This window comes from Heterocephalus glaber, unplaced genomic scaffold, assembly GCF_053883595.1.
Source record: "Heterocephalus glaber isolate CG9 unplaced genomic scaffold, H.glaber_assembly_v1.0 deba00000818, whole genome shotgun sequence".
Lineage (NCBI taxonomy): Eukaryota > Metazoa > Chordata > Mammalia > Rodentia > Bathyergidae > Heterocephalus > Heterocephalus glaber.
The window spans coordinates 14,080,365-14,139,763 of NW_028258164.1; the positions used below are offsets into that span (position 1 = coordinate 14,080,365).

The 59,399-nt window shown below is 55.7% G+C and overlaps 5 protein-coding genes across 13 annotated transcripts in view; 3 read left to right on the forward strand and 2 right to left on the reverse strand.

The window, feature by feature from the left end:
• Positions 1-3,031: 3,031 nt before the first annotated feature.
• On the forward strand, positions 3,032-21,842 carry Nos3 (nitric oxide synthase 3). Of its 3 annotated transcripts, none has more exons than XM_087207809.1 (26): positions 3,032-3,272; positions 5,242-5,344; positions 5,697-5,845; positions 5,962-6,124; positions 7,265-7,356; positions 7,430-7,571; positions 8,119-8,258; positions 8,336-8,510; positions 9,240-9,341; positions 9,962-10,156; positions 10,275-10,348; positions 10,503-10,647; positions 10,891-10,995; positions 14,533-14,600; positions 14,969-15,085; positions 15,183-15,357; positions 16,730-16,862; positions 16,980-17,058; positions 17,200-17,387; positions 17,919-18,091; positions 18,415-18,625; positions 18,702-18,789; positions 19,956-20,077; positions 20,678-20,826; positions 21,059-21,253; positions 21,505-21,842. In XM_087207809.1, exons 1-26 carry the CDS (start codon positions 3,097-3,099, stop codon positions 21,571-21,573), a joined length of 3,528 nt encoding a protein of 1,175 aa, XP_087063935.1. In that variant the 5' UTR covers positions 3,032-3,096; the 3' UTR covers positions 21,574-21,842. The 3 variants fall into 3 exon arrangements, with proteins under 3 accessions (XP_087063935.1, XP_004860453.2, XP_021096517.2); XM_004860396.3 differs by having other exon boundaries at positions 3,033-3,272; positions 21,412-21,842; XM_021240858.2 differs by having other exon boundaries at positions 3,033-3,272; positions 8,185-8,258; positions 21,412-21,842.
• A 287-nt stretch (positions 21,843-22,129) lies between these two features.
• On the reverse strand, positions 22,130-32,270 carry Atg9b (autophagy related 9B). Of its 2 annotated transcripts, XM_087207811.1 has the most exons (16): positions 32,114-32,270; positions 30,755-30,818; positions 30,211-30,355; positions 30,067-30,112; positions 29,853-29,915; positions 29,503-29,664; positions 27,685-27,826; positions 25,595-26,349; positions 25,371-25,524; positions 25,018-25,197; positions 24,410-24,646; positions 24,019-24,155; positions 23,749-23,845; positions 23,525-23,648; positions 23,301-23,441; positions 22,130-22,744 (listed from the first exon to the last, which is right to left on the reverse strand). In XM_087207811.1, the coding sequence occupies exons 2-15, from the start codon at positions 30,755-30,757 to the stop codon at positions 23,314-23,316; spliced, it is 2,373 nt and encodes a 790-aa protein (XP_087063937.1). In that variant the 5' UTR covers positions 30,758-30,818; positions 32,114-32,270; the 3' UTR covers positions 22,130-22,744; positions 23,301-23,313. The 2 variants fall into 2 exon arrangements, with proteins under 2 accessions (XP_087063937.1, XP_087063936.1); XM_087207810.1 differs by having other exon boundaries at positions 30,211-30,818.
• A 1,465-nt stretch (positions 32,271-33,735) lies between these two features.
• Positions 33,736-47,787, forward strand: Abcb8 (ATP binding cassette subfamily B member 8). 5 transcript variants are annotated; one of them, XM_004860391.4, is made up of 17 exons: positions 33,743-34,172; positions 35,085-35,162; positions 37,984-38,302; positions 38,588-38,743; positions 38,818-38,912; positions 39,037-39,142; positions 39,680-39,841; positions 39,950-40,035; positions 40,142-40,239; positions 40,555-40,660; positions 43,665-43,698; positions 43,883-44,019; positions 44,181-44,275; positions 44,467-44,600; positions 45,323-45,470; positions 46,725-46,975; positions 47,475-47,787. In XM_004860391.4, the coding sequence occupies exons 1-17, from the start codon at positions 34,078-34,080 to the stop codon at positions 47,613-47,615; spliced, it is 2,241 nt and encodes a 746-aa protein (XP_004860448.2). In that variant the 5' UTR covers positions 33,743-34,077; the 3' UTR covers positions 47,616-47,787. The 5 variants fall into 5 exon arrangements, with proteins under 5 accessions (XP_004860450.2, XP_004860448.2, XP_004860449.2 ...); XM_087207813.1 differs by lacking the exon at positions 33,743-34,172 and adding an exon at positions 34,610-34,976; XM_004860393.4 differs by lacking the exon at positions 39,680-39,841 and having other exon boundaries at positions 33,736-34,172.
• A 3,075-nt stretch (positions 47,788-50,862) lies between these two features.
• Asic3 (acid sensing ion channel subunit 3) lies at positions 50,863-54,570 on the forward strand. 2 transcript variants are annotated; one of them, XM_087207814.1, is made up of 11 exons: positions 50,863-51,768; positions 52,287-52,437; positions 52,701-52,828; positions 52,947-53,172; positions 53,261-53,317; positions 53,439-53,586; positions 53,743-53,834; positions 53,910-53,989; positions 54,084-54,155; positions 54,247-54,305; positions 54,392-54,570. In XM_087207814.1, exons 1-11 carry the CDS (start codon positions 51,253-51,255, stop codon positions 54,468-54,470), a joined length of 1,608 nt encoding a protein of 535 aa, XP_087063940.1. In that variant the 5' UTR covers positions 50,863-51,252; the 3' UTR covers positions 54,471-54,570. The 2 variants fall into 2 exon arrangements, with proteins under 2 accessions (XP_087063940.1, XP_012933472.3); XM_013078018.3 differs by having other exon boundaries at positions 50,865-51,768; positions 52,974-53,172.
• A 1,057-nt stretch (positions 54,571-55,627) lies between these two features.
• Cdk5 (cyclin dependent kinase 5) overlaps positions 55,628-59,399 on the reverse strand; it is a 3,994-nt gene continuing 222 nt past the window's right edge. Inside the window, exons 2-12 of the mRNA XM_004860387.4 lie at positions 58,735-58,823; positions 58,588-58,655; positions 58,425-58,485; positions 58,270-58,326; positions 57,437-57,532; positions 57,234-57,308; positions 56,984-57,080; positions 56,736-56,805; positions 56,197-56,257; positions 56,001-56,081; positions 55,628-55,900 (exon numbers count right to left, since the gene is read on the reverse strand). Coding sequence (XP_004860444.1) covers positions 55,814-55,900; positions 56,001-56,081; positions 56,197-56,257; positions 56,736-56,805; positions 56,984-57,080; positions 57,234-57,308; positions 57,437-57,532; positions 58,270-58,326; positions 58,425-58,485; positions 58,588-58,655; positions 58,735-58,823 — 842 coding nt within the window. The 3' untranslated portion in view covers positions 55,628-55,813. The remainder of the gene's footprint in view (positions 55,901-56,000; positions 56,082-56,196; positions 56,258-56,735; positions 56,806-56,983; positions 57,081-57,233; positions 57,309-57,436; positions 57,533-58,269; positions 58,327-58,424; positions 58,486-58,587; positions 58,656-58,734; positions 58,824-59,399) is intronic.

Genomic DNA, 59,399 nt, shown 5'->3' on the forward strand with positions numbered 1-59,399 from the left:
GGCTAGATAAAACAAAATAAATGCAGTTGCAGCTAGACATAGTGTCTCACACCTGTGATCCCAGCACTCAGAGGGCTGAGGCAGGAGGATCACCATGAGTTCAACACCAGCCTGGGCGACACAATGAGACCCTGTCTCAAAAAAGAAAAGCTCTTTAAAAAAATGCAATTGCCAATACAAGCAGATGGCCATTAGATGCAGGAATTTGGAAAAAAAAGCAGAAGACAGCAGAGCCCTGAAAAAGAGGTGAGTGGTGCAGGACTCAGTGACTGGCAGGATGGACTATTTTTCCTTTTACTTAGTATGCATTTGTTTGCTGTACTAGGGGTGAAACCCAGGGTCTTCACCCTGAGCTATATCCCAGGTGCTTTTTTTTTTTCCTTTATTTTGAGACAACATCTCACTAAGTCCCTAAGTTGCCCAGGCTGGGCTTGAATTTGATCCTCCTGCCTCAGCTTCCCAGATTGCAGGAATGACAAGTGTGCACCACTATACCTGGCCTTATTTTGTTTTTTAATTGACACATAAAAATTTCATGCATTCACAGGGTATCCCGTGATGTTTCCATACATGTATGCATTGCATAATTTCAGACCAGAATGAGCAAAATTCTTTCTTCTAGCTCTTTTGACGCATGCAATACATTATAGTTCTCCACAGTCACCCTACTGGGCAACAGCCCACCAGGATCTTTGTCTCTTACCTAACTATAGTGTAGAACTGTTGACCAACTCTCTCCATCTCTCCCTCCCCATTCCACTGTCCCATCCAATGCCTTGACAGAAGTTAGAACAGACTGGGCAATGTTGACCTAACCCCAGGAGGGAGGAGAAGACTTCCTTTTTAGCAGAGCTTCACCTCTGACCTTTGCTGTCCTTTTGACTTCTTTTCTTAAATCCTGCCTGGTGTGCTCCGCCCCAGACCAAAGTCAACCTGGGCCCCTGTTGCCACAGCCTTCAGTGCTGTATGAACAGGGCCTATCTGCTCTTGGCATTAGAGGGCGCTCCCTCATGGCCCTGTCCCTTGGTACAAGTCCATGTGCAACCCTCCATGTGCGTGCTTGGACTCCATAGAGGATCCCAAACGGGCAGCAGTGGTTCAGGCCTCCAGAGCACTCAGTTCACCAGGAGAAAATGGACACAGGGCCAGCTACCTGGAAACCACAGCCCAAGGCCTGGGGACAGGATGACAAAGAGCCACCCAGGGGTGCGGAGGAGAGGTGCTGAGGAAGGCCTCTCAGGAGAATCACTTGGGGCTGTATGGGTTGGGTCCTCTGGGAAGCAGATCCCAAGAGAGAGCTGCAAGCTGAAGAGAATTATGGGGGTGATGCCTGAGAAAGCTACAGGGGAGAGGAAGCAGAAGATGGGTCCGGAACAGCCCTGACTGGAAGTACACAGGGGTATGAGCCATGCACTGGGGACCTAGAGGACAGGCAGTGCACTGGAGTGGCTTGGCTTTGCCTGAAGGCTCTGGGTAGAGCCCAGGGGTGAGGTGAGTGCTTCTGAGAGGAATCCAGCAGCAGTGTGAGTTCGGGAACCCGCCCACCCCAGGAGGAGCCATAGCCAGGGGAAGATCATGAAGTCCCAAGGGTGTCAGCATCATTCCCTGGCTGTCACCCTGCCCCAGAGGGCAGTCACAGCTCCCTTGCCTGCAACCTGGGAAGTAGAGTCCTTGGGTGTGCACATTTGAGTGGTGGCTGAATACAGCAGCCTGCCTCGGGTATGTCTATCTCAGCCAGCATAGCTGAGAGGTCTCAGAAGGAGAGGCTGGACCCCACCTCCTCCCTACCCTCAAAGGAACCAGGCTCTGGTGACAAGCATGAACCTCAGGCTGGGGGCTTTAGGGGTGAGGCCCACTGAGCAGAGCGCCTGCCCCCTTGTTCCCATGCCCAGGCCGTGCTTCTCCTCATCTACCAGGCTCCTTCCTCTCCACCCTCACAGACTGGCAGACCCCACCTTTTGGGTGACCCCAGAGCTCAGCACAGCCTGTTCCTTCCGGCTGATCCGCCTGCCGGCCCCCCCACCCAGGCCACCCCAATCTTATCCTCTGTTGCTTTCCACAGGAGTCTGGCCAACACAAATCCCCATGTTTGTTTGTCTGCCTGTCTGCCTCTCCCCGTCTCTGCCCCTGTCCATCTCCCAGCCTCTGTTTCTTTCTCATAGCCTCCCTCAGTCTCTAAGGTCTCAGAATCACAGGGCTTCCATCCCTGTGGAGCCAGACACCCCACTCCCAGCCCTTCTCCAGCTCCTAGACACAGAACTACAAACCCCAGCATGCATTTCTGCCTGAGGTGCCTGAAGGGTGCTGGTCAGCTCACCCTGCATTCTGGGAAGTGTAGTTTGTCAGACCTCCAAGCACTCTCCCATGGGCCATCCTGCCTCTGCCCTGATGGCTGGGTTTTTGCTGACCTGCTACACCAGGGAAGTGTGCGTCACTGGATGACAGGCCAGGGGTGGAGGCCCTGGATGGCAGCTTCCTGACCTTTTGTATCCCCCACTTGAGTCATTAGGGGGAGGGGGGGGGGTCCAGGAAATTGGGGCTGGAAGGGGAAAGGATACCCTAAGCCCTACCACAGCACAAAGGGTCACTGCAGCCTGCTGAGCTTGTATTCCCAAGAACTCCAGAGGACTCTGAGAGTTGGAAGGAAGGGCTGCAGGTGAGCCTCGAGGTCCTTTTGGTCATTAGGAATGGGAATTCCATCCTGCTGCCACCAACAAGATGCTTGAGGCCCTCCTCCCCTGGCCTGACGCCTCCATAGCCTCTCTCTGACCCTCTGTTGCTCCACCCCACCATTTTGCAGGCCCAGCACCTACACACCAGCCCCGGGCCTCCACCAGACACCTGGGTCCCCACTTATCAGCTCTACTCCTTATGGCGGAACCCAGGCATCCGGCCCCCCACCCGCTGGGCCAGCGGGTGTGGAGCTGAGGCTTTAGAGCCTCCCAGCCGGCCTTGTTCCTGTTCCATTGTGTAGGGGACAGGGGCGGGGCGAGGGCCAACACCAGAGAGTCCCCCTCCCCTCAGCCCCCTCCCTGCTTCCTAAGGAAAAGGCCAGGGCTCTGCTGGAGCGGGTGGCAGAGCTGACGCGCAGCTGACATGGGCAACTTGAAGAGTGTGGGCCAGGACCCTCACCCGCCCTGTGGCCTGGGGCTAGGGCTGGGCCTGGGGCTGTGCGGCAAACAGGGCCCGGCCTCTCAGGCACCAGTGTCAGCATCGGAACCCAGCCTGGCACCAGCATCTCCACCTCTGCCCCCGCCAGCACCAGATCACAGGTGAGAGCCGCATGGCTAGGAGCAGGTGGGAAGGGGGGCAGTGTGGACACTCAATGCCCAGGGCTGAAGCCCACATCCTGGCCAGGAGGCCCAGGGCACCAACACAAAGGCTGCTGGTGTGGACAAAACAGGACAGGCAAAGAGGCGCATAAGACAAACCAAGGTTGCTGGGCATGGAGGCACATGCCTGTAATCTCAGTACTCAGGAGGCTGAGGCAGGAGGATCACCACAAGTTTGAGGCCAGCCTGCGTTATATAATGAGTTCAAGACCAACCTAAACTACAAGCCAAGACCTCATCTCAAAAAAAAAAGAGAGACAGACAGAAGACAGACAAACCAGGGTCAGGGCTGGCAGATGACAGGTGAAAGTATAAAGAAGCCTGCTATAGAATTTGGGCAGGGTCTGAATGCTGCCCTGCCACCAAGAGCTGTTGATGTTAAGCGAGTTACTTAACCTCTTTGATGGGGATGTGGTGGTACTTACCCCACCAGGTTTAAGTTTCACAGCAGGCCTTCAACATGCAGTAGTGGTGATTACTTAACTGGAGAAGTGAGGAGCTAGGAGTAGGGGTGAGCGTTCTAGGAGGGAGAAGTGGGGTGTTGTGGGAAGGGAGAGAACGAGGCCAGGAGACTCAGGCCCTGGGGGTGTGCTGCTTCAAAGACAGAGCTGTGAGGCCCTTTCCCTGCCTCCCAGTGGCCACCAACCCCAAACTGGACCCTACAAGCCCCCTTTCCCAGAAGAGTCCCCTCTGGGGCCAAGACCCCCGGAGAGCAGAAGGACCAGGAGCCCAGTGGGTGTCAGGCCAGGCTGCGCCTGCGAAGGGCTGAGCCCTGCAGCTCAGGCACAGGGGGCCTGTGTCCCTCCCTTCCTCCTGCCTGGGCTGGCGGCTCTGGGAGGAAGTGATAAGGCCTCCGGGGCTTCCCTTCACACAGGCCACTGTCAGGAGGGGTGTGAGTGGAGGAAAATCAAGGCTGAGGAATCCCAGCTAGGCTCCCCTGAGCCTGGGCACATCCCCATCCCTGTCCCCATCCCCTCAAGTAGGGCTCATGACAACTCAGGGCCTGAACAATTGACCTAGTCCACTGTCTGTTGCTAGAATGCAATACTTGGTATAGGTGATATACAGAGGTGTCCTTTGTGGCTCTGGAGGCTGGAAGTCCAAGAGCAGGGCACAGGTGCTTGCTGCACCTTGTATGAGGCCCTGGCCACATCTTTACAAGGTGGGGACATCACATGGTGAGACAGCACCGCACCATAGAGTTTGCTTTTTTTTCTTCTTCTTCTTTTTTTGGTGTTTTGAGACAGGGTCTTGCTTTGTAGTCCAGGTTGGCCTTGAACTCACAGTGTAGCCCAGGCTAGCCTTGAACTCATGATGATCCTCCTGCCTCAGCCTCCAGAGTGCTAGGATTACACTCACACACCTCCATGCTCAGCTCCAGAGCTTGCTTTTATAACAAAACCATGCTGCTAGAACCCACTAAACCACTCATCCCTTGATTTAGGCCTGGAGCCATCCACTCATGAGGGCACAGCCCTTTCAACTCTGTCACTTCCCAGACTCCTGCACTGGGGACCTAATGTCCAATGCGGGAAACTAGGGGACACATTTAAACTCTGGCAGCAGCCCTTTTCCAGAAGAGACAAGGTGGACACAGTGCAGTCTCTGGCCAGGGCCCAGGGCTGGCTGAGGATCAGGAGCCCAGATGTGGGGTAAGAGTGAAGGCCCCCTGTTCACCCTCTGGCAGGAGACCCTGCTGAGCCTCGGGCCCCTCATTTGTACACAGGGGCACACAGATCACCCACCTCCCAGGGTTGTTTCAAGGCTAACAGAAAGTGCCAGGAAGCACCCAGCAGGGACTCAATCAACCAGGAGGTCATCAGTGCTGCAGGAGCAGCCTTCAGCTTATACTTAGCAGGGGGAAAGGAAGCAAATTCCTCCCCATGACTCTATCCCTGGCTCCCAACAGCCCCCCACTAACCCGGCCCCCGGAGGGGCTCAAGTTCCCTCGCGTGAAGAACTGGGAAGTGAGCAGCATTGCCTATGACACCCTCAGTGCCCAGGCGCAACAGGTGAGGTGGCCCCAACACGTCTCTGGGGGGTTGGGGGGCCCTGGTGTCAGCAGAGGCCAGAGTGCAGAAGCTCCATCCTCCTCCAAAATTGGCCCCTTGTCTCCAAAAAGAGGTGAGAACTGGGGAGAACCAGAGGAGCGGAGGGGCGTGCAGGGGAATTTGGTGACCCTCTGCTCCCAACCTTTACTTAAGTGCTGACCCAAGTTCTGCCCTACATAGTCCCACCTCACCCCTATTTCCGGTCAGGGACCTGATCTGGACCCTCCCTCCCATGGCCCCCAACTCCTGCCCTCCCATGATACACACTGCACCCTAAGCTTGTGGACCTCTGTGCTCCCTGACCCTGAAACAGGACGGGCCCTGCACCCCAAGACGCTGCCTAGGGTCCCTCGTATTTCCAAGGAAACCACAGGGCCGGCCCTCCCAGTCCCCTCCACCTCCTGAGCAGCTGCTTGGTCAGGCCAGGGACTTCATCAACCAGTACTACAGCTCCATCAAGAGGTGAGACCTCTCAGACACCCAGCCCTCCTTGTCCCACTGGGGCCCTAGGAACTCCAGGAGATCACCCTCCTCTCCCTACTCCTATTGCCAAACTGTGGGCCCTCCCTCCTCCCCAGGAGCAGCTCCCTGGCCCACGAGCACCGGCTGCAGGAGGTGGAAGCTGAGGTGGCGGCCACAGGGACGTACCAACTCCGGGAGAGCGAGCTGGTGTTTGGGGCCAAGCAGGCCTGGCGCAACGCCCCCCGCTGCGTGGGCCGGATCCAGTGGGGGAAGCTGCAGGTGCATCCAGGGAGGGTCATCCACAGAGGGGGGATAGAGGAGAAGGGATGATGTGGGCAGCTCCTGAGCTTCCCTGGGGTGCAGACCAGTGGGGAACCCCTGTCCATTGCCTTAGATGTCGAAGATGCCCCTGGGAACCCTCAGCCCCATCGCTGCCACCTGGTTGGGAAGCCCTACACCAACGCTTCAGCTGGAGAGGGAGAAAACTTGAGGCCCACCGAGAGCAGGCCAGAGGAGCACAGGCCCCTGGGTGGCTGTCTGAGCACCAGCAGTTGCTACTGGCCAGATGTGGTGGCCGGATACTAGCCCTTGGGAGGCTGAGGCAGGAGGATCACCATACTGTCAGGACAGCCTGGGATACATAGCAAGATCCTGTCTAAAACAAAGAAAAGAAAAGAAAAGAAAAGAAAGAAAAAGAACAGGAGTGTGGCTGTGGGAAAGAGCCACCTGGCTGGCTGACACACACTCAGCACACTCTAGGCTGTCCCCAATCAAATGGGCACGGGCCTGTCTGACACTTGCCCAATGTTTGCAGCTGTTCAAAGCCACAGCTCAATTTGGACCTGGGAAGTGTTCACAGTGGGCCCCACTTTCTGCTGTGTCTTCCTGACCCCAGGAGGGCCATTGCCACCCCTGCCCTTGCCACAAGTTTCCTTCCCAAGAGAAGGAAATGGGACCTCTCAACAGCCTCCTGGGGCCTCTGTGGTGATGCTTCCTGGCATCCAAATGTCAGTCGGCAGGGTCCCCAGGGGTGACCTACACAGCCACCCTTCCCAGCACCGGGGAGCACAGGGAGTTGGGTGATTGACAGGAGTCTGCTGGGGCCCTGTAGTCAATGGGCAGCTCTCTCCCCACACCCCTAGGGGCTCCCTTGCCCTGGGTGGACATCAGTTTGGCCAGGGATGCAGTCAGCTCCTGGAGGTGCGGAGATTGTGGTCCAGCAGGGGCCCAGAGCAGGATATGGAGGGTGTGCGGGGGTGCTGGGCAGCTAGCTGCAGAAGGGCAGGAACGCTGGTCCAGTGGACATTGAGCAGCCCCCAGCCCCTCCTCCTTTCCAGCGAGCCACACCCCAAGACTCTTGAGGGCTGGCACTCAGGTCCCCGTCTTCCCTTGCCCTTCCCACCCCCTCGGCCACTGCAGGTGTTTGACGCCCGGGACTGCAGGTCTGCACAGGAGATGTTCACCTACATCTGCAACCACATTAAGTATGCCACCAACCGGGGCAACCTCCGGTGAGTGCCCCCTGCCACACCCCAGACCCCCGCCTGCCCCAGGCACCACTGACCAGCTCCTCTCCCCCCTCAGCTCAGCCATCACAGTGTTCCCACAGCGCTCTCCAGGCCGCGGAGACTTCCGCATCTGGAACAGCCAGCTGGTGCGCTACGCAGGCTATAGGCAGCAGGATGGCTCCATTCGGGGTGACCCCGCCAATGTGGAGATCACAGAGGTGGGCACTGAGAGGAGATGGGAAACCCAGTGGGAGGAGGCATGGGGGATCCAGCCAGAGAGGCTCTTCAAGCCAGACATGGAGGCCCAAGCCTATAATACCAACACCCTGAGTGGCTGAGGTAGGAGGGTCTCAAGTTTGAGTCCATCCTGGGCAACTTAGCAAGACCCTGTATGAAAATAAAAATAAGGGCTGGGGATTTAGCTCAGTAGTTCCACCGAGGCAGGCACAAGGACCTGAGTTCGATCCCCAATACCAAAAGTAAAAAATTAAAAAATAAAAATTAAATTAAATTAAAAAGGGCTGGGGATATTGTGAAGGCCCTGAGTTCAATCTTCAGCACTAAAAAAAAAGGGAGGGGATCTGTGAGCAGAAAGAAGGGTCCCTCCTTGAGAAGGATGAGAGATGCCAAAGAAGGGGCTCTATGGTAGGAACCGAGTACCCCCAGCCAATGAGGGGTCCCTGAGGTGAAGGGCCAGGGGAAGGGTGGGTCCCTGGGGAGGACAGGGGTGGAGCCCCTCAGACACCTGCCACTTGCTCCCCATAGCTCTGTGTGCAGCACGGTTGGACCCCTGGAAACGGCCGGTTTGACGTGTTGCCCCTGCTGCTGCAGGCCCCCGATGAGCCCCCCGAACTCTTCACTCTGCCCCCCGAGCTGGTCCTGGAGGTGCCCCTGGAGCACCCAAGGTGAGTGTGAAAGGGACAGGGTGGAGGAGGGGCTGCAGGGGGCACTGGGCAAAGGCTGACCCAGCTGACACCCCCAGGCTAGAGTGGTTTGCAGCCCTGGGCCTTCGCTGGTACGCCCTCCCCGCGGTGTCCAACATGCTGCTGGAAATCGGGGGCCTGGAGTTCACGGCGGCCCCTTTCAGCGGCTGGTACATGAGCAGTGAGATTGGCATGAGGAACTTCTGCGACCCGCACCGCTACAACATCCTGGAGGTGAGCAGATGCGCCAGTCATGGGAGGACCCAAGGTGTCAGGTGCAAAGAACAGGGCTCTGGACCCATCAAGGCTGGGGCAAGGTTCATGTGCTGCTTCCTGAGCTAGCTAAGATCTACAGTTTCATAGTTTTCACAAGATTCTCAAAAGGGACCTTGACTCAAAATAGTTAAGATCCAAGCCAGGTATGGTGGTGCCTCCCCATGGGATTCCTAACATTTTGTGGGTTTTTTGGTTGTTGTTTTGGTTTGATTTTGGTTTTTATGAGACAGGGTTTGGCTATGTATTCCAGGCTGGCCTTGAACTCACTGTGTAGCCCAGGGTGGCCTCAAATTTGCAGTGATCCTCCTGACTCAGCCTCCTGAGTGCTGGGATTACAGCTTTCCTAGCACTCTGGGGGGCTGAGGCAGGAGGATTGCTGTGAGTTCAAGCCCAGCCTGGGCAATCTAGCGACTTAGACCCTATCTGAAAATTTTTTAACGGCTGGGGGTGTAGCTCAGTACAAAGGCCTTGGATTCAACCACTGAAAAAAGAGTTAAGACTCATTTCAGGGAAGAGAAATTAAGGCCCTCTGCAGGCAAAAAACAAACAAACAAACAACTGGGCCAACAAGGGTCAACTCCTCCCTCCCCACCCCTCACTCCTTTCAGCGGGAGTTACAGGAGAGGTACTCTCCATCTGCTTCCCATCACCTCTGTCCCTACCAATGCCGTGCTCTCTCTGCCCCAGGACGTGGCTGTCTGCATGGACCTAGACACCCGCACCACCTCGTCCCTGTGGAAAGACAAGGCAGCAGTGGAGATTAACGTGGCTGTGCTGCACAGTTACCAGGTACCTAGACCAGACCAGTCAGGAGGGCAAGGGGCTTGGGGCAGGGGCAGATGAAAGAGAGGGAGGTGCAGAGATGCTGGGACAGGGCTCCAGCAGGTAGGGTTCCACAGTCCATGTGCAATGGGGCACACTGGGTCTGCAGTTCCAAACACAATAGTGTCATGCTGAGGAGTTTCAGGGAGGGGTCCCAGTACCTGCCAGGAACCTTGCTCAGTAATTCTACTCTAGGGTGTATTGTGGGACCCTCAGGAATCTGGAACCCCTACTACAAGGATGGAGAGTGCGTGCTGGGTAGGGAGTGTAGTGCATGCTGGGAGATGTAGTTTGAGGACAGTCAGACCCCCTGAGTACTTCCATGGGGTACAAGATTAAGGCCATTTTGGCTTTGGGGCAAGGCACACAAATGCCAGAGGTTAGAGCTTCCATTTCGTGGAGAACTTGGAGCAGCAGGACCAAGCAAGCTGCAGTTTAGAAGTGGCAAAGGGACTTCAGGGGACAGTGTTTGTATGTTAGCTTTGTGGTGACCAAGACTCAGTGTAGCTTGGGGTGACAAGTGGTGGGGGCAGAAAGGGCAAGATCTACAGGGCACTTCTGAGCCCAGCCTCCCTCTCCCCCCTCAGCTGGCCAAAGTGACCATTGTGGACCACCATGCTGCCACAGCCTCCTTCATGAAGCACCTGGAGAATGAGCAGAAGGCCAGGGGGGGTTGCCCTGCCGACTGGCCCTGGATTGTGCCCCCCATCTCGGGCAGCCTCACTCCTGTCTTCCATCAGGAGATGGTCAACTATTTCCTGTCCCCTGCCTTCTGCTACCAGGTGCCCACCCCAATGGCTCCTATCCTCCTGGGCCCACCTTCCCCCAAGCAGCCCTCAAGGCCCACTCACCCTGTCTGTTCTTTCTCCCTTCCTTCTGTGCCCTGTCGCTTCCCTGCAGCCAGACCCCTGGAAGGGGAGTGGAGCCAAGGGCACTGGCATCGCCAGGAAGAAGACCTTCAAGGAAGTGGCCAAGTGGGTACCCTAGGAGTATGCCCTCCCACCACAAACTTCCTGTGGGACCAGCCCTGCAGTGATACCCCAAGACCTTGTGTGATGAGTCCAGACCCCTCCCGAGGGAGGCCCCGCCTCTGTTACTGGGATGCCCATGTCACCCCCTTGCCCACAGTGCAGTGAAGATCTCTGCCTCGCTCATGGGCACAGTGATGGCAAAGCGGGTGAAGGCCACCATCCTGTATGGCTCTGAGACCGGCCGGGCCCAGAGCTATGCACAGCAACTTGGGAGGCTCTTCCGGAAGGCTTTCGATCCAAGGGTAGGACTGAGCCCAGACGGGAGGGAGCTGGCTGGGGTGGGGGCTCTACCAGCATCTTCAGAGGTGCCCTAGAGGACAGGAGGGGTCCACAAGTCAGGGCTCATGAGGACCCCTGGCATTCACAAGGACCCAGGGATGGAGTCAGGGTCTGAATCTTGCCCTGCCTGCCAAGGAGGTCCAGGGTCAGGACAGGGGCAGCAGGGGCCCGAGTCCCTGGGAAGTCGGTCTTCTCCTCACTCGCAGGTCCTGTGCATGGCTGAGTATGATGTGGTGTCCCTTGAACACGAGACGCTGGTGTTGGTGGTGACCAGCACGTTTGGGAACGGGGATCCTCCAGAGAACGGAGAGGTGAGGCCTTCCAGGAGAGGGGCCACTGGGAATGAGGAGAGTGGTGTGGCTGGACAAGCGTGCGCACATGCGTGTGCACACACACATACACACACAGCCCAGGGTGGAAAATGCAGAGGCCGAGGTAGCTCCATGTGAGTAAGTGTAAGTGGACCTGACACAAGGAACCCAGCCTCTCCCAGCCAAGCCCCATACCCCTGCACACCCACACCTGCTGAGCTGTGTCCCTAAATCATCTCCATTTCAGTGCAATTTTTTTTTTCTTTTTGGTACCAGGGATCGAACTCAGGATCTTGCACTTGTGAGGCAGGCGGTGGCACCACTGAGCTAAATCCCCTGCCCCTCAGTGCAAGTGTTTAATACGGCAAAGACACTTCCTGGCTGACCCAAGAGGTCAAACCACCCCTGGGTATCGACAAGAGAGAAAAACAGCAAGAGCCCACTCAATCACCTACTTAGCTGTTCCTTTTCTTTTCTTAACAAAAGAGCACTGTTTAGATGCCAGCCTAGATTAGACAACTGCACTTGCTCAACAACTCTTAGACACAAACCTGGAGCACTGCCTTCCCACCTTCCCAAATGCCTTGCTGTCAACCATCTGTGTGTGCATCTCTAGAATGCTACATGCATTTCAGGACTTCTCATCTGCTGTACTCAGGTGTTAAATGCCATATTAGACACGAAGTACCTCTCCAGTATCCTAAATACTCTAAACCAGCCTTGAATTCCGACACAAGTCTTTAAGACGGCAACCCTCGTTCAGATCAGCCTTTTAAAGACAAATAGCACCTGCCTCAGCATCTGGTCGGCATATGGTTGGGCCTGCTTGCTATATCCTCCTTGGCAGAGGGCATCACATGGCAAGACAGAGCAGGTGTGCCAGACACAGCTCACTTTGTAACAAAGCCACCCGTGGCCTAACCCATTAATCCCACTCCTTGTGGGTGGAAGAGTGGGTGGCAGGTGGCCCCCAGGACCCAATCACCTCCCAAAGGCCCCACCCACAAACATTACTAAAATTTGACTTTTAGGTTTCTAACACATGAATTAACTTGTATTCGCATAAAAGTAGTCCATCCACCTGTGCAACCCACAGTCCTAACAAGACAGAACATTTCCATCGCCCTAGGAAGTTCCCTCCTCAATTCCTCCAAGTCAGTCTTCCCAGTCTGTCTCCCTGCTGCAGTTGGGATCTGTCATGAAAGATGGGCTTTTCCTCCCCTACAATGTCATATAAATGGAAGCACACAGTACTGTGGCTTCTGTCACTCGGCTACTTTTTGAGATTTGTTCATGTCATTGTGTGATTCAGTACTTTGTTCCTTTCTACTTCAGAGTGGTGTTCACTGTGTCACTACCCCAGCTTGTTTATCCATCTCCCGCTGATAGACAACTTGGGCAGCTTCCAGTTGGGGCTATTATGAGTAAAGCTGTTATGAACTTGTACCAGGCTTTAGGCTTATGTTTTCATTTCTCTTGGATAAATACTTACGAATGGAATTACTTGGTCATACGGTAGATCTAAGTTTGACTTTTTTTCCCCTTTTTTAAAAAAATGCCAAATGAGGGCCAGGGATTTGGCTCAGTGGTTCCAGCACTTGCCTCAAAAGCGCAAGGTCCCGAGTTCGATCCCCGGTACCAAATAAATAAATAATGCCAAATGGCCAAATAGATTTGTGCATATCACTCTTATGACAAAATTTTAAATGAAGTAAATATAAGAATATATCCCATAGAAAATGGGGCATAGTCATCAAAAAAATGTGAACAAGAAGATTTACAGCAGCATTGCTCATAACACCCCACACTGGAAACAATTCAAATGACGATCAGTGGCAGCCTGGATAAATAAGTTGTACATTAAATGTCATACAGCAGGAAGTGTGGACAAATTACACCACACACAATACTGATGAACCTCTAAACAAAAGAGTAAAAGAAGCCAGAGAGAAAAGAACTCATATTGTAGGATTCACTTTGTATAAAGTTCAAAAACAGGCAACACTAATAATCCACAGTGTTAGAACTCAGGAGAATGGTTGGCCACCCTGAGGTTGGGGGCACAAAGGTGACTTCCAGGATGCTGGGAATGGTTCTGGATGGGATGCTGATTATGCAGGTGTGTTTGGTTTGTGAAAAATCCATACAGCTATACATTTACACCAAGCATGTTTTTCTGATGTTACGCTTCAACAGAGCATTAAAAGATAACACAATTCAAATCTCACATGCAAGTTGTGATGAACATAAACAACTACCACTGGATTGCATTACCAATTAGTATTTAGATGTGATTTCCTTTTTGTTTTGCTTTCCTATGTGAAGCTCTCCTGTCTAATGTCTCTAAGCCATTTTCATGGCAGCGTGAAGGCGTGCGGTGCAACCTCCAGAGGACTAGGGCACTACAAGGGTACTGAGTTCTGTTCACCCATGAAATTGGCTAAAGCATTAGCAACTGCTCACACCCAGTGCTGTAGGAATAGAAAGAGCCTTCCCCTAACCTACTGCCACAGTTACAATGTAACTGCCCCAACTAAGTTTTACACCAAGGGCCACTTGCTTGAGACATGCAATGGGGATGCAACGTGTTTGTGTAGGGCTCAGCTGGGAACTGTGAATGACCTCCCAATGTCCCCAGTCAGAGGACAGTGATGCATGCTGGTACCTGTGAATGGTGGGATATGATGTAGCCATAGAAAGAATGGGGTCAGGCTTGATGTATTGACTTGAAGGGATTCCATAATAGGTTATTAATAAAACTAAAAGTACAGTATGGTTCCATTTCTCCTTTTTTTTTTTTTTTTTGGTACCAGGGATCAAACTGAGAACCTTGCGCTTGTGAGGCAGGCATGGTGCCACTGAGCTTCATCATTTCTACTTTTTAAAAAACTATAAATAGGGCCAGGGATTTAGCTCAGTGGTTCCACGGCCTGCCTTGTAAGTGCAAGGTCCTGAGTTCAATCCCCCAGTACCAAAAAACAAAAACAAAAACAAAAAAACTATAAATAGGGCCAGGGATTTAGCTCAGTGGTGCCACCACTTGCCTCACAAGCGCAAGGTCCCAAGTTCGATCCCCGGTACCAAAACAACAACAAAAAACTATAAATAAACACACGGATATAAGTACAGATAGTCCCCAACTTAGGATGGTTTGACTTATGACTTTTTAATTTATGATCACGTGAAAGCAATGTGCATGTATTAGAAACTGTATTTCAAATCTTGAATTGGGATCTTTGCCCAGACTAGAGATATGTGGTAGGGTCTTTTTTTTTTTTTCTTTTTTTATTGCAGACTGAACCCATGGCCTTTGCACTGGGCTCCTTTTTCGTTTTTTCTTTTTTTTTTTATTTTGAGACAGGGTCTCGCTAAGTCACTAAGTTGCCCAGGTTGGACTCAAATTTGTGTGTCCTCCTACTTCAGAGTCTTAAGATTACAGGTGTGCAGTACCACACCTAACTCACCCTCGTAGTTTAAATTGCTGTATAGTTTGAAATAAAGCCAAACTAACCGTGATGCAAACACTTCCCTGGGCAGAGTTTTGCAGCCGCCCTGATGGAGATGTCTGGTCCCTACAACAGCTCCCCTCGACCAGAACAGCACAAGTAAGTGGCCATAGCAGTTTTGGGGAGAAAAGGAGGTCTGAAGCAGGGAGAGAAAAGGAGCTCTGAAAATCACCCCCAATATACACAAGACCTCAATCCTTCCCCAACTAGGGGACGAAGCGAGGCCTGGGGACCACTCCCGCTCCAGGGCCCTCTCCCTTCCTCCCTGGGGATCTGCTCACTTTGGGGCCCCAGGACGCTGAAAGGCTGGATGGTCCTGAGGCCCCTTTCAGAGTAAAGGGAGGCAGGCAGAACCCTCAGAGCTGTCTCTCAGCCCCTACCAAAGGCAAGGCCCTTCCCGCCCAGGCTGGGCCTGATCCGCATCTCCAGTTCCCTGTGACACCCTTGTCTTCCCCCTCTCTTGGCAGGAGCTACAAAATCCGTTTCAACAGTGTGTCCTGCACAGACCCGCTGGTGTCCTCTTGGCGGCGGAAGAGGAAGGAGTCCAGTAACACAGACAGCGCAGGGGCCCTGGGCACCCTCAGGTTGGGAGTCCTCACCAAAAGGGGTGCATGGGGGCAAGCTGCCCAAGCATACAAGGCCTGGCATGGGCAGCTCCAGCAGCAACTCCCTATACCCCAGGTTTTGTGTATTCGGGCTGGGCTCCCGGGCATACCCACACTTCTGCGCCTTTGCCCGGGCAGTGGACACAAGGCTGGAGGAGCTGGGTGGGGAGCGTCTACTGCAGCTGGGCCAGGGCGACGAGCTGTGTGGCCAGGAGGAGGCCTTCCGTGGCTGGGCCCAGGCCGCCTTCCAGGTGAGTCCCTGATGTCCCTAGCCCCTGACCCTGTCAAGCCCTGCAACCCACATGCCACCTCTCACCAAGCTGAGGCCTGGCCTCCACATCTTCACTGCCGGGACTGCAGTGATAAGACTGGAAGCTTACTGCCTCCCTGGTCCTGTGTGGTTCTCTGGACCCTTTCCGTTCCTTCCATAATCCACCTTCGTATCACCATGGCTCAGCCAGCCCTCTGGGCTCAGTCCCAAGTAGTGGACAATGTGCTCTATTAACAAGAAGTATGGTGCCCAGGCAAAAGTGTGGCCCACAGATAGCAGACAGGGCCTGGCAGGAGGGCACACTCAGCCAGGCATGGGCTGGGCCCCATGAGTGAGCCCACAAAGGGAGGGCAGGCAGGATGGCACGAAAGAGAAAGGGTGAAGGTGAAGGCTGAAAGTGAAGCCAGCACAAGACTTCAGGCTTTCAGAGGCCAGGCCAGGGAGCACTGCCTGGCCTGCAGGGATGCTCCTGGCCAGTGGAGGGTCCCAGGGACTGTGACTATAAGCCTGAGCTTCCACACGGGACAGCACTTCCGATCTGGCAATTCCACCTGGAACTGGTCAGGCGGGCCACATGCTACTCAATCCAGTGCAGGAGGACCATCCATCCCTCCTTCAGGTTTGAACTCAGCAGGTCTGGGTCCATGGCTGGGAGGATGGCTCCTAGGAGCAGGCAGGGGGTGAGTTTCCTGGGGAGGTAGCCAAACTAGAGAAGCAGCCCACACCAGCACAAAGGGAATGGAAAAGAAGACTTCTGAATATGCACAAAGGGAACCCCTGGAAGTTTCGGAGCAGGACGAGACCCCAGAAGCTTTAGGAACATGATACTGGGGGTGTGGGATCAGTTGGTGGAACCTAGAAGCAAGAAGACAGGGCTCAGGGTCGATAACCGTGGGGATAGGAAGGAAGGAAGGGAGGGGGGCCGAGGAAGGAAGGAAGAGATACAAGACTGCACACCCCAGAAGAAACAGTGGCAGGACCCAGTGATATGGGGCTCAGCCAATCACAGGCCAGCCCAATCTCAAGCCTGCGATGGAGCACACCCCCACCCACCAGCAGTAAGAGCCTCACTCTCCGCACACACCAGCCGCGCTAAAGGCTTCACATAAAGTACCTCATCTCACCTCCACCGGAATCCAGAGATGTCACTGTGGGGAAACCAAGGCATACACGGGCCTCAACCTCCCTCCTGCCACCAGAGCTGTGCACCCACAGGAACGACCTCAGCCTCGATGGCTCCTGTGGCCACCTGGAGGAAGGAAGGAGGCTGTGGGGAGCCCGCAGGTCCAGTCCCACCTGCTGATGCTCCCTGGCGGCAGGAGGCCCTCAGCGCTCACCGACTTCCCCCTCAGGCTGCCTGTGAGACCTTCTGTGTGGGAGAGGACGCCAAGGCTGCCGCCAGAGACATATTCAGTCCCAAACGCAGCTGGAAACGCCAGCGGTACCGGCTGAGTTCCCAGGCCCAGGGCCTGCAGCTGCTGCCAGGTGTGGCCCTGACCTCACACACATCCAGCTGGCTGCAGGGGAGCAGGGCTCACTTACTCAGGGGCCAGGCCTTCCTCCCTGGCTCAGCCTCTCTCCTTTGCCCCCTGCCCGCCCCAGGCCTGACCCACGTGCACAGGCGGAAGATGTTCCAGGCAATAATCCTCTCGGTGGAAAACCTGCAGAGCAGCAAATCCACGTGAGGAAGGCAGCTCACCCGTGTCTCCAACTGTCCCTGTCTCCCAACTTGCCCTTCACAGTCCCCGGACCCCAGGACCTGCCCTCCCACATCTTCCCACCCCCTCTCTCTGATCCCCTGTAACGCCCCTCTCCCTCTCAGCCGGGCCACGATCTTGGTGCGCCTGGACACTGGAGACCAGGAGGGGCTACAGTACCAGCCTGGGGACCACATAGGCATCTGTCCCCCTAATCGGCCAGGCCTGGTGGACGCACTACTGAGCCGTGTGGAGGACCCGCCACCGGCTGCTGAGCCTGTGGCAGTAGAGCAGCTGGAGAAAGGCAACCCTGGTGAGGACACAGGCTGGGCACCGCAGTGACAGCCCGCTCTGTCCCCCAACCCCAGACCCCTTAAGCTCAGCCTGACACCAACTTCCTTCCCAGCTTGGCACCAGCTCAGAGATAGCTGTGCCATCCCTTCCAGGCTGGCCATGTTGCTGGAAGGTGCACACAAAACATGGTCCCTTTCTCAGAACCTGTCCCCATGTACCCCAAAAGGCTGTTCCCTCCCTCTGGGCTCCTCCCACAGACCCCCCCCAGCAGACCAGCTTGCCCTAGCAGGCATATCTCCTATCAAATCAAGGCCCAGATGAAAATACACTGGGTGGGGCCATACCCAAGGGGAGTCCAGACCAACTCCGTCCATCCAGGGACCCCCGAACAAACACACCTGGGCTGCCCAGACAGGCACACACCACCATTCAAGGGCAAGTTCTCCAAAAATCATGGTGAGACCCAGTCAGTCCCCCAAAATCAACTTCAGTTCAGACAATGCAGTCCGGGCTGGGCCCCTCCTCAGGGTTCCCTGTGCACCCCCCCCAGGTGGCCCTCCCCCGGGCTGGGTCCAAGACCCCCGGCTGCCTCCATGCACACTGCGCCAGGCCCTCACCTTCTTCCTGGACATCACCTCTCCGCCCAGCCCACGCCTCCTGCAACTGCTCAGCACCCTGGCTGAAGAGTCCAGCGAACAGCAGGAGCTAGAGGCCCTCAGCCAGGTAGAGCCCTGGGTAGGACACAGGACCTAGGGCAGAAGATGAGCTGAGGGTGGGGGACCATGGAAGGGAGCCCCCATGCAAGGTTCTCCCTGTGCTTTCTACTCCTGGCCAAACCATGCTGGTGCTGCAAGGCCCAGCGCTAGGCGTGCACCGCCTCGCCCAGATCTTTTCACTTCTTTTAGATGCTCAAGGTCTTAAAGGGGCGTTGGTTGGCCTCAACTGAAGAGGGAGAAACCATAAGCAGGCTCAGTAGGGTGGGCTCAAGAAGTGAGGTCACCAGGGAGGACTATGGGGTCCCCTGCCCAATGCCTCCCTCCTGCCAGGACCCCAGGCGCTACGAAGAGTGGAAGTGGTTCCGCTGCCCCACCCTGCTGGAAGTACTGGAGCAGTTCCCATCCGTGGCTCTGCCTGCACCCCTGCTCCTCACCCAGCTGCCCCTGCTCCAGCCTCGGTACTACTCTGTCAGCTCTGCACCCAGTGCCCACCCAGGAGAGATCCACCTCACCGTGGCCGTGCTGGCATATAGGACCCAGGGTGAGGCTGGGAACAGGGCAGCCTGGGTCTCAGCAGGACGAGACAGGCCCCTCATGGCCTCTCTCTCCTCCCCTAGATGGGCTGGGCCCCCTGCACTATGGGGTCTGCTCCACATGGCTGAGCCAACTCAAGGCTGGGGACCAGGTGCCCTGCTTCATCAGGGGGTAAGTGCAGAAGGACATCAAGAGAACATATCTGTCTGTCCAAGCCAGAGTAGAAAAAGGGCCACATGGACAGCTGGGGACAGGTAAGGAATCAGAGGAGGGTCACGCTGGGTTAGGTGGTAGCTCTGATGAGGAGGGCTATTGGAAGCAGGAGAGAACTGCATAACAGATTAAGGATAGGATATCATGGGGTCACCTCAGAATTGTGGCTGAGCTTTGGGCCTCACCAGTTTGACTCAGGGTCCTCCCCGAAAACTATAACTCCCAGAGACACAGCAGGAATTAGGTCAGCTGGCTTTGTTTGTGAAGGTGTGGCTTCTGCTTGCCTCTCTATATCCCTGGGCACATCCTGTGTCAGAAGGCATGGCACATGGGACCGTGGGCCCTAAGACCGCACTGGGTCCAGGGAGGACAAGCCATGGTATTGCTGAGGAGATAAAGACTCTCCCCTCCTGCTGTGTCCAGAAGTCTCACCCCCTCCAGCAGCCAGGTACCAAGTCTTAGTGGGACTGATAAGAATTCCTAGGCTGGTACCAGCTAGGCCCAGGGACCCAAACCTACCAGAAACACTAAATTACCAACAATTCAGTATAAACCAAGTACCAATCTTATGGCTATTATTCTTTTTATTTAAAATAAAACACACTAAAAAAAATAAAATAAAATAAAACACACTAGGGCCAGGGACTTAGCTCAGTGGTTCTTCTGTCTGCCTCATAAGCGCAAGGTCCCAAGTTTGATCCTCGGAACCCAAAACAAAAACAATAAAATAAACACACTTGGTGTGCCCTTATGAACAAAAATGTATCTTCCCTTCCTTTTTTTTTTTTTTTTTGTACCTGGGATTGAACTCAGGACCTTGCACTTTCCAGGCAGGCACAGTCCCACTGAGATAAATCCCTGCCCCCTTATATTTTTTAAATCCCCTAAACTTAGTTATCTAAGTATCTTTCATCCCAAACTGTATTTTCTGCTGGTCCAATCCCTAAACATCACAGGCCCAGAGAGTTTCTGGCTGTGAGCAGAATTCTTTTAGTAAACAATTACATAGTCTTACCATGACCCACACTGCTCTGAGGACTTATAAATATTAATGCATTTGTCATTGGACCTTGGGTGGTAAGAAAGGGGATACAGGGAAACCTGATGGAGTCTCTCCCGACTAGGGCTCCTTCCTTCCGGCTCCCACTTGACCCCAGCTTGCCCTGCATTCTGGTGGGCCCAGGCACCGGCATTGCCCCCTTCCGGGGATTCTGGCAGGAGAGGCTGCATGACATTGAGAGCAAAGGTGAGGCTGGCCCTCAGGGACTGACTTGAAAGGCAGGAGGGAGGGACAAAGGGGTGGGGCTAGAAGGCAGGAAGAGGGAGGACAGAGAGGGCAAGAAACTGGAGCCAAAGGTGAAGGGAAGCTTACTAGGCCAAGACAGAAGGCCTGGGAGAAGAGCTGGCCCAGTTCATCTGCTTCCTGGTGCCTGGCATATAGGTGTTAAACCAGATTAAGGACAAAAGCAAATGGGGGTTTGGAAGGGATGGAGCTGGGACTCAGAAGAAATCCCCAAGGAGGATTCTGGACTGTGCCAGGGTTCACCCAGGTGTGACCAAGGCTTAAAGAAGGGATAGGGTGTTTAGACTGAACATGAGGTGTCACTCAAGGGGGCTGTGACTGAGAGGAAGACTGAGGATGTGGGCGAATCTGGGGCCACCCAAAAGCTGGGGTTTCCTTCTCTGTAAGTCAGAGATGCTACAGTGTCTATGCAGGAATCTAAACAGCCATGTTTGTGGTGTTTCAGCCCCAAAACGGCGGGCTGTCGGCCTGGGAAAGGGTGGCCGGTGTCGCCAGGGATACCCCGGGAAATAGGACCCTCCCAAGCCCCAGTGTTGTTCGCAGGGCTGCAGCCCACACCCATGACTTTGGTATTTGGCTGTCGATGTTCCCAACTTGACCATCTCTACCGCGACGAGGTGCAGGACGCCCAGCAGCGAGGGGTGTTCGACAGCGTTCTCACCGCCTTTTCCCGGGAACCCAACAGCCCTAAGGTGCGGAACCCTGAGCGCGACCTGAGGATAGCGAGGGAAGCTCGGAAGGGCGTTCCGAGGCGGGCGCGGGGACCCAGGTTCCGCCAGGTTCCCAGGACCCAGACCGGTCCCCGAGACCTTCGCCCCGAGCCCCGCCCCCAGATCCTGCTCCAGAAATGTAAACCCTAATTGGGCCACCCCAGGGTCCTTTCACACCCTGGGCCTTACCTCCCTGGGCCTCACCTCCCCTCAGACCTACGTGCAGGACATCCTGAGGACTGAGCTAGCTGCTGAAGTGCACCGCGTGCTGTGCCTCGAGCGGGGCCACATGTTTGTCTGTGGGGACGTCACCATGGCAACCAACGTCTTGCAGACAGTACAGCGAATCCTGGCGACCGAGGGCGACATGGAGCTAGACGAGGCTGGTGACGTCATCGGCGTGCTGCGGGTGCGGAACTGTGCCCTGGGCCAGAGGGCTTGGGCGGGGACGAGGGCGGGGCCAGAGGGCTTGGGCGGGGCGGGGCGGGGCGGGGCGGGGCCTGGGCCGGGTGGGAGGTCTTCTTCCTTCTCCAACTCGGTTTCTGATCCGCTGAGCTTTCCTGGCAGGATCAGCAACGCTATCACGAGGACATTTTTGGGCTCACACTGCGCACCCAGGAGGTGACAAGCCGCATACGCACCCAGAGCTTTTCCTTGCAGGAGCGGCACCTAAGGGGTGCAGTGCCCTGGGCATTCGACCTGCCAGGCTCAGACGCCCCCAGCCCCTGACAGCCCCCTGGCTTCCACTCCGTGTCTGGGAGAAGGGACTGCGGCACTCCTGTCGTCTGACCATGGGAGGCAGGCTCATTCCTCTATGAATAAATGAAACGCTTCCAGGGGTCCATGTAACTCTCGGACCCTCCCAGCAGTATGTTCAGGGCCTGCCGCCTCTTGGTGTACTTCAGTGACCTGTAGTCCTCTTGCCCCTCACCAGGAGTAGCTTACCTTTAAAGCCTATCTCCAAACCATTCAAATAAATATTTATTATTGAAGATTTACCACAAGAGACTGCCAGATGTTATGAGATGCCTCACCCAGCCCCCGTGGATTACAATTACAAAAGGCAAGTTTTGGGCCGGGGATTTAGCTCAGTGGTTCTGGCGCCTGCCTCGAAAGCGCAAGGTTCTGAGTTTGATCCCCAGTACCAAAAAAAAAAAAAAAAGGCAAGTTTTGTGTTTTAACTTGTACAGATGTAGGCATGGTAATTCTTGAACATCATGCCCTACACACTGCACATGTCCCAGCGTTGTAAAAACAGTCTCCAGCCAACCACAGACAGTTCTCTTGTGTTGTTCCCTCGGGCTTTATTGAAAAGGTAGGTGGTATCCTTCAACTCCTGGGGGGGGGGGGGGGCAGAGGCTCCAGCACAAAGACAGGAGCCATTTTGACTGCTTCTTTCACACAAGATGAGGAGCCACGCCCACTTCCTCAGATAACACAGCAGTGATAAGGTCCAAAACATTAGCCGTCTCTAATTTTTCCATTTACAAGGAAGGCCTCATCCCTCAAGTCCCCTGGGAACATGAGGTCAGCAGAATGGAGCCTTTGACTCTCAGACCACGTGCTTTCCTACTTACCTAACACTTAGCTTGGCCTCCTGCTGGGCCCTGTCCTCCACTTTGAGGATACTCAGGGACTTCCCAGGCAACTTCTAGATAGCCAGTGGGCAGGCGGCCCCTCCTTAACCTCTAGTGTGAGGACCATCTCTAAGATGTGTCTGCCGGTGCTACAGACATTGCCTCCCTCTCTCTGTTCTCCAAGGTGAGTTCCTCAATGAACCCCAGGTCCTGTCCAGTGAAAGCATTCTGGGCTTGTCATCTTTGGGAGGCCTGTAAAGATGGCTTCTTGTGTCCTTGTACACCACCCTGTCCAATCTCCTGCGGCTGGAGAAGCCAGGAACCTGAGGGAGAGGAAGGCACTTGGAAAGCAGCCCAGGGCCGGGGATTTAGGTCAGGGCCGGGGATTCACCACCTGCCTCAAAAGCACAAGGTCCCAAGTTTGATCCCCGGTACCCCCCCCAAAAAAACTTGCACTCTTCAGCTCCCGGTCCCTCCTGCCTGGGTGCAGGGTCTCTGTCGGGTGGTCTCCCAGTGCAGAGCAGTCCAGATTGGTGGGATGCAGTGTCCTCTGAGCCTGGATCCTCTCTACTGGGCTGGGGATCAGCCTCTCCATACCCTCTCCCCCTCACCGCACCCTCACCCCCGGGTTGGCTTTAATGCTGATGAGGCTCACAATATCATCAAAGAGTGTGTGGATGGGGTCTTAGGAGGTGAGGACTACAATCGGAACAACAACAACCAGTAGACTGCAAGCATAGTGTAAAGCAGCCCAAGGCTCAGGCTCTACATAGGACCACCCTCAGGACCCGAACCCACCAGCATTCCTATCCCTTCAAGACAGGCTCCAAACCAACTTCCTCCTCACACCTTCCCTTCTCCAAAGTGGGCTGTACTGACCTGAAGTGTTGTCTCAATCGGTGCCAGGGACCTGTCTGGGCTGCCTCTTGGTGTCTATGGTCTCCTGAAACCCTTCAGGGAACAGATTCTGGGCCCTCGGTTTTCCCCACTGCTGTCTGGGGCTGGAGGCAGGGCTGGAGCCTGGTGACAAAAACCATCAGTTGGGCAGTGCCATGATGCCTCACATTTTCCAGGATCAGCCCCCTCTACCTCTCCCTCCTCACCATCACTTGACCAGGATGGCTTTTCCTCATCAGGCGAGGCTGGCTGTGAGGGGCTGGACCAGGCCCTGGATGGGGAGGAGCCCGAGGTTTCTTCCCACAGCTCCTGCTGCTGCTGTTGATGGAGCTATGCAGAGGAAGAGAAAAGAGAGGCTCCTTTCTGCCCTGCCCTGGGCTAGGCACCAAAGGCTTCCTCCTCCACTTCTTTCCAGCAACCTTCTGCTCACCTGGTGCAGGTAAATGGCATGGAGACTCATCTCAGCAGAGGCCAGCTCTGGGAGCTGGGCTAGCTTCTGGCCCCCGGTGCCTCCTGGGGACACACAACTGGAACACAAGGCACGGCAAGTCAAGCAAGTCAAGCTAGACAAGACATCCCACCCCAGGGGGAGGGCCAGGCTTCACCTCCCCTTCCAAATATCCTCAACACCCCAATTTCCTCCTTCTGGAGGATTAGCCTCACCTCAGACTCCCCTGCATCCTAGGCCTGTACCCCTCACCTGGGGTCCTGGGTAATTCGGGAAATTGAAGCAAGAACACTGGCTGTGGCAGCAGCCGGGCAAGTGGCTGTGGGGCTCATGTCCCTCGGGGGCAAGATGGGGTTCACCAAGAGGTTAGCCAGGAAGGCATCTGGCTGCTAAAGAGAAGAGGAAAACCAAGTTCAGAAGGAAGGGAGGGAAAAGAGATCTAAAGGAGGCAGGAAACTGGGCATGGTGGCATGTGCCTGTAGTCCCAGCACTTGGGAGGCTGAGGCCGAAGGATTGACACAAGTTAGAGGCCAGCCTGGGCAACACAGTGAGTTCAAGGCCGGCCTGAACTACATAGCAAAAACAAACAAAAATAAAGGTAGTGGTGAGAATGGCAGAAAAATAGGCCAGGCCTGGGACTCACCAGAGGCGAGGTGCAATCACTGAGCACCCCTGGGGTTGGGGGGCTGCGAGCTGAGGTGGCACCCCAGGCAGCTGCATCTTGTTGTACCCGGCCCCGAAGGTGGCCAAGGAACTTAGAACTGTCCCCTGGGGGGCGCCATTGCGGATGTGCCAGCGAAAACCTCATCAAGGAGAGCTCAGTCTTTCCATTCTCAGCCCGCTGGGCCACAGAGGCCTCTGTCTGTCCCTCTGAGAGCCACTGCAAACAAAGACAGGCACTGTGGTCCCTGAGCCTCTCAGGGGTAGGCAGGATGGGACACACTCGTTCTACACTCAGGATAGCTCAGAACACCTGGGTCCAGACCCAGCCTTCTCTGCTTTGTCCCTTGGTGCAGACCCAGTCCCCTTTCTCCAGCCCTCTGGTGGCCTCTGCTCCCACAACGGCCAGCAACTCTACAAAGGGTTCTAAAGATGTCCTATCAGCCTCACGACAAGGCTGCATGCTGGTTCTTGTCATTGTCCCCACATGAAAGAGTGCAGTGACTTGCTCAGGGTCACAGGTGGCAACCAGCAGAGCCGGGCTTGGAACCCAGTCTGCCCTGGGGAAGGGGTGGGCAAGAGGGCTCTAACCTGAGGGTGGCCATGGCGTTTCACATCCATGAGGGCGAAGGAGCAGATGTCCCCAACACCAGCCACATCCACAGTGAAGTGATGAAAAAAGTCAATAAACTCCAGGGCTCGAGGCCAGAACCAGAAGAGCAGAAACAGCGGAGTGAGGAGTGGGGACAGGAGCTCTTCCAGGAGGGAGGCCTGGGGATGCAGGGGTGGGGCTGAGCAGGGGTCCCCAGGGGCATACACAGGAGATGGGGACCAAGGAGCCCCCAGGGACTCTGTCCAGGACAGGAAGGCTCCAACCCAGTCACCCCATAGGCTCCAGGGACCACCAGTGTTCAGCCTCCTCGGTGCCCTCCTTTGACCCTTACCGCTCGGTACTGCAGCAGCTGGGACATCTGCCGATAGTCAGTGTCTCTGCCACCGGCGCCAGGCTCCTCGGGGAGGTAGTGCATGTGGGCCAGGGCCATCTGCAGCAGGAGCTTCGGGGGGCGCCCCTGACCCTGCTCCTCCGGGAGGAAACACCTGGAAGGCGGGGCAGGGGTTAGAGGGCTGGAGGGTGAGCCACCCCCAACCCCAAGCATGTGCCTCGCACCTGGCCACGGTGACTGCGAGCCCAAGCGCGGTCATGGTGGTGAACACATGCTCTACGGTGAGCACATCCTCGTCGTAGATGGTGAGCAGCAGCAATGCAGCGAAGAGGGCACCTGCAAAGAAGAGGAGCTGGCGGGCCAGCAGCGCGCGAAGGGGTGCGGGGGGCTCGGCGGCACGCAGGAAGGCGATGGAGGGGCGGTAGGCGCGGGCCAGACGCGCACGCAGCTCGTGTGGCAACTCATTGAAGTGACGCAGCTGCAGGCGAGCCAGGCGGGACCAGCGCCTTGCCCCGAAGGCGCCGGGCTCTCGCCTCAACAGCTCGGCATGGCTATAGAAGGCGTGCAACACCTGCCAGGCCAGCACCACCGGGCTCAGCGCCATGTTCACAGCGGCCAGCAGCAGAACCGTGCGCCCCCAGCGCGCCGCCAGGGCGCCTCGATGGTCGCCGCGCTTGTAGGCGTCAGGCAGCTCCCAGCCCCCGCGGAAGAGCGAGAAGGGCCCACGGAAGAGCAGCAGATCGACGTTGAGCGCCAGGCCGCGGCTGAGGAAGGCGGCGCTGCCTCCCCATGGCAGCAGGCAGCGGGCCGGCAGCAGGCCCTTGTTGGCCAGTGCCACCTGGTAGTTGGTGTAGCGCAGGATGCGGTGGTGCACGTCCAGTTCGGTCAGCGGCCGCGGCTGCACGCACAGACCCCCGCTCCGCTGAAGCTCCAGGAGGCGTGACTGGACCTCTGCCCAGGGCACGGAGCTGAGCTCCTCCTACCAGAGGAGAGGGGAATGATGAGCACCGGCGGCCCTGGTTCCCAGTGTGCGCCGACACCCTGCTCAACTCAACAAGACCAACGCTAGGTCCAGTGCTGCCAGCCATTTTTGGCTTTCTCTCTTTCCCTACACTGCCGCTAACTGTGGCACTTGTGACGTCCTCTTTTCTGAATTGTTCTGCACCTGCCATCCTTGCCTCTCATGTGGCCATTAGTCATGTGCTTCTTAGTGACACTTCTTTAGCAGACTTTGGGTAACTGACCTGGCTTCTCAGCTCCTTAAGAGTTGGTGGCTCCTGGGGGAACCTCTCCTTCCCATTTCCTCGGGACTCCAGTCCTCACCACCTGCTGCTCTGGTGAGCTTTGAGATCCCCATGCCACCCCACTTCTGGTCACTTGCACTCTGTCATCACATTAGCCTTCCCAGGACCCCGGCTGTGTCCGTGTCTGCGGTGAGGACACTGCCAGAACTCCCTAGAGAGCTCCAGACCCCATCTTAGCCCCAGGCAGCCTCTCCAGCTAGTGCCAATGTCTCCCCTTCCTCTGAAGGAACAAGAGAGAACAGAAGGAAAGAGGAAGAGAGGGGTCAGCAGGCCCCTGGAGGAGCAGCGGTCATGGTCCCACTATCCATCTGCTCTGCCAGCCTCCTATCTCCTCCCTGCTCTGTGCCTGGTGTCCCCCTACTCCTGTGCCTTCTAGAACCCTCCCCTCATGCCAGGGGAGGACTGTGCCAAAGGCCCTATACTTTCTAGGATGAGCAAGGGACTTGTGCTACTTAGGTCTGGAACATGCAGCAGCAGCAAGATAGAGAAGAAAGGAAGAGCAGGCAGATAGCATGACTAGGGGCCAGAGACAAAACCAACAAGGCCCCTACAGGCTCAGTTTCAGGCTGACAGAGTCCTGCACATGCCCATTGCTTTCCCCACATCTTGCCCTGGAGCTTGGAACGCCCTTCCTGACCCCATCCTAACCTTATAAGACCAGCTCATACTCCTACTACTCTAGAAAGCCAGCTGGCAGCTCTTCCCCTCAACACTCATTGTTTTCACGACAAACATGTGACTCTAAGTCATCTTCCATGACCCATCTAAATAAAGGAAGCTGCACAGGGCAAGGGCTCTGCTCCGAAGGTGGCAGTACCCACCTCCCACGCCCAGTATGATGAGGCTGCTCTCTCTCTCTCTCTCTTTTTTTTTTTCCCTTCAGTATGGGGATCAAACTCAGGACCTTGTGCTTGCCAGGCAGGTGCAGCGCCATTGAGCTAAATCCCCAGCCCTCGCTCTTTCTGTCCTCTGCCCACCCACTCACAGCAGACAGCGCCTGAGCAGCTCACCGGAGTGATGTGCAGGGCCTCCCTGTAAAACACCTGGATGTCCCAGTAGCTGAAGAGGTTGCGGAGGGAGCGAAGCAGCTGGAACAGCCAGTAGCAGGCAGCCAGGATGAGGAGGAAGACCAGCAGGGGACTGGCACGGATCCTGTGTGGGGACACAAGTGTGTGGGCAGTGAGAAACTTAGAGAAGGAGACCAATACCAGGAGCAGGTGACAGGTCTCAGAGTGGGGTCCAGAGAGGAGTCCCCAAAGAGGCACTCGCAAGTGTCTGCAAAGCCGTCACTTGTTGCAAACAACACTAGTGCTTCCTGCTGTTTGTACTCTCATTCTCCTGCAAGTGTGCAGTGTTTTCCAGACCCTATGGGACGTGCTAAGATGTCACATCACACTGACAGCGCAAGGAATGTGCATTGGTACAAGGCTAGGCTTTAAAGTGTCCTCAGGACCAGGGGTAAAACTTAATAGTGAAGCACTTCTCGGGCATGCTCCAAGCCCTGGGTTTGATCACCAGCATGGAAAAATAAACAAATAATTAGAGACATCCTCAGCTTTAATTTCTTTTTTCTTTTCTTTTGTTTTTGTACCAAGAATCAAACTCAGGGACTCAAGCTTGCCAGGCAGACACTGCACTGCTGAGCTACATTTCTTTCTTTTCTTTTTTTTTGGGGGGGGGTACTGGGGATCAAACTCAGGACCTTGCGTTTACAAGGCAGGCGAGGCACCACTGAGCTAAATCCCCAGCCCTCAGCTTTGATTTCTAATACAATAAGTATAGATGAGATATGACTCTCATAAACAAAGGCTCTTTGTAGTTCTCAATCAATTTGAAGTGTATTCAAAAATACACTTATGCCAGGCATGGTAGCGCATGCTTGTAATCCCAGCACTCAGGAGGCTGAGGCAGGAGGATCACTACAAGTTCGAGGCCAGCCTGAACTATATAGCAAGACCCTGTTTTAAGAAAAAAATACATTTAGGGCCGGGGATTTAGCTCAGTGGTTCTGGCACCTGCCTCCCAAGCGCAAGGTCCTGAGTTCGATCCCCAGTACCAAAAAAAAAAAAAAAATACATTTAGGCCAGGTGTAGTGGTACACACCTGTAATCACAGCAATCCCAGGAGGGAGTTCAAGGCCAGCCTACATACATAGTGAGTTCCAGGCCAGCCTGGACTACATAGCAAGACCTTGTCTCATAAAAACAAACAAAAACATGAGTTCGATCCCTGGTACCAAATAAAACCAAGCAACCCAAACACATTTAAAGCCAATCTCAGTTCTCCAGAAGGCTAACAGTTCCAGCCTCACCTGGGCAACTTAGTGACATTCTGCGGGGGTGGGGGGGTGGGCGGTACCAGGAATCAAACTCAGGGCCTTGCGCTTGCCAGGCAGTTGCTGCGCCACCGAGCTATATCCCTGGCCCTTAGTGACTTATACCCTGTCTGTCTCAAAAAAATGTTAAAAGGTCTGGGGATGCAGCTCAGTGTGAAGGTCCTGGGTTTAATGGCCACCACCACACATATATACACACATACACATAATTTTTTAAAATATACTTTAAGCCAGGTGTTATGGCTCATAGCTGTAATTCCTGCACTTGGAAGGCTAAAGCAGGAAGATCACCATGAGTTCAAGGCCAGTCTGAACTATGAGACCTTGTCTCAAACAAACAAAAACAACAACAACACATTACATTTGAAGTCCTGAAGCCAAACACTGTGAGAACTGCTGATCTAGACTAAAGAGCAAGGAGAGTGCTGCCTTCTGCTCTTCTAACCCTAAGGTGGGCTTCATGGGGTGGGGACCCCTCTGGGCTATCACTCACCTCTCTGCACACTGCGAAGAGGGTAGGATGGCATCTGACAAGGCCACTTTGTGTTGGACTGGCCAGGGTCTTGTATGGTTGTTTGGTTGATTGGCAAATAGAACATCATAGTCCACGCAGCAAAGGAGGAAGGTTGTAAAGGTGACGATGAAAAGGAACTGTCTGCAGGAGGGGGGTATGGGGACAAGGCAGTGATCAGGCCTGAGGGTCCCCCACCCCTCGTGCCCTTCGGAGCTCCAGGTTGGCACAAGCTAGACAGACTAGAAGCAGTAGTGGTTGTTAAGGAAGGAAAACTTGGGGGTGGGGGCTGAGCCCAGAGGTCTGAGCTCAGCACCGGGACAGTGTCTCACCCCAGCTGAAAGATGTCCTCCAGAAGGATACAGGTGAAGCCGTTCCGCTGGTGGTAGCTGTAGATGTGGCTTGAGTCAAGAAAGAAACCCAAGGCACGGTACCTGTGCTGGGGACACTGCCTTTCACTCCCCGACAAGCTCACTGCACCCTCAGAGTCTCCCTGCCAAGAACATGCCAGATCCATGCCCCCTCCAGCAGCCAAGCACAAAGGATATATTGGTGAAGAACGTGTCCAGGTTCTGGATGTGATGCCAGGAGCCTGGGGGCAGAGGACCGCGTCAAGAAATTGAGACCCTGGCACTGAGTCCCAGCCTGACCAAGCTTGTCCCAAGCCCCCAGCCCCTTCCCCATCCTCACCCCGAAGCCCTTCGGGCACGTGAAGTAGGGGCTGCTGGTCCTCCCCATGGAGGGGTGAGTCTTGGGACCCCTTGGGGTCACAGTCCTCCAGCCTCTCGTAATCCTGCTCTGAGGCCAGACGGCCCATCCGAAGCCCACCAGGGTCCTGGGTGCAGCGGTGTGAGGGGGAGGGGGTGGACGAGGCCAGGGAGGGGATGGACTGAGGTCCCCAGGAGGGGGAAGCAGAGCTGGGCATTGAGATAGGCTGTGCCCATTTGGGGGGGGTGGCTGGGATGGACAGGGTAGTGTGGCAGGTCTGAGAAGCCCCTGTCCCCTTCAGCCCCGGGCACAGGGAGCCAGGGGTCACAGGGAACAGTGAAGAGGGGGAGCTTCTTGTGCGGGGAGCAGAGGGCAGAGAGAAGACAGAGATCCTCCCTCCCCCAGGTCCCCGACCTGGAGGAGCAGGCGGTGGCGGCAGCATGGGGACCAGGGGCATGGAGCCAGACCCCAGGTCTCCCGAGCACCCCCACCGCCCCCGGCTCCCCCCCCAGGCCATTCCTCTCACCATCTGGCTGCGGCTTCTCCGCAGAAGTTAGAAAGATTGGGGCTGCTCCTGCTCACACAGAGGTCTGTGGAGTTGAGTGGCAACTTCAGCAAGGACAATGACAACACTACCAGGTGACTCAGGCTGGGCAGGCCTCAGGCGTCCCAGCTTTGGGACACCTGTATGATCACCCACACCCCGGGCAGGGCTTCCTGGGGCCAACCCTCTCTTGGGCTTAGCCTCCATCCCTGGGAGGGGTGCCAGCTGGGAAGGAGGGGCCGAAGGGTTCACTGGGACATCTTCAGACCTTGAGGAGACTACAGATACAGAGAGCAGCAGCCAAAATAAACCAACAAAATACCATTAAAGGATGATAGGATCCTGGGGCCAAGGTGTCAAATCTGCTAGGCAAGTGTACAGCACCAGCCCAGAATTTTGTTTTGTTTGGTTTGGTTTTTGAGACAGCATCTCACTATATAGTTCAGGATGGCCTTCCAAAGCCATCATTGTGAGTTCACTGACAATGATCCTCCTGTCTCAGCCTCCCAAGTACTGGGATTACAGGTATATGCCACCACACTCAGTTCTAAATGTTTTATTTCTTAAACTGGGCATGGTGGCACATGCCTGTAATCCCAGCATTTGGGAGGCTGGGGCAAGAAGATTGCCTCAAGTTCAAGGCCAGCCTGGGCTACATACCAAGACCTTGTCTCAAAAAAGAAAATAAAATGAAAAAAAATTTTTTAAATAAAATAGGCCAGGGATTTAGCTCAGTGGTTCCACGCCTGCCTCCCAAGCACAAGGTCCTGAGTTTGATCCCTGGTACCAAAAAATATTTTTTTAATTGAAAAAATAAAATACAATACAAAAAGGGCTGAGGATGTAGCTCAGCGCAAAGGACCTGGGTCCAATCCCCAGTAACACAAAAGGAAATGAATAGAAAAGAAAGGAAAGAAAAAAGAAAAGGCTGAGTTGAGTGTGGTGGCACACAACTATAATCCCAGCTCCTTGGAAGGCTGAGGCTGGGGATCACAAGTTCAAGGGCAGTCTGGGGAATTTAGTGAGACACTATCTCAAAACAAAAAATAAAAAAGGAAGGTTGGGGATGTAGATCAGTGGAAGAGCACCCTTGGGTTCAATCATCAGTATAGCACAGAAAGGGAGGAAAGGCTTAGAGAGAAAGAGAGTTGAATATTTTATTCATCTGAGGTTGCTAAGGAAGGGAAGAGGGGAGATTGTCTGACTTTGCAGCCAGATGGGGGAGCCCAAGCAAAAGAGTGAAGGAAGAAAAGGCAGCTATCTTGGAAATAAGAAGCAGTTTGGGGAGTTTAAAGTAGGAAAGTAGGGTTCCTTGGAGTTCCATTATGTTTCTGTCCTTACCTTCCTAATCCTTGACGCCTTCTCTTTTAAGTCCTAATCCAGTTTCTTCCAGCCCCGGAGAATCATCTGGTCTGGACCAGCAGAGCAGACAACAGGGGTCCAAGATGTGGAAGGATAATTTGGGTACTGGGGACAAGCTGCCCAAGTTTAAGTTTCCTGTTGTCACCTCAACAAGGAGGAGGAGACCCAGGCAGCTGGTCTGGTGGCTTGCCCAACGCCATTCTTGAGGCCCTGAATCACAGGTTTCCTGCTGAAGACCATGCCTGAGATAATGACTCAGCCAGCAGGTGCCAGGGCCTCCAGGTTTAGGCCAAAGGGATGATGTAGGGCCCAGCACCTGTGAAACTCAGAGGAACACAGTGTGTCCTAAATTGTTGACTGGAGGAATGTGGCAGCAATCACGGAATTGTCCATAAACTGAGTCCAAATGAGCTTGCTTTTCTCCTGATGTGTCTCTTTTCTGGGAGAATTGTCCCAGTAGCTCAAGACTTGCAAACCTTTATGACTGAGCAGGAGGAGGCAGAGCTATGAAAATGAGACCCAGCCTGTCTATAGGTGGCAAAATGGAATCCCAAATTGTAGGGAGACCAAGGAAATGCCCATGATCTTTCTGAGACATCTGTCACGATGGCTTATGGGTGGTTTTGTCTAGTCTTTCCATCACCTGACTCACCTGATGTCACTCACTCAATACCATGAATATTCTATCATAAATATACTAGGGCCCCTCCCTGTGCACCCTGAGTTCCTCAGGCCAATCTCAACTGATCCTAAATTCTTCCACTGACAGCCTCCCTACCACCACCATCAATTCAATTTATTACAAAGGGCACTTTTTCCTGCCAGACATTTGGGGAGGGGGACAGAATGAATGAGGCAAAACCATTACCCACCAAGAAGTGACAGCCCAGTTAGTGAGGCACATATGCAAACAAATAATTTTTTATTATACAAATATAATAAATAAAAGCTAAACAAGAGTCCAAGCGCTGTTTAAAATTTGAAGGGACCCTTAGGCAGATCATTCAGGCCACTGTGGTGAAGGTACATGTTGGAGAGATGAATCTAAGATCTAAGATCGTGTCTTGATAAACGCCAGTTCTTTAATAACTGAGTAGGGTTTATTAAATGCTATAGTAAATAATAACATTTATTGGTGGTGTTCCCCTGATGGTGGTGATCACCTGTAAACCTACCCAACCGGAAGCCTGAGATAGGAGGATCACGTTCCATGCCAACCTAGGTAATTTAGGGAGACCCTGTCTCAAAATTTAAAAATAAAAAAAAGATAAATAAAAAGGGCTGGGGATGTAACTCAGCTGGGGGGCGGGGCGGGTGAGTAGGGCATCAGCATCAGGATCACCTGGAGAGTTTTTTTCCCAAATGCAGTTATCATCCAGGAGTTATGACACGCCTAGAACAGGGTAGGTGGCAGGGCACTTGGATTTGTTTGGTTTTGTTTGTTTGTTTTGTTTAGTTTTTTCACTTGGATTTGTTTTTAACTCCCCAGAGGATGTTGCTCATTCGTCACTCGGAGCCAGCGCTTGACACTTCCTGGAAACCCCCGCACTTCTAGAGACTGTCGGGAGTATCTTCAGGAAAATGACCTGAGATCAGCGCTAAAGCGTTACTATGGACACTCGGAGGTGGGGGAAAAAGCTGTGCACACCCTCAAAGCGTCACTGAGACGTAAGTCACCTGGCCTAAGGAGGACCCCTTCCCTACCCAGCCCCGCCCAAAGCCAGCGATGGGCAGATAGGCGACGCTCTCCAATCATAGTTCCGGAAAGGGGAGGACGGTAAAAATCTTCAATCACAGCTTGCAAGGAGATTGATGTGTCTTTCCACCAATCATCCCCGAGGCGCGACGGGGTTGTCGGGATGCTGGGCGAAGCCAAAATGGAGCCATCTGTGAGATGAGGGTAAAGCTGTTGTTGCCGGCTGCGTCTGTCTTCCCGCCCCAGCATGCTGGTGCACTTTTTTCGGGCCGGGATTAGGGGCAACCCTGTTCCAGGCAGGTCGCTGTTTTCTCGCCGACTCCAGACATTCTCGGCCGTCAGGTAAAAAAAAGACAGTTCCCCGTAGCCCGGGCCATTGACCAGCGGGCAATGCGCGGGGCCCGCCGGGAGATGGAGTCCCGAGCTCGCGCGAAGCCTGCTGGGAGCTGTATGCTACCCGGACCAAGGGTGGAATGTCACTCCTTGGGCGTTGGCCTCAATTGTTTATAGCGACGGTCAGAGTGGCAGAAAGAGGCTCTGTGCGTCGCTTCTGCGTGTCGGATTGACCGGAGGCCTCAGGATCAATGGCCACGCCCAGTCCGCGCTCCCCACCAGGGGGCACCACTCCCGGCCTCCTCCGCTCTGTTGGACTTGATCAGGAGATTGGGACAAAAATTCTTCAGTAACAAGAGACATTTAGTATTCGTAGTGCTTCCGTGACTCAAAGTGAGCCCATCAAAAGTGGTTCTCGGGCCAGGGATTTAACTTAGTGGTTCCGCCGCCTGCCTCACAAGCGCGAGGTCCCGAGTTAGATCCCCGGTACGAAAAAAATAAAAAGTGGTTACTGAGCCAGATGTGGTGATGCACGCCTGTAAGCCCAGCTCTGGGAAGCTGAGGCAGGAGAATCCCAAGTTCGAGCCCATCCTGGGCAATTTAGGGACTTAGTAAACCCTGTCTTGAGGGTGTCTTGTTTTTTTTGTTCTGTTTTGTTTTTGGTTTTGGTACCGGGGATCGAACTTGGGAACTTGAGCTTGCGAGGCAGATGGCGGAACCACTGAGCTAAACCCTGGCCCTATCTTTTTTGGGGGGTACCAGGGATTGAACTCGGGTTCTTGAGCTTGCACAGCAGGAGGCGAAACCACTGAGGTAAATCCCCCGCCCTCCCTGGCCCTATCTTGAAGGAGTTTTGTTTGGTACGGGGGAATGAATCCAGGGTCTTTGCTCCTTAGCCTTTTTTTTTGTATTTTTTAACAGGGCCTCTAAGTCGCCAAATTGCACCAGCCCAGATTTGCAGTCCTCCTGTCTCAGCCTCCCACAGTACTGGGATTACAGGTGTGCGCCACCACACCTGACAGAGAGTCCCTGAAAAAAGGAAAACAAAGAAATGAGTGGGATGTAGCTCAGTGGGAAGGACTTGAGTTCAATCCCCAACAACAACAACAAAAAGTAGTTCCTGGATCTAGAGATTTTCAGCTGGGAACAAGAATCAATTGTAATTCATTCTTGGCAAAACACTCTACTCTTGTTGGTCCAGAGAGAAGAAAAAATGAGAAACAAGGATTTGGAAACTACATCTTAAAGGTCGATGCTTTGTGAGATGGGACCGATTCCCTTCTAATCCTCCAGGGAATAACCTGAGGACAAAGCAGGACCGTGGCCAAGGGTGGGTGGCTACAGAGCTGTGTCCCTCAGAAAGCTGTCTAATTGATGGAGGGAAGGCAGGGCTGGGACAAGCTAGAGCCAGAAGTACTGGTGGTGGGAAGTAATCCATGAATTCTTGGCAATCATCAGGCCCTTCTTAGAGTCTTAGTTTGGAGATGAGAGAAGCTGGAAAGTGGCTTTGGTAAATTATTAAACGATTTGAAAACAGTCTTTAGGAAAGAATAAGAAAGGTGTTGACATTATTTGAACCAGAAGGAAACCCAAGGAAAGACATGACACCCAGGGGTATGTGTGTTCACTAGTCAGTGCTTTTCAGTGGATGAGGAGGTGAGTAGACAGTATCAGAATATATGTTTAAAAATCAGAGAAAGTATTATTTTGTGAAACCTTTCCATTTTGTTGTACTGGGTTGTATTGGGATGGTGCACAGGATTGCAGTGTAAAATATTGGCTATGGTAATTCTAAACTTTTGCAAAGTACTATAGTAGTCAAGTTATACTATTCGGCATCTCTACTGAGGACTTGCTTGCATTCAACAAACAAGCATGTCCTCTCCATCTGTTATGTACCAGAGCTTTGCTGCATATTGGGACATAAATACAGCTTCCTGCCCTTCTGAGAAGATAGAGTCTAATTGGAAAAACAAAATAATTACACAGGAAAGGAGGAGAGTGAGATTCCCTATGGATAATGTAAGACAGAGATCAAACATGCTGTAAAACAAGACAAAAACCAGGCAGGTGGAATGGGGTAAAGGGGAGGCATCATACAGAGGTAGCAAGAAGCATAGGCCTCCCTGAAAGCAAGGGAGGATGAGATGAAGTCTGTAATTAGAAGGGCGTGGGAATACCAAGACTGTGGTGGTAAAGAAGAAACCTCACACTGTATGCTTTTTAAAAAAAGCCTTTCCCTGTCGCTAGTCTCTTGGATCTTTGTACATCCAACCATGCCCTCTTGGCTAGCTAACATCTGTTTCTAACCTGCTTCCTCTAGCCTGGCATCCTGCTCCAGCCCACTCCCTTCTGCTACGGCCTTTGAATTTAAATCTCATATCACACCACAGCCTAAAAACCAGGATAGCCAGGGATATAGCTCAAAAAAAAAAAAATCTGGAAAACTAGGCTGGTCCTGAACAGTCCTCCTACTCACTCTGTGACATCCAGGTGCTTCTAGAACTAGGAATGACTAGGCCGGGGATTTAGCTCAGTGGTTCTGGTGCCTGCCTCTCAAGCGCAAGGTCCCAAGTTCGATCCCCGGTACCAAAAAGAAGAAATAGGAATGACTGCCCCTCGCCAAGCCTCATGTCTCCTCCTGTATTCTAGGCCTTGCTGGGCATGGTGGTATACACCTATAATACCAGCACTCAGGAGGCTGAAGCAGGAGGATCACAAGTTCAAACCCAACCTTGGCAGTTTAATGAGGGAGACTCTGTCTCAAAATTTAAAATAAAAAAGGGCTGAGGATGTAGCTCAGTGCCAAGGCTCTAGGTTCAGTCCTCAGTACTGAAAAAAGAAAGAGGAAAGAAAAAAAAAGCCAGGTGTCTTAGTTACTCCCCTCATTGCTGTGACAAAATACCCAATACCCACAATGTAAAGGAGGAGGGCCAGGGATTTAGCTCAGTGGTTTCGATGCCCGCTGCGCAAGCGCAAGGACCCCAGTTCGATCCCTGGTACCAAAAAAAAAAAAAAGGGTAATAAAGGAGGAGAGGGGTTTTTTTGGTGGGGGGGGGGTGTTTTCAGGCTGGCCTTGAACTCACTGTGTAGCCCAGGCTGGCCTCAAACTTGCAGCAATCCTCCTGCCTCAGCCTCTCAAGTGCTGGGATTACAGGTGTGCACCACCATGCCTGGCTAGGAGAGTTGGATTTTTTTGCTTTTTTTTTTTTTGGTACCGGGGATTGAACTTGGGACCTTGCACTTGAGAGGCAGGTGCCGGAACCACTGAGCTAAATCCCTGGCCTAGGAGAGTTTTATTTGGCTCACGTTTTCAGTTAATCGCTGGCTCCAAGGCAGGAAAGTTTGGTGGAAGGGCCTGGGTGGAGGAAAGTTGCTCCTGTCATGGTATCCACGAAGCAGAAGATTCAGGAAAATGTAACCTTCAGGTCACGCCCACACCCCTTCTTCTGACCAGACCCTACCTCCTAACAGCAAGTCAGCTATAAACCCCTGCAATCCAGTCACCTTCTAAAGGTCTCACCTATGAGCCCATGAGACTTTAGGGGGACATCTAGATAGAAGCAGGCATGGTGCCGCACACCTGTAATCCCAGTACTTGGGAGGCTGAGGCAGGAAGATGACCATGAATGAATTCAAAGCCAGCCTGCTATATAGTGAGTTCAAGGCCAGCCCAAACTACATAGCTCTTGAGACCCTGTCTCAAAAAAGAAAAGAACAGCCCTAAGAAAGGTAAACCCGAGGGCCTGAAGAAAGAGGAAATGCTTTCTTGGTCAGTTGGACAGCTGGACCTCACCCATTGTCCCTTCTCTCCCAACAGGTCCCCAGATGGCCACCTCAGCTCCTTCCTGCTCAGGGCTGTGGCCCAGCTGCGGTCACAGCTCCGGGCCCACCTCCCTCGAGTCCCACCAGCCACAGCTCCCAGTCAGAGCTCCTCTGCCTGGTGCTGGGTTGGGGGGGCCCTGCTGGGACCCATGTTGCTGTACAAGTGTCCCCGCCTCTACCTGAGGGCACTGTGTGAGGGACAAGAGGCCCCTCCTGCCCACCCCATGCCCCATGTCTCGCACTCCCAGTTTAACTGGAAGCTCTTCTGGCAGTTCTTGCGCCCCCACCTGCTGCTCCTGGGTGCCGCCATTGTGGTGAGGCTTTCCCCACTCTTCAATCCTGGGGACAGGGAGGATGTGGCTGCACAGGGACAGCAACTCCTGCCTCACAGAAGCAGCAGGGCCTGGCCTGGGGTTCCAGGGGCAGAGGGTGCCAGGAGGACCTGCACAGGGGTCAGCGCAGTCAGAAGCCTGGGCTTTAAGTCTCATCCGCAAGAGCAGCCAACCTGTGGCCACTACTGAGCATGCTCAGTTGTGGGAGGGAAAGAGTATGGCTGCCCTTCTCCAAGCATCTGTCCCCTCTGTCCTGCCCTGCTCCAGCTGGCACTGGGTGCAGCCCTGGTGAATGTCCAGATCCCTCTGCTCCTGGGCCAGCTTGTTGAGGTTGTGGCCAAGTACACCAGGGACCACGTGGGGAGCTTCGTGTCCGAGTCCCGGAACCTCAGCACCCACCTGCTCCTCCTCTATGGCATCCAGGTACAGCAGGGCGGGAAACCCCAGCACCGAGGAGCCTTCCTGGGTGTCCCTGAATGCTCTGGCCTTTCTCGCAGGGACTGCTGACTTTTGGGTACCTGGTGCTGCTGTCCCACATCGGTGAGCGCATGGCTGTGGACATGCGCAGGGCCCTCTTCAGCTCCCTGCTCCGGTACTGCCCACTGCATGCTGTAGGCACGGGTAACTGATGGCCCCCGGGAGGGTGCGGGAGCTGTTGAATCCTGAAGTGATGTCTTCTCTCTCCTGCTATCTCCGCCCCCATGTCCCACCACCAGACAAGACATTGCTTTCTTTGATGCCAAGAGGACAGGGCAGCTGGTGAGCCGCCTGACGACTGATGTGCAGGAGTTTAAGTCATCCTTCAAGCTTGTCATCTCCCAGGTCAGTGTCCCCATGCTCCCTTTCGTATTCACCAGGCAGGCCTGCCAGGCCCAGCCCAATCCCAGGCCCAGCGCCGGGGCTCCCTGCTGCCTGCAGAGGGTATGTGAGAGGACATGGATGTCTGGTCCATGGAAGAGAGGTGCTGAGGTGAGCGCAGCCAGGGTCAGGAAGGCTGCTTCTCCCATGTGGGAAGCCTCCCCAGGGTGCTAACCAGCGTCGCCTGCCCTGACCCCAGAGTGCTGATCGCTGGCCGACCCTGAGCTCAAGCACACTGACGCCCTCCCCTGACTCACTACGTCACCATGTGCCCGTGGCTTGTGCTGGACCTAGGCTCCTGGCAGCCCATGGCTGGCATCCCCATGCACATCTCTTGATTCGGATCTAAATCAGTAAAGCAAGTGCGGTCTGCTCACTGGACCCCAGCTGGTCTGAAAGGGTCCTGTTCGGTAACCAGTGACTGCCACCTGGCTTCCCCAAGGCAGGGCCTTGCCGCAGCACTGGTGCTAGATGGCCTCTTGTCTTCCTTCCCCTGCCCAGGGGCTGCGCAGCTGCACCCAGGTGGCTGGCTGCCTGGTCTCACTGTCCTTGCTGTCCCCACGCCTTACGCTGCTGCTGCTGATTGCCACACCCACCTTGATGGGAGTTGGCACCCTGATGGGCTCAGGTCTCCGAAAGTTGTCCCGCCTGTGTCAGGAGCAGGTACTGGAATACCTGGCCACCCTTCCCTCACCTGGTGTCCCAGGCCTGCTGTCCCCATCAGTCCCCCCATTGCCAAACTCAGCTTCTTGTTTCCCGGACTTCACTCAGGTTGCCAGAGCCACAGGCGTAGCAGATGAGGCCCTGGGCAACGTCCGGACAGTACGCGCCTTCGCCATGGAGCAACGAGAAGAGGAGTAAGTCCTGGGAGGCCTGTGGTGACCGACATGACTCCCACACAGCTCCCCAGCCCCACATCCCTGCCCATTGCATCCTGAGCTCCTGCCCGGCCTCTCTCCCCAGACGCTACAGAGCAGAGCTGGAGTGCTGCCGCTTGAAGGCAGAGGAGCTGGGCAGAGGCATCGCCTTGTTTCAGGGCCTTTCAAACATCGCCTTCAACTGTGAGTGAGGGCCCAGGTCCCCCCTGGGGAGGGGATATGGGGCTGTGCAGGTAGGAGCAAGAGCAGCGAGGGCAGCACCACCTGCCCCTGGTCCTCAGGTGATCGGGCTCCTTCATTTGCCAGGTGCCCGTGGGAGGGCAGTGGGCATTGTTACCTGGAACTGCAGTAGGGTCTGCAGGGCCACCTAGGAGGACTGGGAGGTGAGCCCTGTCCCTCCTTTCCAGGTGACCACTCGGGTGCTCACCAGATTCCTGTCAGCTGATGACAGAGCAGGGCTCGTCCCAGCCCCCTCGCCTCATCCGTCCTTTCCCACAGGCATGGTCCTGGGCACCCTGTTTGTCGGTGGCTCCCTGGTGGCTGGACAGCAGCTGACAGGGGGAGACCTCATGTCCTTCCTGGTGGCCTCCCAGACAGTTCAGAGGTGAGTGAGGCCATTCCTGTTCCTCCAGAGCACTGCCTGGGTGGAACAGGGGTCCCCACGTGCTCTGGGGGGCTGCCCCCCCCGGAAGAGCCCCAGGCCAGTTCCCTGGCTCTACACCCAAGATGCAGTTGGCATCCTAACCTTCTACATAGTCACAGATATCCTTGTCAACCCTTTTTTGTTGGTTCAGTTTTGGGTTTTTGAGACCAAATCTCACTAATGTAGTCTGGGCTGGCCTTGAACTCACTATGTAGCCAAGGCTGGTCTTGAACTCTTGGTGACCTTCCTGCCTCAGCCTTCTGAGGCATGCACCACCACATCCAGTTTAAAATTTTTAATTATGTTAAGTCCACATCAGGTTAACCTTACCCTCCTGACAATTTTAAGCACACGGTTGAGTCGTGTCAAGCAGGTTGACAGTGTCACACAGCCGTCATCAGCACCGGCCTCCTGCAAAAGTGAGCCAGCACCCACTGAACACTGGCCCGGTCCTCCCTCTGCAGTCCTGGTACTGCCTTGTCCTCTTGGCATCTCTGACTCCGATTCTGTCTGCTCTGGTGGGGACCACAAGGCAGTCACACACCATTCATCCTTCTGGGGTTGGGGACCTCAACTAGTCTCTCTGTCCTCTGAAGGCCAAGTGGTGCTCTCAGTGTGTGATAAGCTCTTTAAGGGCTGCCCTGTCCTCTTCCTGACCATTTCCTGAGATGGGAAGTGGCCCCCGCCCCTGCCAGTCCCACCCTACTGCCGTTTCCCACTCTGCCCTTCCCCACACTTAGCGAGACTAATACGTAAATACAAAATTTACGGGGAATTACTGGGAAAAATAACTAAAGAGTGGCTGTGCTATAATAAGTGATTAGAGTGAAAACTGTATTACCATCAGCCAAGTCATCAAATAAACGTCACCTTAGGTGGCTCCTGCCCCAGGTCCCTCCCCCACTGGTACCCACCCTCCATCTGGAGGTGATTCTGGTGGTGCCCCTGTCCCTGCCCAGAGTCTATCTTGCCACTGTTGTATGTTTGTGGTATTTGGGAGGTTTTTTTCAGATAGTCCCACTGTGTAACCAAGCCTGGCCTTGAACTTGCAGCAATCCTCCTGCCTCAGCCTCCCGAGTGCTACGATGACAGGCATGCACCACCACACCTGGCTTGTGGTTTTTTACAGACTCTCATATCCTGGGCTTACTGTGCTAACTCAGAGGAAGAGGAGACAGACTCCCGTTATCACCCCAGACAGAAGCACCCTTTCTTGGCCCATGCAGCGTCCTGCAAGGCACATTGGCCCCATCTCTGTGGCTACACAATCCCCACCCCTGCCCTGCTACCCCCTACCCCCAACCTTGCATGCTTGAAGCCTCTCTTGTCCTGGGTGGCTCCTCCCTCCTCCAGCCTGGGAACTGTTCCCTGGGGTTAGGATCCAGATACTCTGACCGCAGGAGAGGTGGAGCTGGGTGTCTTCTGCTCTCCACACACCATGTGCTGGCGCCCCCAGTGCTGACCCAGTTTCCTGAACAGCCATGTTTGGCCTCTCCAAGCAGGATGATGTTTCTATCCTGAGGACCCCCCCCAGGAAACCTGCCAGCCCCCTTAAAATCAGCCCTGGGCTTACTCCCTGAGCCCCTGTCCCCTCTCTGGCCTGAGGACAGACTTGTCATCTCCCCACTTCGTTGCTCAGCTGTTTAGCAGAATTAGGATCAAGCTGCAGTAGCACCCGGGCCCCGCCAGGCACCTGCACAAATCAGGGAGCTGCTGTTTCCTTCTGATTGTACATGCAGCCAGGGGCACGCATGTCAGTCAAGGGGGACATGGGCACACCAGGGCAGCCCCAACCTTTGGGCCCATCCCAAGTGTCCTTTTTGGCAGCACTGGGGCCAGGCCCCACCTGGGCAGATCACAGCCCGCATCCTGCGGTATCTCTAAGCAAGGTCATCCCGCAGCAGCAATGAGTCATGCGCGTCTTGGGTTTCAGTGGCGGCCCCTTTGCCAGGCCATAATGGCTTCCAGAGCTCAGTGGAGCTCCCCCCGCCCCCAGATAATTCTGGGCTCCTCCCTGCCCTGTCTCCCCACTCTTCCTCCAAGTGCAGATTGCTTCCTGCCAGTACCATTTCCTGTGAGCGCTAGGGATCCTCCCTGCCCCCACACTGGAAGAAGTGAGTCCCTCTGCCCAAGAGTCACTGGGGAGTCAGCCTTTTCTCTTCTCAGAGCAGACCCTGCTTACTCCGTGGTGCACACACGGTCATGGGTCAGCAGCCGGCCAGTCGAGGACCCATGAGTAAGCAGCTGTTGACTCATCTTCCTCCCTAGCATACCAGCCCTATCCCCAGCCCTGCTGGGACAAAGGAGGTGACCCACTGTCTAGACAGATAAACACCCATCCATCTCCCACACTTGCACACCTGCAGGCCAGCCCACAGTACACATTTGGTCGGGGAGTTTTGTTTTGGGGTATCCCCAGAGTTCTCCCCTGTGACCCCGTGTCTTTTGTTTTCTTTCTCTAAACAGACTTCACTTCCTTTGTGTTTGTTTGTTTTCTGAGATGAGGTCTTAGGTCTCACCTCCCACTGTAGGCCACACTATCTGGATCTCTGCCAAGAGCATCTATGTTGTCACTGGGGCCCAGGCAGGGGGTCATGGGTGAGCAAGGGTCCCTCCTCCTGAACCTCTGTCATCCCTTGTGCTGTGAGCCACCTTCACCCTGCACCCTGGGGTCAGGGTGGCACACTGATACCTTCCTAGGCCCCATCCCGTGCCCACTGCCTCCTGGAGCTCCCTCCTGGGTCCTGGGATAAGTCAGGTTCTCTCTCAGTTGTCACCTCACACCACCCAGGAGGGGCCGAGGCTCAGCGGACTTGTGTCCTGAGGTCCCACGTTCCTGCAGTCCCAGGTCTGGGGAGACATCTCTGCACTTGGCCTCAAGTCCCTATATTCCTTGTGTCCCTCGCTGTGTCCTTCCTCTCTGCCTCTTGTCCCCACCTCTCCCAACCCTCTCTCCTCCCCGCAGGTCCATGGCCAACCTCTCTGTTCTGTTTGGTCAGGTGAGTGGGAGTGTCGCCACATGGGCGCTGGGGTCTGGGCTGTGGTTCCATCCTGGGCAGGGTCCTATGTGCTGCCCTGGCACCGCCTATGGCTGCATATGGGGTTCTGAAGCCCCCAAAATCACAGTCTGACTCCACGGAGATGCCCCATCCTACCTCACACAGATGCTGGATTCCCCTGCAGGTGGTGCGGGGCCTCAGTGCAGGCACCCGAGTCTTCGAGTACATGGCCCTGAGTCCCTGCATCCCGCTGTCAGGGGGCCACAGCCTCCCCAGGGAACAGCTGCATGGCTCTGTCACTTTCCAGGATGTCAGCTTCAGGTCAGCATCAGTGGGCAGGGCAGTACTGGAGGGGAGTGGCCAGAGGTCTGGCCAGACATCCCTATAGCCAGGCGTCCTTGGAGGGGCACAGGGTGGTTCAGTAGGGTGCAGGGGCATGAAGGCTGGGAGCCTACCCTGACCCAGGCTCCCTTGACCCCCAGCTACCCCTGCCGACCTGGCTTTGAGGTGCTGAAGGACTTCACCCTGATGCTGCCCCCTGGCAAGATCGTGGCCCTTGTGGGCCAGTCTGGGGGAGGTAAGGGAGTCCCTACCCTATCCCCAACCCCCTCCGAGTCCTCCTGCAGCCACTGGAGCAGGGTTGAGGGCAGTGAGCCCAACCCCCAGTGACCCCCTGCCCTGGGCTGTGCTCACGGCCACAGGGTCCCCTTGCCTGGGATGGTCCATATGATCTCCGCCTCATTCCTGCCCAAACACCCCCACCCCCAGGAAAGACCACGGTGGCTTCCTTGCTAGAACGCTTCTACGACCCCACGGCTGGCATGGTGACACTGGACGGGCACGACCTGCGCACACTTGACCCCTCCTGGCTCCGGGGCCAGGTCATCGGCTTCATCAGCCAGGTGTGGTCTGAGGCTGGTGTGGCCCAAGGCATGGCTGGACTCTGCGCTCCCCTTCTGCCTCCCCTCACCCTCTTTCCTGGCCTCTCCCTCACCATCCCATGGCTCCCTGTGGGGAGGCTCAGGCCACCTCCACGCTTCTTGGCCATGCTCTGGTCCAAAGTGCCCCTGTCAGCTGTTTGTCCCCACCCACTAAGCCCAGTGAGCAGCCAGTCTGCCAGTGAGCAGTGTTCGGACTGGGGAACAGAGCCACACCCTCAGCATCCCACAGAGGAGAACCGCCTATACATGGGAGAAGCATGGTTTTTTGAGACAGGGTCTCACTATGTAGTCCAGGCCGGCCTTGAACTCACTATGGAGTCCAGGCTGGCCTCGAACTCATGGCGATCCTCCTGCCTCTGGCTCTTGAGTGCTGAGATGACAGGCATGCATCACCATGCCTAGACTTGATTGACCTTCAACTTTGAACTTCAGACTCCCTAAGATCCCCCAGCAGGGATCCAGTCAAAACAGAGTCTTCTAGCTGGGGCTGGTGGTACATGCCTATGATCCCAGCACTCAGGAGGCTGAAGTAGGATTGTTTCGAATTCCAGGCCAGCCAGCTACATAGTGAGACCCTGTCTGAAAAAAACCAAAAACTAAAAAGAGTCTCCTGACGCAGGTATCACTCAGGGGTGGACTCAGAATGTTGCCTGTGGACTCCATTTCTGTGTCCTCCCCACCAGGAGCCAGTCTTGTTTGGAACAACCATCATGGAGAACATCCGCTTTGGGAAACTGGAAGCTTCTGACGAAGAGGTATATGCAGCTGCACGGGAGGCCAATGCCCATGAGTTCATCTGCAGCTTCCCTGATGGCTACGACACCATCGTGGGTGCGTCACAGGGTCACAGGCCCTAGGTGGTATGGCACAAGAGACAGTGTCCCCTGTGGGCAGTGTGGCTCTTCAGGACTGAGGGCAGCAGGGGTGGCAGGAAAGAAAGACCAGACCCATGGGAGGGGACACAGGCAAGGTCTGGGCTGTGTGGCTCAGGCATAGCAGACCACATACGCAACAGACACAGGTGGGGCTTCTGTGACAGAAAGTGAGATGACAGGACCCTGGCCACAGACACGAGTGAGTCCTGGGACCCAGAACCTTCTCAGAGCCTGCCAGACCCGAGGACTGGAGGACCAGGGAGTCTCACCTTGTACCTTTCCCCATTCTGGCGCCCATTTCTTTAGGTTCTCTTAATTTTTTAAAGGTGTCATGCAATGTCACAGGGTTGTAGGGATACACAGTGGCCCCCTAGGGCATGCACACTGTAGTCTGCAGCTTGGGTGTTTCTCTTGAGCATTCCTTGTCTTAGTCTCAGGCCGTATGTACCGTCAGTGTCTTGGCTGCATTGCAGGACTTCCAGTGCCTCTCAGGACAGGAACATCAGGGTTCTTAGTCCTTTCCAGTTGGCCAGAGCACCAGCCTTCCAGGCTGTGGCCGTCTCCTGGCAGGGGAGGTCCCAATATCTCTCTCTTTTTTTTTTTGGTACCGGGGATCGAACTCGGGTTCTTGTGCTTGCGCAGCAGGCTGCGAAACCACTGAGCTAAATCCCCGGCCTTCGATGTCTCTTGGGCAGCACTTTCCTTGTCCCTCGGATCCCAGCACACTCTCTGCACACTGGGGCTTCTCAGGGTATCTGCATCACTGACCCGGGACCCTGCAGCTATCTTGGGGTTCCTTGAGATTCTTTCTGGCTCCCAGGCTTTCACTTCTGTTATCCTCTTGGGCTTTGAATCCCCTGTGCCTGGAGTGTCCTTACTCCAGAACCATGTTTGGGCACCAGATCATAGCCACAGCGGCCCACCTGGCCCTGAGGCCCTGCCAGGCAGAGGAAGCACATTTGGCAACTGCTTCCCATGCACCACGCGTCACAGCCTGTGTGTGCACTCATTCGCACAGGACTGTGGGACTGGGGAGCTGACAGGTGTCACCCCACCCTCAGAGAGGCAGGACCACTACTGGGGGACCTCAGGGGCTGACAGGTGGGGGACTCAGGGACTGGAAGGAAGGACTCAGCGCCCCTCTGCCGGCTGCCCCAAGTGCAGAGCTGAGGATCACTTTGGGCCTGTGCCCCACCCTCTGCCTCCCCAGGTGAGCGAGGCACAACCCTGTCTGGTGGCCAGAAGCAGCGCCTGGCCATCGCCCGGGCACTCATCAAACAGCCCACAGTGCTGATTCTGGACGAGGCCACCAGCGCCCTGGACTCAGAGTCTGAGCAGGTGGTGCAGGAGGCCCTGAACCGGGCCAGTGCTGGCCGCACTGTGCTGGTCATCGCCCACCGGCTCAGCACTGTGCGTGCGGCCCACTGCATCGTCGTCATGGCCAATGGCCGGGTCTGTGAGGTCAGTCTGGGCTGGAGGGTGGGACAGCGGGTTAGGGATGGCTGCAGCCACCAACAGAGGGATGGGCGGTGCAGCTGGGCTCCATGAGCGTCTGGCCTGGCCCTTTAGACAAGCTCCACCTCTTGAGCCCAGGAAAGTCCAGCTGTCCCAGAGGCTCCCAGGAGCGAAGGGAAAAGTAGACAGCTCTGGGGACAGGGCTGGCCACCTAAGGGCTGAGCCGTACAGAGGCTGCACCAGGGGCCCTGAGGGATCAGCCAGGAGCAGCTCCTGGGACAGCATGTGGGCTCGGACACAGGAGTTGGTGGGTGTACTTCAGACCTCCCCTGAGCAGGGAAGTGGCACCAAGTAGATCGCTGTGCCCAAGGCATTTTCTTCCAAGGGTCCCCATAAGAGACGCTGGCTTACATGATGTGAGCCCAATGGCTGGTGAGGGAGGCCACCCTCCCGGGTGCTGAATGGGCATGTCTGGGTGACCCTTGGGCCCTCCTCCTGTCTGCAGGCTGGGACCCACGAAAAGCTCCTGAGGAAAGGCGGGCTATATGCCGAGCTCATCCGAAGACAGGCCCTGGATGCCCCACTATCATCGGCCCCACCTCCGGAGACCCTGAGAGACCCCCAGGACCGCTGGCCCAGGACCTGAGAGGGACTCTGAGTTCTGGTCACTGCCAACTGCCAGCGCCAGGCCTGGGGGACTCGCAAAGCTGAGTCCCTGGACAGCTGGCATGTTGGGGTGGCTGGCACTACTTCCCCCTAACACACAATAAAGCTGCTCCGTGGCCAGGCTGGGAGGCGGGATCTCTCCCATCATTCTGCCCTTGCTGTCTACTGCCTCCCTTCCTTCCTACCCGAGCTCCATGGTTGTTGGGGCTGATGGGCCAAGGTGAAACCCCACCCTTGATGTTGTCCAGCCCCAGCTCCAAGGAATTTCAAACACCCAGGGCTCTTCCCCCAGCCAGGGCTTCACTTGCCTCACTCATCTAGCCTAGGGACTGACGCCTACGCTCCTGGCTCCTATCCCACAGCTCCCTTCCTTCACTGCCTACCCCCATTGCCTCAGCCTCCAGTCTGGATTTCCCTTCCCACTACTGCCATGGGATCAAGGCCTGCCGGGGCCGCTCTTGGTCAGGGCAGGATGTGGGACGGGTGGGCCATTCCCATAGGAAGTACCCCACCTGCTTCACTGGACACCACTGCCCTGCCCCTGTGCCTTGAGTCTTCAACCCAGTGAGACTGAGGCCTGCTTCCTGCTCCACTGAAGGAGACTAAAGGGGACCAGATACACCTAATCAAATGAACCTGTGGCCCCATGGCTGAATGGGGCAGGCATGGGCCCCTGGCAGCTTCTGCAGGGCCAGGCACATACGAAGGGCCCTTGCACTGAGCTGGTGCCCAGGACAGAGCAGTGAGGCCCTCAAGTCCCTGTGCTACTGCAGCTGCATCAGCCCTCATCCATGCACAAAGCTCATGGCTTCCTGCCTTGACACTGCCCATGTCACTCCCCACTGAGAACCCTTCTCTGTCTGGTCGTGTCTGGGTAAAGGCACTCCACAGAGCCTGCTCCCCAGGGTAGGAAGAGGGGGTGTCAGTTGCACCTCCCCAGCCCACCAGGCATTTTGGACTCTTCTATGGTACAGAGGGGTGGCTCCATTTCCCATGGGGCGAGGGCAGCGGTAAGTACAGACCAGAGGCTGCTGCTGGAAGGCCATCCTGGAAGAGGCAGCAGCGGCTCAGGGCACAGTATAGGACCAGGTGCTACTATGAGGACATGCCATGCCAGCCACAGCCCACCTACCTGGATGGTGTCGTAATCTCACCTCAGCCTTGCACCAGCAGCTACACAGTAAAGATGAGCAGCCTGGCTGCGCTTCGTTTTGAAAGCCTCTTCCAGGAGTTAAGTGGGAACCAAGGCTATAATCCCAGTGCTCAGGAGGCTGAGGCAGGAGGATCACAATGAGTTCAAGGCCAGTTTGAACTACATAGAGTCTCAATTTTTAAAAAATTATATATATATATATATATATATATATATATATATATATATATATATATACTCACACACACATATAATGAAGAGCTGGGTGTGGTGGCTAATGCCTGTGATCCCAACACTCAGGAGGCTGAGTCAGGAGGATCACTGTGAGTTCCAGGCAAGCCTGGGTTAAATAGTGAATTCATAGCCATCCTAAGTTGCATAGCAAGACCCAGTCTCAAAAAAAAAATCAGGGCCAGGGATTTAGCTGAGTGGCACGCCACCTGCCTTGCAAGTGCAAGGTCCTGAGTTTGATCCCCGGTACCAAAAAAATTTTTTAATTAAAAAAAAAAAATCACAGTGTGGTAGACTCAGAAAATGGTCACATCTGTGGTACAAGCCACCATATTCATTCAGTCAGTCAGTCAGTCCCAATTGTGCACCTATCCTGTGCCCCTGAGACTACCACACCCCGGCAGAGCCCAGGACAGTCCCCAGGTAGCCTGAAGGCTTCTCAGAGGAACAGTTGAGGCACAGTGTGATCATGTTTTGTTGGGAAAACTTTGTCCCTACCACTCACAGCCAAAAGCCACCAAGGTGAATCTGGTGACCTCCAATGTATTTCAAATGAGATGAAGCAATAATAAACTTCCATAAATCAACAAAGACAAGCCTGCTTTTTTCTCCGTCCTGCAGGAAGTGTCACCAATTCCCAGGTACAAGGCACAGATTTCAGGTTTGTGTAGGCCACAGGCCCCTGCACTGCCTGGCCCCCTGTGGCTCTGAGCCCGGCCACAGCTCTCCAGTTGGGCCCAGCCCCCACCCTATTTCAGCCTCACCAGCACTGGCCTTTCGGACAGCGACTTCTGAGGTCACTGCTGCAAGGGCGGATGCCCCCACCCAACCCCTCTTACAGGTCCTCAGCTGGCTGGGTGTGAAGTCCCTTTGCTTAGAAGCAGCCCTGGGAGGGGCGGGGGGGACAGATGCACTCTCTCCCATGCTGGTGGAAGCACAAAATGATAGAGCTGCTATGGGGGGAGTTTGGTGACATCTGTCAAGTCACCACTGCGGTGGCCTCTTGACCTGGCCATTCTAGTTCTGGAAGTCTACATCCATGTGCTGGTATTGGTAGGGAGTGTTTGTGCTAGAAAGACTGGAAACCCCCGCTGGTCCTCAGCAGGGGGAGTGGTTAAATGAACCTCACCATATCACACCATGGCACAGTATGCATCCACTTCAAGAAGGGGTTTCCCAGGTTCTGGGTATCAGGGTCTCTCGGATATGTTCAATGGAAAGGGGAAGATGTGAAATCACAGGGAACCCCTGGCGCCTAGAGGGTGGTAGGGGGGAATGCATGTTACCTGGGGGTGGGACCAGCCTCATGGGCAGAAGGTTCTGAGTGTGGGGAGGTGGGATCTGACTCTTTAGGGACAGAGGGACCCCCCACAAGATAGGGGATCCCTGGTGTGAGACCTGAAGAAGGCCCTGCCCATCTGGTGAGGCCTGGGATACTGAGGGCACAGAGAGGAGAGATCTGCTAATGCCAAACTTCCCACCACTCTCCAGCCTGGTCAAGAGCCAAGTCTACTCCGCAAGAAAAGATAATCACAGGTGGGGCTAGTCAGGGGCTGGAGAGCAGAGGGAGGGGCTGAGCCAAGGTCAGTGACTGACCCCAGGCCAGATGGGCAGGGGCTGCAACTGGGAAGCTGAGGCCTCCGTGAAACCCCCAGCCCAAAAGCACCCCAAGCCCCAACTTATCTCTGACTCTCTTTAAGCCCTCCCCAGGACCGCTGTGGTTTCCTCCTGGCTCCTCTAGTTTCTGACAGCAGCGGCCCCCCCCACTGTACTAATGGCTCAGCCTGGGCTCCAGGGACCTCCCCGCCCCCCAGACTGCTCTGCTGGCCCCCAGGCCCCCCTCACTGCTGAAACCCAATCCTCTGCAGCAGCTCCAGCACCACTTGACACAGCCCCGCAGCCCCTGCTTGCCACCACTGCCTGCGCCCTACCTGGTCCCTGCTGCAGAGCCCAGCGCCGAGCCACCGCCTATTTCTGGGGAAGGCCAAGCTGGACCCACAGGTCACCTCTTCCCACCTCACCAGGCCAGTTCCTCCCCTCGTCTCACCTTGGCTCCTCTCCCACCTCTCCTCTGCTCGCTTCACCCTCTGGCCCCGGCCTGGCCACACCTGGCCACCTGAATCCTGCCTCGCTGCCCTTGCCAGTCCCGCAGCCCACCCTAGCTCCCTCCGAGCTGCAGGCCCCCTCTCCACCCTCCTCCTCTCTGGCTGCAGCCACGAAGAGCCCCTCGGGGATGGAGGAGGCTCGGAGAACCGCCTCAGACCTCCACGTGTTCGCCAGCAGCTGCACGCTGCACGGGCTGGGCCATGTCTTCGGTCCTGGCGGCCTTACCTTGCGCCGCGGGCTGTGGGCCTCCGCGGTGCTCCTGTCGCTGGCAGCCTTCCTCTACCAGGTGGAGGAGCGGGTACGCTACTACGGGGAGTTCCACCATGAGACTGCCCTGGATGAGCTCGAGAGTAGCCGACTCACCTTCCCAGCCGTCACCCTGTGCAACATCAACCCGCTGCGCCGCTCACACCTCACTCCCAACGACCTGCACTGGGCTGGACCTGCACTGCTGGGCCTGGACCCTGCTGAGCACGCCGCCTTCCTACGTGCCTTGGGCCAGCCGCCCACACCGCCGGGCTTCATGCCCAGCCCCACCTTCGACATGGCACAGCTCTATGCCCGCGCCGGCCACTCGCTTGAGGACATGCTGCTGGACTGCCGCTACCGAGGCGAGCCCTGTGGGCCTGAGAACTTCACTGTGGTGAGCTGGCCACCCCAGCTGTCCTGCCCAGTGATCCACCCTCCCCTGGGGTCCTCCCCAGTCAGGGAACCGCCCCACGGTGCCATTCTGCCTCCTTCCTGTCTCCCAGCTGGCCAGCACTGTACAGGGCGCAGCCACTGATCCCAGCTGGCTGTGCAGGCCCTGCTTCTGTGTGGGGCCCCTTGTGGGACCATCCTGGGCCAGAGGACCTCTCTCTCTAGGGGGAAGGGACTTGCTTTCCTCTCCCTCTTCCGTGTTCTGCCGGCTCGAGGAGGCAGCTGCCTGCTTCCTTTCCTCCCCATCCCAGAAGGAAGACTTACCCTGGGCTTGGTGGGGGTGGAGGGGCTGGAGTGGTAAATGGGCGCTAGAGAAGGCTCCACTACATAGTACAGGGCTTGGGGCATCAAGACATGGGCTTCGGAATTCAAAGGGAAGACCCAAATGGAGCCCAAGGGGCAAAGGCCCAGGCCCTCATGCTTGTCTGGGGAGAGGGCTGTCATGTCCTGTCCCCCGGCCAGATCTTCACCCGAATGGGGCAGTGCTACACATTCAACTCTGGTGCTGGTGGGGCAGAGCCACTGACCACTTCCAAAGGAGGTGCTGGCAACGGGCTGGATATCTTGCTGGATGTGCAGCAGGAAGAGTATCTGCCAGTGTGGAAGCCCACGGGTAGGGAACGCTCAAGTGGGGTGGGGTCGCCTTCATGAAAGACCATGGACAAGGGTCCCGTGTGGTGCAAATGGGATGCAAATGGTATGTGAAAGGCTAGAGAGGAAGATGAGGAGGGGAGGAGGGGCTGGGCGGGACTCCAGAGCATGTGCTTTCTACAAGCAGGAGCAAGTGCGGCTCTTCAAGCCCTGGGGAGAGGGGGCTGCCAAGGGAGGTCCCCCACCCCGGGATAGGGCTCAGACCACAAAGGCCCCTGCCTGCAGATGATACCCCGTTTGAGGTGGGGATCCGAGTGCAGATCCACAGCCAGGAGGAGCCTCCTGTCATCGACCAGCTGGGCTTCGGGGCAGCCCCAGGATACCAGACTTTTGTGTCCTGCCAGAAGCAGCAGGTATCCTCAGCGAGCCCCCGAGTCCGCCCCATCTCCTCCCTTAGGCCGCACTCCCCGCTTCTAAACCACAGTCCCTCTTCCCGGCTCCAAACTCCAGCGACCTCTCACACTGTCCCAGATCCTCCTTAACCCTATCCCCGAACAGCTGAGCTTCCTGCCACCGCCCTGGGGCGACTGCAGTTCCGCATCTATGGACTCCGACTTTGAGGAACACTCTGATCCTCTGGGTCCCCCCAGCCCCAGTTCCAACCCCAGGCCTCCCTATAGCCTAATGGGGTGTCGTATGGCCTGCGAGGCCCGCTACGTGGCTCGGAAGTGCGGGTGCCGGATGATGCACATGCCGGGTAAGGAGCTGGGGTCCGGGTCCTGGGGTGGGGGGACCCGGGGTGCGGATGCTCAGGATCCTGCGTCCGTCTCCTCCTCGCACTCCAGGCAGCCCGCCCGTGTGCAGCCCTCAACAGTACAAGGATTGTGCTGACCCGGCCCTGGGTAAGGGACAAGGTTTCCCACCTCTCTGCCCCGCTCCGCCCTTGGCCCCGCCTTTGATCCCATCCTAGCCTCCCCACCGCGCTGGGTCGGCTGCCCTGACTCCGGCCTCCGTGGCCCGCAGACGCCGTGGTGCGGAAGGAAACGTGCGCCTGTCCCAACCCGTGCGCCATCACGCGCTACGCCAAGGAGCTCTCCATGGTGCGGATTCCGAGCCGCGCCGCCACCCGCTACCTGGCCCGGAAATTCAACCGCAGCGAGGCCTACATCGCGTGAGCCGCACCGGGGCGGGGTGGACTCCTCCAGTCCAGGGTTCTGCGGGCCTGACGGGCCTGGTGTGCACAGCCGGGGTCAGACCCAGGACCCATCAGCACGAGCTCTGGAACTCAGAGGGTGCCCGGCGAAAACTCAGACCCATTTTCTTGCAGAGAGAACGTGCTTGCCCTTGACATCTTCTTTGAAGCCCTCAACTATGAGACAGTGGACCAGAAGAAGGCTTATGAAATGTCGGAGCTGCTCGGTGTGTGCAAAGGGCCTGGGGTTGTGGGTCCGGGCCCGGCAGGGGGCTGAGTTGACGGGCACCCTGCCTTCACAGGTGACATTGGGGGCCAGATGGGGCTGTTCATCGGAGCCAGCCTGCTCACCATCCTAGAGATCCTAGACTTCCTCTGTGAGGTGGGTCGGGGCCCGGCTGGGGGAGGGGAGGAGTCGGTCCTCTAGGGCCCAGGAAGGTGTACCCTGGCCAGCTGCCCCTGTTGCTGGTCCCCAGGTGTTCCGGGACAGGGTACTGGGGTACTTCTGGAACCGAAGGCGCTCCCAAACGCACTCCAGCATCAATCTGGTAACAGTGCCCCTCCCCTCCCCTGCCAGCTCTAGCGGGGTGCTAGGCCCCCACCCAGAACACCTCTGACCTCCCCCTCTTCCTCCTGCAGCTCCAGGATGGGCTGGGCAGCCATGGGACCCATGTTCCCCACCTCAGCCTGGGCCCTAGGTAACACAAAACAGCCCCCTAAAGTCCGGGGAGGAGGCACAGGGCAGCAGTGAAGACGCCTACTCCAGCCTGTGGTGTCTCTCCAGGCCTCCCACCACTCCCTGCGCTGTTACCAAGACACTCTCCACCTCCCACCGCACCTGCTACCTGGTCACACAGCTCTAGACCTACAGTCCAGGGGCTGAGGGCCACCCCTCCATATCCCAGTCACACCCCAGCCTGTGCATCTGTGCTGTCTCTGCCCCAAATAAAGCTTGAGTGTGTCTGTCTTGTGTTCCTCTTACAGGACAGAGGCTGGCCAGGCTGACGGGCCCTCCTCAGTCCAGAAGTACCTACCAGCCATTGTGAGCTGGATGTGCTTCACAAACATTGGGGCCCTGGGCCCAGGGCGACTTCCCAAGTCTCTAAAAGAGGATGGTAGTATCAGGGTATCAGTCATTTGCACCTTAGTGCGAATGAGTTTATGGACATCTGAGGAGGACCCTCTCCCCAAGCCCAGAGGTGGGGGAGGCAGAGTGTGGTCAGTGGGTGCTAAGTGTACTATCAGGGCACAGCTGGAAGGGAGCTCCCACCCTGAGCCCAGCGAGCAGGGGAGAAGGCAAGGGGCTCTTCCACTTATAAGAACACAGACCGGTACCCTCCTTCGAAAGCCATGGTCTCTTTTCTCACATTTGGGACCAGGCACGGCACACAGCCTGTCTCCATGGAAATAGATTTCTTTTCTTTTTTGTGAGACAGGTCTCTATGTAGCCCAGGTTGGCCTCAAACTCTCAGCAGTCCTCCTGCCTCAGCCTCCAAATGCCATTGCTCCCAGCATTCTGGGGGAACAGTTCTTGCATCCCCAAACTCCCCACAAGAGTCAAAGGCCCCAGCTTGAGATGAGGGCTAGAGGAGCCCTCCCTTCCCCTCCTGCCAGCAAAGACCTCAGGCCCCTTTCTCTCTTTTGTTGTGCTGCACCCACTGGAAAACTGGCAGAGGGGAGCAGGGATGATCCCGGTAGAACTGGATCTTTGGATCTTTCCTGCATGTTCTGGGGCAGATGGGAACAGCCACAAGGACAGGCCAGCCCTTTGCTCCCTGTTTAGGAGGAAGCCCGTCTTTGCTCCAAGATGGGACAAGTGTAGAAGCATGGTGGGAGGCAGTGCTGCCCTGACCCCAGCAGGGATGGGGAGGCTCAGAGGTCAAGGTCTCCAGCCTCTTACAGTCTGGGGCAGGGTACAGCCAGTTGGGTGTGCTTGAGCTGGAAGGAGGGTTGCAGAGGATGCTAAGGTGGAGCATGGCCCCCCACTCCCCTTCACCGCCACTCCACCATATCAGCAGACTGTGGGAAAGGAGCCAGTTTATGAAATTAAATAAAGTCCACGGAGGGGGTGAAGACCTGGGGCCAGGACAGCTCCACCCTGGCTGGGCCCAGCACAGCTGGACCTCAGCAACCCCTGCCCCTCCTCCCCTGCCTCACGGGGCTTAAACAGGCCAGGTCTCAGCCTGGCAGCTGGGGGACCCAGGGCCTAAGGGGGACAGAAGTCGGAAAAGTAGGGGTGTTGCAGGGCCTCCTCTGCCGAGACTCGCTGGACAGGATTACACTTCAAGAGGTTCTGGAGATGGAGAGGAAAGGCATCAGGTTCAGGCCAGGGTGGCTGTCACAGCCCTCCCCTGCCCTGCCCTTGTTCCTCTGGATACATTCTAGTCACCTACCTGCAGCAAGTCCCTTCCTGTGGCGTTGAGCTTGGGTACTACATTCACCAGGGACGTTGTGGCTGGGTACATCGGGTAGGGCTGCAGAGGGGTAGAGAGTTGGAGCAGGGGTGTGTGGCCTAGGGGTGCAGACGGCTGGCGCTTGGAAATACAAGGACCTCTGATGAACCCCAACCCCTCCCGTTCCTCATCACACCTTATAGTCTGGCAACTTGGTCATGGCAGGCCACTGCTCTTCAGTCGGTGTCCCTAGCAGCGTGGCCACAGGGTCAAGGTCACTTGTGGAAAGGGCTCTTCCCTGCCAGGGGTGGAGTTGCTCATACTTGCTCATTGCTGCCCCTCCCACTCTGCACCCCCGTTCATGACAAGGACACTCCTATTGGCTCCCATTTGCCTCACTGCACTGCCAGGCATGTTCTAGATGTTAACTAATATAACCCAAACCATGGTGTTTGTGGTCTTAATGAGTCATCCCCTCTTCCCTTCTGGCTCCAGTATCCTGGGAATTCACCTCCCACCTCAGGAGCACCCTCCATACCTGCAAGCTGTACCTTCATAGGCATAGCGTGAACCTGCTCAGGGACGGTGACCTCTGTTCCCCTCACCTCTGGAGAAGCCCTGGATCTCCCCTCCTGGGCCAGACCATCCTCACCCTCGCCCCTGTTCTAAGCTCCCTACCCACTCCCCTTCTGCAGGGAGGTCAAACGTGGTGGCCAGAGGGAAGTGGAAGGATATCGGAAGATCCTCTTCAGCTGGTCATCCACATCGTTGCCAGGGAAAAGAGGCCGTCCAGCATTGGCCAACTCTGAGAGGAAGAGAGTGGGCTAAGCCATGACACATGAAGAATCCTTCTCTCTGTGCCCCCTCCCCACCATGCACTTTCCATCCCCAGCCCCAAGGCTCCGGTTCCCTCTCCACACAGGGTAACCTCCAGATGCTATATGTCAACCACAAAGGGGAAGAAAGGGCCACCAGCACGTTACCTGCAAAGATGCACCCGGCTGACCACATGTCTATGGACGTGGAGTACAGCTTGGCCCCAAAGAGAACATCGGGTGGGCGGTACCACAGTGTGACCACCTAGAGAAGACCCCACCCACCAGGGCCCTCACTTAAGAGGGCTAGGGAGGAAGTTCCACAAGGCAGCTCAGACAGAAGACGGGAACAGCACTGGGAGTCCAGGACACTCACTGGGAACTCCCTCCTGAAGCCCATAGCCCTTCCCCAGCTCACCTCAGCAGAGTAGCAGCGGACTGGGATCCCAAAGGCTCGAGCCAAGCCAAAGTCTGCCAACTTCAGCTCCCCATTCTGAGAGGAGATGAGAAGGGATATGAGAGGGGGCAGGCTCCAGCTCCCCTCTCCCTGGCCCACCCCCAAAGTGCTCCCCAACTCCTAACCCCAGCCTCTCCAGTATCCCTTTTTCTCCAGAGCAGTACCCTGTTTATGAGCAGGTTCTGGGGCTTCAGGTCCCTGTGCAGCACATTTCGGCTATGACAAAATCCCAAGCCTTTCAGCAGCTGGAAGAGGAATGACTGGGAGAGGGAGTTAGACATAGTGGGTGTGAGGCTGTGCCCTGCAGATGGCCTGCTTCCTGCCTTGCCCTCTGCCATGGTCTGTGGCCCACTGGACTTGCAGCACTGAGCCCATAGGCTACCACCTGTTAACCTTCCAGGACCTTTAGAGGTACAACAGTAAATACACTGGCTCTGCTTCCCACTTTTCAGGAGCTTACAGTCTGGTGGGACTTCCTGCCTTCCTACCCCATTTGATTGCCCCTACCTGACCACACCTGAGCACACATGCCATAACCATCAACACAAACTCAGTACAGTATTACAGTATTATTTGGAATCTGATTCTCCTGGGTTCTGGGCCAAGGCACTTGGTCTCAGGTCTAGACCAGTGCCTGGTGCACAGCAAAGCACTCAGTAAGAACTTCTTGAACAGGGCCAGTGATTTAGCCCAGTGGCGCCACGTCTGCCTTGCAAGCGAAAGGTCCTGAGTTTGATCCCTGGTACCAGGAAAAAAAAGAACTTGGACAAGTGAAACATCTCTTTGAGCTTTTTGAATCTCTCAAATGCAAACACCTTTGACATCTCAAAGCTTTACTGTGCAGATCAAAGAAAATCCTGGTCTTGCCCCTGGTGACCAGCAACAGGGTCTGCTCATTCTCTCACACCTCCAGGCCCAAATTTGCACTAAAGGACCACTCACACTGAATTTGAACCCAACCCAGCCTCACGAGTCCCCAGGACAACCCTCCCCTAACCTTCACAATCTCAGGATCGAGGTCACCATTGCAGCTGTCAAAATACTTTTTCAGGTCCTAAAAAGGGATGGGGGTGGGAGAATGGGACAGAGTTTAACCTCAGTCTGAGCCCCAGTAGCCTCCCAACACTACTGCACTCCAAGCCCATCTTTTACCTGATCACAGAACTCGAAAACCAAAGTCAGCTTCTTGTCACTATGAAGGACATCATGAAGCCTAGGGAGAAGGAAGGGCTCAGAAGCTGGTCCCTAACATCCATCCCAATACCAGCCCCTCCAACACCCCACACAGACAGACAGGGAGGGCAAGCACACACACCTGACAATGTTCTTGTGCTTCAGCTCCTTGAGTAGGCAAATTTCCCGGAGGGCTGAACTGGGCACACCCTATGTGGGCAGGAGCCAAGAGGAGCGGTCAGAACACCCCCAGCTCTTTCAGCCCCTCCCCCACTCTGCCCCATCCTACCTCATCGTCGTCATCCAGCCTCACTCGCTTCAGAGCCACAATCTCATGGGTCTCCCGGTTTTTGGCCTTGAACACTGTTCCATAGGTGCCTAGGGGAAGGGCGGGGCGGGGGGGGGGGTTGAGGAAGATGTTGCATTCTCTGCTACCCTAGGAAATTCCTCCCAGGAGGGGGCAGCATCTCAGTGCGCATGGGAAGGGTTTCAGGGGTAAGGCTTGGCCCGGAATAGCTTTGTGAGTGAGGATATGGCAGGTGAGGCGCCGCAAGAAGGTGCATGCAGGGGCTCAAGGGTCCTGGTGGGAAGGAGAGCCTGCGGCCCAGGGGTATGAAGTACTATGATTAAGGTGGTGGCCCAGGAGGTCTGGAAATAATGGAGAGAGGTCTAGGGGAAGAACAAGGGCCTGCAGAAATCCTGAGGTTGGAGGTCGGGAGCAACCTGAGGCTGGAGGTGGAGGTGAGGTTAGCAAGTGGTTCTGAGCCTAGGGGTGGGCGATGCAGGAAGTGCCCGGTTGGGAGGTCATGTCTATAAGGAGCGCTGAGGTTGGGAATGGGAGTCTGCGGGAAATGCTAACACGGGGAGGACTGGTGTCTGCACGGAGTGTTGGGCTCAGCGGCCAGGGCTTCTGCCAGTGCTGAGGTCGGAGCTGCAGGTATTGCTGACCGTAGG

Bases quoted from the DNA above. Each gene is read 5' to 3' on its own strand.
- Nos3 (XM_004860396.3), top strand. From the start codon at position 3,097: ATGGGCAACTTGAAGAGTGTGGGCCAGGACCCTCACCCGCCCTGTGGC. The intron at 3,273-5,241 runs GTGAGAGCCGCA...GGCTCCCAACAG, and splicing joins CCGCCAGCACCAGATCACAG to CCCCCCACTAACCCGGCCCC. The intron at 7,357-7,429 runs GTGAGTGCCCCC...CTCCCCCCTCAG, and splicing joins ACCAACCGGGGCAACCTCCG to CTCAGCCATCACAGTGTTCC.
- Atg9b (XM_087207810.1), bottom strand. From the start codon at position 30,757: ATGGTGAGAGGAATGGCCTGGGGGGGGAGCCGGGGGCGGTGGGGGTGC. The intron at 29,665-29,852 runs GTGAGACACTGT...CCCCTCCTGCAG, and splicing joins GAGGACATCTTTCAGCTGGG to ACAGTTCCTTTTCATCGTCA. The intron at 23,442-23,524 runs GTGAGGAGGGAG...TTTTGTCACCAG, and splicing joins GCCATCCTGGTCAAGTGATG to GCTCCAGCCCTGCCTCCAGC.
- Abcb8 (XM_004860391.4), top strand. From the start codon at position 34,078: ATGCTGGTGCACTTTTTTCGGGCCGGGATTAGGGGCAACCCTGTTCCA. The intron at 40,036-40,141 runs GTAAGTCCTGGG...CTCTCTCCCCAG, and splicing joins ATGGAGCAACGAGAAGAGGA to ACGCTACAGAGCAGAGCTGG. The intron at 46,976-47,474 runs GTCAGTCTGGGC...TCCTGTCTGCAG, and splicing joins CCAATGGCCGGGTCTGTGAG to GCTGGGACCCACGAAAAGCT.
- Asic3 (XM_087207814.1), top strand. From the start codon at position 51,253: ATGGAGGAGGCTCGGAGAACCGCCTCAGACCTCCACGTGTTCGCCAGC. The intron at 52,438-52,700 runs GTAGGGAACGCT...CCCTGCCTGCAG, and splicing joins GCCAGTGTGGAAGCCCACGG to ATGATACCCCGTTTGAGGTG. The intron at 53,173-53,260 runs GTAAGGAGCTGG...CTCGCACTCCAG, and splicing joins CCGGATGATGCACATGCCGG to GCAGCCCGCCCGTGTGCAGC.